This window comes from Notamacropus eugenii, chromosome 6, assembly GCF_028372415.1.
Source record: "Notamacropus eugenii isolate mMacEug1 chromosome 6, mMacEug1.pri_v2, whole genome shotgun sequence".
Classification (NCBI taxonomy): Eukaryota; Metazoa; Chordata; class Mammalia; order Diprotodontia; family Macropodidae; genus Notamacropus; species Notamacropus eugenii.
The window spans coordinates 382,905,482-382,977,570 of NC_092877.1; positions in this window are offsets into that span (position 1 = coordinate 382,905,482).

Sequence of the window (72,089 nt, forward strand, 5' to 3'; positions counted from 1 at the left end):
TCTCCCCTCTGCAACTCCCCTAATGGGAGTTGGCAATGCCCTGTTGAATCATACTAAAACAAACATCTGACCACATTATTCCCCCCAAAAGAAATAGCTTTAATGATTTTGCTCTATTTCTAGCATTAAATATCAATTCATAGCCTGTCATTTAAAATCTCTTCTCGTCAGCCTTCCACTAACCTTCCTAGTGTTTGTTTTTATACGATCATCCTTCTTACATTGACCTTTCCAGACCTTGACCTTCTAGCTGTTTCCTGCTTCAGGCCATCCCATCTCCCAATCTGATCTTTCGAACAGGACTTCTGCTCCTTGTTCTAAAATATCCTCCCATCTCGCGTCAAAGGACCCTCACTCTCCAGCTCCAAGGTTGGACCTTTCCCGACCTTTCAAGTTATTTTCCCTCTCTTCTTCTTGAAATCATTTTGTTTTCTATATTCAATGCTCTGAATATCCACAACTGGGTTAACACTGTACCCTAAACAGCAGGTGTGCTGGAACCAGCCCATTGGCCCCACGGAGAAATTGGCTAAATTTGTTTCCTGTATCTATATCTCAGAAATAAGGAAAGAATACAAATCAGGGTCGGATTTATTCTTTTGTTGATTGTCTGCACTTCAAGAATAGACAGAGAATATGGTAGTAATGCTAGTGAAACTGAAAAGTATGCTTTGCAGCTTTTCCCAGAGGCCCTGATCCCACACCTCCCTGCACCAAGTTTGGAAAGCAGCTTCTCCAGGACAAACAGGTATTCCTTTTGGTTTTGATCGTCCCCACCTCTGGTAGAGCGCCTTCTGTATGTTAGCTATTTAGTAAATAAAATGAATTGAGTTAAATTGAAAAAGACTGGGATACTTGAGAGGAATGGACGGAGATGATAGGGTACCAATGAGTGGGAGAATTGCTCTAGTGGAGAGAGTATCCCCTCAAGGAGGTGAGGAGCTTTGAATGTCCTGAAGAAAGTTTATCAAACGGTGATTTTAGGAGCAAACAAGATTATGTTTCTTTAACAACAAGATAGTTTTAGACAGGAAATGGCCCATTGATTTTTTGATACATGTTGCAGTTTTGTGGCATTTTCTTTTTTCCCCCTTAGTGCTGGGGAGCCAGGTAGGAACAAAAATGCTTGGTGGGTATATATGTCAAATAATATATTATAATGATTTAATATATTACTAATATATAATAAAAGATATAACAATAAGTATATATGCGTATATATATGTATGTGTATATTTGTGCATATGTGTGTATGTGTGTGTGTATATATATATACATATATTGTGTGCATGGGTATATGTACTTTAAAGTGTGGAAGAGAAAATGTGTACTTTCTGACCAAGAAGCAGTTTCTCAAATAACACAATTGTTTTATCCCAAAATTCTTATAACTTTAAGAGTGCTGTGACTTGAGAGATGCTAAAATGTAGCAGGACTGAGACTGTGAGAGGTCCCATGGGGTGGGGGGATGGCAGTAGTGGGCTGTCTTCCTAGCTCATATCAGAGGTTAATGGGACAGTCATATCTCCTCATGTTAAATGTTGAGGCTGGTCCACATGGCAGAGTGATTTCCAGGTAAAGCCTCAGTGAGACAGTCAGGATGGTTATTACTTAGGTGCAGATGCCTATAAGAACCTCTTCTTGGTGATTTCAGATTGCCCTTCAGTGAGGCAGGTCATTGCCATCCGTGCCTGACCAGCTTGTTTGGCTCTTGGTGGTGGTCCCATCTAAGCTCATTTCTCACACCTCATGTGTTGGAGGACTTTCTTACTTTCCTCTGACATCACAGCCGTGTCAGCAGAGCCTTCTGGCTGTCCCATTGTCCTTCCTCCCTTTTGCCATATGGTCAATCTTCTAGAGCTAAAAAAAGCTATTCTCCTAGAGGTAAAGTGATTTGTTCAAGGCCATACAACAAGCACAAACCAGAGGCTTATCATGCTTGAATCTAGCACACATTTCCCTTTCTCAAGTGTATGTCAGAGTCCCTTTTCCCCACCAAGCCTAAGGAATCATTTCTCTGTATAGAACAAAGGAGGGCAAGGGTATAGCCACAGGTGAGGATCAGATAACAAAGCTGGTGGGATGACTTCCAGCAACAGCCTTTCTTTCAGATTCCCATTCAATTCAATCCATTTTGTAAACTTGTATTAAGTACCTACTATGTGGAAGGCATATGCCTGATATCTAAGGTCTTTTAGAACTATGTGACCAGGAACGCAGGCAAAGGAAAGAAACAAGAATCCCAGCCCTGCACAATTTACGTGATCCAAGGATGCTGTGGTGCCCAAGAGCCCAAGGGTGGCTGGCTTCAGTGTGAAAAATTACTTTGACATTTATGTAAGACCTCCTTTTAACCATTGAATCCTGTCTAATGCTGCAAAACCCCCTGAAAATTGCAAAGTTAGAGATAGTGGTATCTTGCTCCAAAGTCTGACATGGGGAAAGCAGACAGAGCAATTTTGGGTTTAACCATCAACCGTCTCTGCCTGTCTGCTTCCCTTAGGAATATTCAGGAGTCTATAAAAGTTCAGATTTGAAGGGTACTTAGAGATCTCAAGACTACTATGTATGATATATTTGATCCCCTTTGTCATCTTGGACATTTTATTTTCTGCATTTAAATACGTGATTCTGTGAGGGGTCTACAGGTTTCAGCAGACTGACTCCCAAAGGGACCCAGTTCATCAAAAAGGGTGAATCATCCCTGACAAGCCCCACCCCTCATTTGACTCTAGTCTGTGAGCTCCCACTTTGATGCTTCTACAATCCTCATTCTGGGCATTTTTGTAAGAATGTTACCATTAGGAAGCAGCTCTCTCTCGGTATAAAACAAATATGCTAGAATAATATATTAGAACAAGAATTACTTTGTTTAGTATCAATTAAAAATATTTTCCATTGAAACTGGAAAACTAAGGTCTAAAAATCTCAGCTGAGTAGTGAGGAGAGAAAAATGGAAGCTCTGGGTTTTGAGATGGCAGAATTTGGAAGGTGAAATCATCTCCTTAGCCATTGGTTCTACCTAAAAGGAAAACAGTCTTGGCCTTGAAACCTTCAATGAGTAGAGGCAGCATGACCTACTTGCCTGCCCTCCCCCCACCCATCCGCTATGGCTTTAAAAGTGTTAAGAACCTCTTTTCCTGAAATCAGGTTCCTTTCAACTTGAATCCATTCGGCTCAGCTTCAGCCTCTAGGGCCACATGGAGCAAGCTGAAAGCCTTTTGAATCTGCTAGTTCTTCAAAACTGTCAACAAGCATTTATGAAGTTCCTACTAGGATCCAGGCCCATACAAGGAACTCACATTCTAATGGAGAACACAACAAGTAAATTGCTGTGTGCATACATAACCATTACAGGGTAAAAGGGAAGAAGTCTTAGAGAGATGGCCTTGGTGGAGAGGGAGGGTGCAGAAGACTCTCTGCAGGAGGTGGTACTTTATCGAAGTCCTGAAAAACCCAGGTGCCTGGTTAGGAGATTGGATACAACACTTGAAGGCAAATAGCATCCCCACCATACAACCTTCTCTGCTTCAGGTCAAACTTGGCCAGCTCCTGCAAGGCTTCTTCCTAACACAGAGACTAACTCCTTCACCAGGTAACTAGGCAATCAAGAATTTATTAAGGGCCTACTATGTGTGAGGCACTGTGCCAACTACTGGGAATGCAAAAAAAAAGACCAAGAACATTGATGTTATTTCCTCCTACCTCTTCATCAACCTCTCTCAAACTTCAGGGTTCTGATTAAAGTGGAGCAGTTCTTGTTCCCCTAGGTCCACCCCCATCATAAACAGACATCTGTAGGTCTCTGTAGTGTTTTCAGAAATCTGGAACAGAAAGGGATCTCAGGGTCTCATCCTGCCCTTTCACTTTACAGATGAAGAAACTGAGAGTCTGCGGAGGGTTGAAAGGGTCTTCGGTCTTCTTGGCTCCCATTTATCCCTCAGACTCCTCTGACTTTGAATCGTGTAATTAGGGCTGGGGATGGAGGAAGAAGTTGTTTTTCCTTTGACTTGTCTAGGTGTGTGTGTGGGGTGTACTTTCTCCTCCTTTGACCTGTGAGGACTTCTTAAGGACAAGATGAATATGATTCTTGAGTTTGGAACTCATTCCCGTTGACAGGCAGCCTGCCATCAGGGAGTGAGGTGCTGGCCTGTCTCTGAATTCTAATCAATGGAATTTAGAGATGGCATCCATTGCTGGTGCCTAGACAGAAATGGATTCTAGATTTATTCCGTGTTTGGTAGTTTAAAACATCATTGCGGAGTTACAGATTTATGTGGGGAGACAACAACCAAAAGGCCTGTAGATTTTATCTCAGCAGAAGTGTAAATTCCATGCGATGTGGACAGAATTTTAAATAGGAAGTTCTGATTTCCTAGTTCTGCATATGTATTATAGACACAGTGTTTACTTGGGCAACTTTCTGGGACTCCTCTCTCTGAGGCTCAGTTTCCTCAACTTTTCAATGGGGGGTGGTTTAAATTAGAGCAGGAATTGTTAACCAGTTGTGTTATGTAATCAGAACGATAGTTTCAAAATGTGTAATGTGTTACATAGCTTTGTAAAGAATACTAACTGAATTTATATGTACATATTTAACCCCTATCTCAAAGCCTGCTGGGATGGGATGCTCTCTTTCATGGTGGAGCTGAATGCCCTGTCCTATGGAAGGAATGGGGTAGAGATTACAAGAGGTGGGAGGGAGAGTTTCAATTTTTAGCCAGGTCTTCTTTGGGGACTCATCAGTGGGGTGGTCCCAGCTTTCAGAGCTGAGATGGATGAGGCCAAGCCCCCTTCAGACTGCTGAAGGACAAGATCCTGGGAAGACATGAGAGGAGTGGGTCATCTTCATCATGACTCCAGCCCACACTTGTTCTCTGGAGATTTCTGGGAGATGCTCCTTGGACCTGATCCCAAGCCCTCTTTCTTGGTCAGGCTGAGCTAGCTTCTTCCCAGTGGGAGAAATCCTTCCCTCTGTATTGTCTGGTGTGTGTTCTCCTATGTGTACTTTTTCTGATTTATTTTCCCATGATTTAGATAAATGGTATTATTTGCCATTGTGGAACTGGTATTAGGTGGAAAGGTTCAAGCCTTCGATTTCTAGAGCTTGGGACTTCCTCTCCTGCCCCCAGAAATGGCAAAGTAATTAAAACTTAGACGGAATGCCATCATATGTCCCAGAGGAATGATACTGAAGGGAGTGGACAGATTGAAGGCCAGTTTCGTTCCCCTCTCTCCAGAGAACAAAGTGGCAGCCTCTGGTCCCAACCTCTTGTTCTGCCCCCATCCCAGCAGAAATAGAAATCTCTCTGGAAAAAGGGTGGAGGGGGTGGGGAGAAGAGGCCAGAGATATCTGTTCTGCCTCCATTCAAGTCACAAAGAACAACCCCCTCTACCTACGTGAGCTTCTCTACATATGTGGTCCCCATTCCTCCACTCTCTCTACTGTTAAACATGGAAGCTCTGACCATAGGAATACAATTCATATTAGCCATCATTTGTACATAGTGCATCCTCACACCAACTCTGAGAGGTATTACACAGATGAGGAAATTGAGGCTTAAAGAAGATATGTGACTTGGCCAGATGCATACAATTAGCAAATGTCTAAGGCCAGATTGGAACTCAGATGTTCTTGCCTGCAGGGCTAGGACCCTGTCCACCGGGATCCCAAGCTTCTCCTACCCTTTAGTCACAATTAGGATCTGTTTTGGATCTGGCTTCCCTAAATTTTGGATAGAAAAGGTTTTCTTTTGCTTCAATCCTTTACCACTCCCCTTTTTTGGTTAGTTTAAAGCAGCACGTCTAAGGAGAATGAAATGTCTGTGTTTAATTTCTGAAATGTAGATGCTTTCCGTGCCCTGGGCCTGTGTCAGGCAAACTTTTGCCTAAGGAAGCAGTGATATTATTCACATCCCTTATTTCTAAACGCAAGATTGTGCTGAACAGAAGCAGCCCAAGAAGCAGAATTGGATCTTACAAGACCACAAGATCCATGGAAATCTAAAAGCATAAAACGAGTCTGTGTGTGGGAAGTGAGAGACCCCAGCCAGGCTGAGAAATTGTGTTACCTGCTGGTCCCACACTGTGAGGGAGCCAGGGCCAGCTGCAAGGCCAGATAGCGATTCATTTGATGGTCACTGATTAGGCACCTCTGCTCCAGACTGCTGGGTGTTCAGTGTTACAAGGTACAAGACATCGCCTGCCTTTTGACAAGGTGGGCATCATCCATGTACCTCAGTAGGTCTTCTATGTTCTGAGAACAGCTGATGGAGACCCACAGTAGGCAGTGTACTAGACCTCCAGTCAGGGTCACCCGGTGCGTGACGCTATCATGCACTCACTGTGTGACCCTGGAGAAGTCTTTTATAGGAATATTCAGGTATAGGCATGTCATTCCTATGTACACACATACAGCTGTAGGTGTGGATATGTATTGTACTACAAGTGCATGGAAACAGTATATATATTCAGCATATATGTATGCTTTTATGTATATAGGTGTGGAATATATACATGCATGCATGCTTCACACACATATGAATATGTGTAAGTGACTTTCCTGGGATCATGCTTTGCCAATGATTATGTACATGCTTAAGTATATATGTTTATTCACATGTGTGCAGTTAGAGGCCTATATATAGACCATATAGGCATGGGCATAGTTGTAGATATACAAATATAGAGCTTTATAGATATACATAAATATGCATGTATACCATAGGTAACATAAATATGTACACAGACACAGATATAGATACAGACATAGACACAGACATAGACAATGAGAAAGGCCTCTCAAAACCTCTTGTAGCGATGTTTCAGAAAGATTTGGATGAGAATCTTCCAAGTTGAGTGGACAAGGAGTGATGGACATCAATCCGCAACCCTGGGGGGAGGGGGTCAGTGAGGTCACAGATCCATCTCAGCATGACAGTTCAGAGAGCCATAGATGTGGACACAGCAGCAGAGACACGTGAGAATCCCATCAATCTTCACAAAGGGCAGAGGACACATAGACCTGGAAAAGCTCTTTTCAGTGTTCAGTAATGGTGCACACTGTTTGCCAATTGGATTGGGTTTAACAAGAGTTGACCCGTAGTTCCATCCATCCCTGAGGCCAGCTGCCTGTTCCCGAAGGACATCTTCCAACCACCTCAAGGACCTTTATCTCTGATTATTGTTTCATTGGCTCCCATTTCATGAATATGTAACTGAAAGTGAGCTCCACACCCCGATACAGGGGATCACTCTTTCAGCTTGGTGCAGTCACGTGTGCCCATGGCTCAAGACTGTCTCTTTGTTAAGGGGTCTCATATGCCTTTTCCCTCATGCCAGTGTGGCCAGTATCCTTTCCCCACCAAGTGCTAGCACCAAAATATGACCAGTCAGATGGAGAAATGAGATTGGGCGCAGGACAGTATTTTGAGGTTCAACGCCCTTGGGAGGTAGCTAACAAATCAGATCTTACCAGGCCTGTACCTGGCACAGGACTGACCTCCACTAAAGCCTGAAGAATGAACTCATTCATCCCCATTGCAGGTAATAGAGGCACAAGCCTTCCATTTCCATTACTTGACTTGTCCAGCATCCACACCTACTGATAAATTCTATCAGGCATTTCGTGTGAATGTTGTGCAGACGTCAAATCCAACTTCAGCCACTCATGGACGTGGGACCTTGGGCAGGTCATGTAACTTCTGTATGCCTCAGTTTGCTCATCTCTCAGTGAGGACAATAGCAACCCCAGGCTCCCAGGAGTCTTGCAAAGAACATGAGAGAACACATGTGAAGTGCTTTGCAAACTTTAAAGAGATATATGAAAACCCCTTGGTGACAACAACGATGATGTCACATGTGCTCATCCCCACAATGGGGCTGTGACTGACTGGAAGGCACTATGCATGTCATTAAAGTTTCCATGGATTTTCAAGGTTTCATTTGCCTGTTTTTGTCCAGCCTGATGATTTACCTCCTCAAGCTCTCTTTACTTTGATCCATCTCCTCCAGGATCTGGCCAGTAGTCTGGACCACCTCAGGCCGTGGAGGTGTTACCTTTGTGTCTCCTAAACTTCTGGCTCAGGGCCCTGCAGTCCTGAGTGGTCACTACCTCTCCCAAGACTGTTCCAGGAAAGTCCTTGATTCATTCCCTCCTCTCCACAGCCTCACAAACCTCGCCTCTCCATCCTTGGGGTACCATCAATCACAGTCAGTTCAGGTTTGTCACTATGCAATAGAGATGGCATGTCACTCTAGTCTCCTTTGGCCTCACTCGCCAAGCCTACGAATCAGGAGGATGCCTCCCTGGTTTCCACACTATTCTGTATTCTATCTGGGGCTGCAGAATGTGAGCTCTGGGAGGGAGGAGACTTCCTTTGCTTGGTATTCATATCCCTGGTGCTTTGCATGGTGCATGGGACATAAGTCATTAATCCGTTCTCTTTTTGGGGGGAGGACAGAGCATTCCCAAAGAGACTGTGAAAGGTTTTGGCTGGAGTTCAAATCCTGGTTGTGTTAAGTGGGTGCCTACCACCATTTCTTCAGCACTCTGAGGGACTTTCATCATCTGTAGATGAGGACTGGCATTGTGATCTCTAAGTTCCATCCTAGTTCTAGGCTTTATGGATCCCAGTTCTGGCCCACCCTCCTTAACAGAAGCCTAGACTTGAGTCTCAGCTCAGATGAGCTCTGTCTGTGTCACTTTGAAAAAAAGCACTTTACCCCTCTGAGACTTAGTTTCCTCTTCAGAAAAAATGAAGCATTAGATCAGGAATCCAGCTCTAGGTCTGTGATTCTCCAACAACAAGGAAGACTTTCCACTTCATTATATCATTCATGAGTAATTTGGCATCATAGTGGGAACTGCCAATATAAATCAATATAATTCATTAAATTAAAATAGAAATTTACATTGTCCTTTGGAGAGGCAGATTTGGTGTGGTCAAATGCTGAAAATAATATTAGAAACAATTATGACAATAATAATAATTAATAATGACATTTATATATTGTTTTAAGTTTCATGAAATTCTTTCCAAATCTTCTCACATTCTTATTCTCACAACATCTCCAGGATGTAGGTCCTATTACTTTCCCCATTTGACAGGTGAGGAAATCGAAGCAGACTCAGATTAAATGACTTGCTTTGGGTCACTCAGCTAGTTAATGGTTGAAATAAGATTTGAATGCAGGTCTTCCTGAAAGCAAGTCCAGTACTTTACCCACCATGTCACCTAGTTATCAGGAAGACCTGGGTTCGAGTCCTCAACCTGTTACATATGGACTGTGTTCACGTGGTCAAGTCGCTTGTTGTCTGTATAGAAATCCCTGGTCCAGATTATCTCTTTCTAGACGTGCAAATTAGATGTTTGAAAGTTTTCAACGAAGTATACGCCAACATGTACAATATGTGTATGTGTGTGTACATATCCACATATTTGCATACTCTCTCTCTCTACATATATACATACATACCCATATACATACGCCTCAAAATGCCCCAGAGTGCACGATAGATGCTAAAGGTTTTTATCATTCACTATTTGCTAATAAGGAATCGAAGAAGAGAATTTCTCAGGGTCACCGACTGACTCGGTGTCAGAAGAGGGAATGAAATCCAAGACTCCAAGTCAAACACTATTTGCCATGTCTTGAAATCCCGGACTAGAGCTCTGTGGAATTTTCCTTTCATTATTTTCAATGGTTATTAAAAGAAATAAATATGAAAGGGAGAGAGGATTAAGAAATTCTACTTGGTTTATGCACCAAAATTCTCATAAGCACAGAAGCAGTTCATGTTCTGGATGTGCATGGCCATAAGTTAAACCAAGGCCAAAAATAACAGCATGTATGGAGGGAGATGTAAGACTAAATACAAGGGCAGCTATGATTAAAGGTGAATGAGAATTAGTGTCTAAAGGAAGATGTAATAAGATAAGTAATGTTAGCTTTCACAATCTTATGTGGAATTAATCCTAAAAGCAGAGATAAAATTTGAAAAATTCTGGAAGTGACCATGAAGTCATGAGCTCTGATCTCTTCCCTTCTGTTAGCCCAGGTATCCAGAACTGGCCATGACCCCTCTGTGGCAAGGTCAATATCCTGAGTAACCTGTTGGAACAGTGAGCTGCCTTTCCCTTTGGGAAGTCAGTTGTAAAAATTATTGAGATCTGTCATTTTGCTACTACAGACATATAATTCTGTCCAAAAGATTAACTGGAAGATTAGACTGTAAGTGTTCTAATCTGGAGCAAAGCTATGCTCATTTGCTCTTGGGAAAATTAGTCACATAGAACTCAAAGGTCTTGCAATCCATATTTTATAGATGAGAAAACTGAGGTCTAAAGATGGAGATGGAGACAGAGAGAGAGAGAGAGAGAGAGAGAGAGAGAGAGAGAGAGAGAGAGAGAGGAGAGGGAGAGGGAGAGAGAGGAGAAGAAGAAGAAGAAGAAGAAGAAGAAGAAGAAGAAGAAGAAGAAGAAGAAGAAGAAAAGGAAGGAGGAGGAAGGAAGGAAGGAAGGAAGGAAGGAAGGAAGGAAGGAAGGAAGGAAGGAAGGAAAGAAGGAAGGAAAGAAGGAAGGAAGAAAGGAAGGAAGGAAGGAAGGAAGGAAGGAAGGAAGGAAGGAAGGAAGGAAGGAAGGAAGGAAGGAAGGAAGGAAGAAGACCCATTTTATGGTATAAAATAAGCAGAATCAAATGAGATTAACTATTAAAATTTAGCAGCCTAAATTTATGTGGTCATACAGAATAATGACCCTTACAGAAATTTTAATATTTATTTTCTCCTATACTTATATCTCTACAATTCTTTACTTAAAATTCCTGGAAGTCTTCAGTTTATGAACAGATTGTATTCCAAAAGTTCATTTTAAAACAATTTTCCTTCATCCTCTGTGAAATGGTGTAATAGGGCACCAGACTCATTTGTCTGTCTTGAGAAGCCGATCTTCTTTCTACATACAATACCACAAGGCAGTGTAGAGATAGGAGTGTTGTGGTTGTGGCTGTTACAGTTGTGATGGGTGTTGGGGAGATTGTCATCATTGCACTTTTGTGGTGGTTGCCGTGGCAGCTGTGGTTTGGTGGCAGCCATGGTTGCTTGTTATGTTTGCTGTTTTACTGGGTATCGTGTTGTTGGTTGTTTCACTGGTTGCTATGGTGATTGTGGTGGTGGTTGTTATCATGGTGTGGGTAGTGGTGATTTTGGTGGTGGTTGTGCTGGTGGTTGCTGCCTCCACTGTTGTAACCTGGAGCCCATTTTGCCAATGGACACAACTTGGTACATGGTAAGGTCCTTCTCTGGGTAGCCCTCATGGCTGATATAACACCCCAACATCACTTCCATGCAAAATAGACTAGGGTTTTTTTCTTCTTCAATTCCAATGTATTGAGCACTAATTCCTTGATTGGATGGCTCAAGGCACTTGAACTTGGGCTCGTAGCATGATGGCCAGTGGGGTAGCAGAGACCCAAGATGTTCTGAGTGCTCTCTGATGCTTGCTTGGTGGAAGATGGTGGGCCTCTAAGAGGAGGTAGCATTATTGACCCCAGAGTTTCTGCATGGCCTTTGATGAGCATCCTTCTCTTTCTATTGCTCAGGAAATCTCTTTTTGCTAGCTGTTTATGTATGAGTATCTCACTGTACTTCAGTATATAACCTAAACCACCAGGAGACTAGCCGGAAAAGAAAGGAAAAAAAGGACCCAAGAGCCTTAGAAGGAGCCCCACATTTATTGGGCATGATATGGCTGAGGACCCATCAAAGGTGACTGAGAAGTGATCAGACAGGCAGGTGGAGAACCAGAAGATAACGTAACCAGTATGATCAAGAACTAGACACATTTACTCCCCAATTGATAAATGGTCAAAGGATATAGACAAACTGTTTTCAGATGAAGAAATTAAAGCTATCTATAATCATAAAAATGTTCTAAATCACTATTGATTAGAGAAATACTAATAAAAACAATTCAGGGGTACTACATCATACCTATTAGATTGACTAACATGACAAAACAGGAAAATGGGAAATGTTGGAGAAGATATGGGAGAGTTGGAACACTAATTCCTTGTTGGTGGAGCTGTGAGCTGATCCAGCCATTCTGGAGAGCACTTTGGAACTATGCCTAAACGGCTATAAAATTGTGCCTGCCCTTTGACCCACCAATACCACTTCTAGTGGTCTGTATCCCAAAGAGATCATAAAAAATGGGGAAAGGACCCAGATGTACAAAAGTATTTATGGCAGTTCTTTTTGTGATAGCCAAAAATTGAAAGTTGAGGGGTTGTCCACCAACTGGGGAAGGACTGAACAAGTTGTGGTGTATGAATGTAATGGAATACTTTTGTATTGTAAGAAATGATTCAGGCTGACTCCAGAAAAACCTGGGAAGACTTACATGAACTGATGCCTAGTGAAATGAACAAAACCAGGAGAACATTGTAAACAGTAAGAGCAACATTGTAATGTAATATCATTTTAGACTACAGGATGAAAGACATTAAAAAAAATCCAGAAAGAAGGAGGAACCATACCACCTCAAACTGCTCTTGTCAGAGCACACTATGGAATCAGAATCACAGAATTTCAAAGTTAAAGAGACCATTGAGGACACATACTCCAAATCCTGCCTGAAAACTCATCCCGTCTACACCATTAGCATCAAGTGGTTACTCAGTCCCTGCCTCGGATCCATGGTGAAGGAATTCACTAGCTCTCAAAGCAGTTCATTCTACTTTTGGGTATATTATTAAAATTAGACTGGCTAGCCCCCAAAGTGTCTTCTAGCTAGGATTCTGGTATTCTCAAATCTCTGATGTTTTTCACTTGGAATGGATCATATCTCGATTTCATATAGTTGTTAGTTTGGGATATAATAACATTAACAATAATAATAAAACTCAGTTCTTCCACTTATTGGTATTAAGTATGGCAACACAGAAAGAGCCTTGGATTTGGAGTCAGAGATAGGTGTTCAAATCTTGCCTCTTTCATGGCTTGTGACATTAAGGAATATACTTTATTTCTTGGTGCATCAATTTCTTCATCTGTAAAATTATGGAAGTAAGCTAGCTGACCCTTTGAAACCTTTTCTAGCTGTAGCTCAATGCCCCATTATCCTCAAAGGGAGGGTTACATCCACACTGATAATGTGGTTCTACCGTTTAGACTTTCTATTTACAAGTGAGATTTTGTAATGCAAATTCTGAATTTTCAAGAAGAGTTAATCTTGGGCAATCTGGTAACTTGGGAGACATCCCTCCCTTGTCTCAGTTGGAGCTCCTGTGTGTGTTGCACTTTCATCTCTCTCATGGTACTTCATTTACGCTGTTGCATATCCTAGTTACTGGTACGTGTCAACTCTCCTACTAGGACTTAAGCTCCTTGAATCCTGGGTCTATATTCCACTCATCTGAATCCACCATAACACCAAGCACAGTCTTTTTACACACACACAGTAGTTTGTCAATTAATCTGTTGGAGAATCAAGTAATCTTAATCAAACCAAGGTAACAAGCATTTATTAAGCACCTACCCCATGCCAGATGTGAAGTTCTAGGGGCAAAAATAAAAGGGAAAAAGTTTCAGCTCCCAAGAAACCAGTCTAATGGTAGAAAAATAATATGCAATGGATCTGTAGACTAGAATAAGAAAAATGTAGCTCAGCAACCTTCATTAGCAGATATTGGGAAAGTTTTCCAAATAGAAGAAGGTATTTTAGCTTACTTGAAGGAAGCCTACTCCACTTGGTTTCCTACTCAGCAGACTAATCCTGTGATGTTCCTGACTGGGGCGCAGTCAAATGAAAAGGACATTTTACTTTTAAATTTGAGACTTCTACTGTGTGTCACCAGCAGATATGTCTGACTTGTCCTTTAATTTTCTCTAGGATGGATGAAGAGGCTTATCTTCTCACATGACAGTATTTGTTTTATGAAGGGGAAATCCATTTGGGGGCTTCTGGGATTCATGCAGATTCCAGTGAAGGTTTCTCTAAGTTTTAGAAATGAGTGCCACAAGGAATCATCTTCATTTTACCTTTACAGATATTTACGAATATTGCCTAGTTGTACCAGTCTCAGGATCAGAGTTCATGTTAAAGAAATATTGCCTGATAAAGCTAGAAATACTTAGCCTAGACACTGGCGAGTATACCTCTCCAGGTATCTGAAGGATTATGCTGTAGAACATGGAATACAGTAGGAGCAATGGTAGAAGTAAAGCTTGGGGTTGGTGTAAGGATGGACTTGCTAAGAATGACAGTGGAATGCACTGCCTCACAAGGAATTTACCAAGTCCCTCCCTGTGGGGCTCAAAACCAAGGTTGGATGATCACTGGTTAGGTGTGTCATACAGGGTTATTTTTTTTTCCAGTGAAAGTTTAGTTAGATGGCAGCTGAGATGTTGTCTGGCCCTGAGATGACTCAGGCATTGTGTGATTTCATATTAATCATATTGGGGTTTTCAAAGTCAAAGCCACGCTAGTTACCATGATGTAAAGAGTTGGGCTTGTGTTGTAGTCGGCATTTCTGTGATGGTCGCGGTTGTCTTGATCTTGGATTGTGTACATTTGTGTGTATGTATGTATCTGTGTGTGTGTGTGTGTGTGTGTGTGATGGCAAGTCACCCTCAGCTCCTTTCACTGGAAATATTGTTCAACAGTTGAGCCTTCCGAATGGACAACTTTGCTGAACGTGGTGACTGGCATTGATACGATAAAATCAGCCACATGCACAAATCTGCCTACATTTTGCCTTTAAAAATTCCACCAGAGCATAGGCTCACAACTAGTCACTGATTTGTGAACTTCACCACAACAAGCCCATTGGTTACTCATTGAGTCATGGTGTTCATAAGAAGATTTCCAAGGCTGCATCAGGTAATCCATCCCTGAACTCTCATGACTGTCCTTGGTCCCTTAAGCATCTTTTTCCCCAATGGCTGTTGCAACCTTCTGACACTAGAGGGCTTCCTGCAACCTTTTTAAGATAAGGTTTCACCTCAACTCAGGATTACCACAGGATCCTTCATGAACATCTACATTCTAAAAAGAATGCCATTTTCAGGGCCTTGAAATAAATATTAAAAAAAAAAATCAAAGGATAAACATTCATATTCATTTACAACTATGGCCTTTCTAACTGAAGAACTAGCCCATTTGCTTTTGAAAGCAGCAGTTACAGACCTTTATGCTAATTCATTTTCTTGAATCACATGAAACCATAGAAATACCCCTGCAAACAAACAGCAGCCCTCTGCTTACCTTCAACCTTGCAGGTCACGGCTATCACACTAGTTTGTGACATGTCATAATGCAAGGGGTCAAGACCTCTGGGGTCACATCCTCTGTCACCAAAACTCAGATTGAGAAGAGGAGAGACACTTCACCTCTTTGTGCTGCCTTCGTTTGCTCAAAATAAGGGGATGCTTCTAATATCTCATACACCTGAAATATCTTAGTGTGCCAGGCCTAGGTTCGGAGGAGGTGGTGTAGTCCAGTGCCTAGAGCAACGGCTCTGGAGTCAGGTTGACCCTGTCCTCCTGAATTTCTGGGGAATCTTGGGGCTGATGATGTAACCTTGCTCTTGGCATGTTGGTTTCTTCAACAGTTAAAAATGAGGCTTTTTTGACTAGATGGTCTTTTAGATCTTTTCTCATTTTAGGTCAAAGTTGCTTAACCTGGGTATCATGAACTTAAGGTAAAATATGTTTAAGACTGTATAGCAACATAATTATTTTCTTTGCAATCCTATGTGTTTTGTTTTATGGAATTAAAAGTACCCATAGGTTTTCCCGGAGTAGCCATCCAAGGGGGATACAGGCGAGATTAGGAAGCTATGCTCTGGATTTATGATTCTTTAATCTATGGTGCTGTCACCTCCAAGCTTGCCTACATTTCTGACTATCTGTGAATTAAGGCAGGGGCTCAAACAAGAATTGACATTACATAGTGAAGTCAATTTCAAAATGTGATCCCTTGTCCTCTTTGGTCATTACTCTTTTTGATCTCATTCATATAAAAATCCCCTGAAGTAACTGAATGCTTAGCCTAGAGAAGAGAAGGTTTAGGGGAGAAAGGATAACTATTCTGAGATCTATAAAGGGAGGTCAAGTAGAAGAGACATGAGATTTTTAATTGTTGTCCCTGGAGGCCAAAGCTAGGAGAAAGAGGATGGGAGAGAGTCCCATAAAGGTCCATTTGATGCAAAACAAATTACCTTCATATAAGAGGCAGCTAGATGGCTCAGTGGATAGAGTGCTGGGCCTGAAATCAGAAGACTCGTCTTCCTGAACTCAGATGTGACCCCTGATACTTATAACTTTCTGACCCTGGGCAAGTCACTTAGTGTGTATTTGCCTTAAGCCACTGTAGAAAGAAATGGTAAACCACTCCATTATCTTTGCCAAGAAAACCCCACGGATGATTTCATCCATGTGATCACAAAGAGTTGGACATGACTGAAAGTACAACAACTTTTATAGAAATGTCCCAAATGGGAAGGGAGTATCTCAAGAGGTAACGAGCTGCCTTCTTACTGGAGGTCATTGAGGAAAGACTGGGGAACCACTTTTTCAGTATGTTGGAGGGAGACCCTTGTTCAAGAGTAGGTCAGACCAGTTGACCATTGAGTTCACAGGCCAGTTGACCATTGAGTTCTGCTCCATCTCTGTGATTCTGAGGGAGGGCAGACATATAATTTGATAGTTTCATTGTGCTAGCAGAAACAGTACTGATGCTGGAATCTGAGAACACAGACACAAATCTTGTCATAGGTAATCACTTCCCATCCTACTTCTTAGGCAAATCAATACATTTTCTGGGTCTCATCTTCCACACCAAGAGAACAAATAGGTTGCACTAGATGACTACTTGAAGGTCTACATGGATGCTCCTGTGAATGAATGCATTTGTGACCTAGGGCAGATCTCTTAACTAGCCTAGGCTTAAGTTTGCTTATCTGTAAAACAAGTGGGCAGGGGTAAATTGCCCCCAAGGCACCTTCAAGTTCTAGTGCAGAAGCAGGAATCACAAGACCAAGGTTATTTTGAATCTGTTTTTGCTCTGTCCTGAAAGACTTTTGGGGGGGTTCATTCAAATGAGATGGGCATTTTACTTTTAAATTTGAGACTTCTACCACATGTCACCAGCAGAGAGCACTCTAAAGAAATTGTCAGTGCTTATATGTCTCTGTAGAATACCAATGACCTAGAAATCAATGGAATTTCCATAAGCACTTTCAAGTATGGAAGACACAGCTAATGTTTTGGAAGGACCTTTTTCAACGGAAGAAAACCAAGGAGACATTGTAGACAACACTGTCACCCCCATCTTCACGAGTCAAAGGATTAAAGCTAACACAACTAGTCCACCCCTCTCTAAGCAGTGTCCTCCTCTCCCCCTTATTGTTAAGATGTTGGACAGAATTTTTTCTTAGCGGTTCCTTGAACCAAACATTTCCAGAATCCACAAAAAGTATTATCTACATGTGTCCTACGAATGGCCTTTTGGTCACACAAGAAACACAGGTGAAGTAGGAACCAGAATCCAGGCATCCACATTAGATTTATGGACCTTAAGAAAGGGATGCCACACTCTGAACTTAGAAAGAAGTTTAGTTGCCTGCAAAGTATCTGGACAACAAATTCAACTGAACAAATTAGGAAGCATGAGCCAAGTGCAGAGGGGCTCAATAACAACCCAGTTCCTGTTCTCCTAGGGTTTTCATTCTACCTTCCCCAATGGCATATGATGGTGGGGTTCTACACATGGCACACCAGGCACAGGCTTGTTCATTTGATCTTAGGAAACTGTGTTTCAAAAACTGTCACTCAAATGTTCCCAGACTGCTTCAAAATGTCCATGGAATTGTTAGCTGAAAAGGACAACAGACTCCTCATCCAGCTCAAAGCTGACATTTATGAAGGAAGGAAGTGCGGGTCCAAGAGAAGACCACAGAACAATGTCCTTGCTAAGGTGAGATGGGAAGCAAGGTCTTCCTGACTTCTTGGAGAGTACTCTTCCTTCCACTTGGTCAGTGTGGGTTTTCATTAGTCCCAAGGTCCTGGAACTTCTCCTAACAATGACAACAATACAGATAACTACCATTTATATAGATCTTTACATGGAACATCTCCCTTGATCCCCACAATTCTGTTTGAAGAAAGTGTCACCATAATTCCCATTTTACTGAGGAAGAAGCTGAAGCAGAGAGGTTTAGTTTATTTTAGGCAAGAGTGCTCCTTGCTCAGGGTTACAGAGCTAGTAACGATTGGAGGCAGATTTTGAAGGGTAGAGATAGAGGGGGGAGTCATTGTTAATACCCATGACCTTCTCTTAAATCACATTTTCCCTCCATTTCTGCTGTGAAGGCAGAAATCCACCCAATTCTGTAGATGGCCATGAGGTGGTAAGGACATTGACCTTACACCTTCATCTGAGGGACAGCCTCTAGGCCTCTTCTTGACCCGCTAGGCCTTCCTTCTGGCTCTCCTCTCGTTCCTCTCCAAATACTAGCACATACAGCAAGCCCCTGAGGTGCCTTGATCAGTTCTAAGATCTCTCTCTACAGGGGCTCCCCAACCCTCACTCATGTGTACATGGAGATTTCAGGCTCATGGAGCGCTCCGCAAGTACAGGTTACAGGTACTCCTCGGCACTCCTCAGTGGCCCCAGCTCCATGTCGTAGAATACAGAGACATTCCATGATGGTTACCTGTATGCCTCAGTGACTCCAAAGTTCGTACTTTATGATGGCCAGAAAGGTATTAATGGACGACTGGTCTTGAGGCTGCATCAAGGAGTAACCTGCCCTTTATCATGTACTCTACTTTCTGGTTTTGAAGGAGGACTATTTGGAGCTTCATCTCAGCTAGTGGAGTAGGGAAAATGGCACGTTTTCCACCTGGTTCCATACAACCCTGAGCACTTGTCCTACCCAGGCAAGTAGGTGCCTGGAATTCAAAAGGGGAGGGATGAAATGAGTATTTATTAAGCACTCATGATGTGCCAGGCACAGTGCTAAGAACTTCTTCAAGATGATCTCCTTTGATCCTCACAAAAACTTGGGAGATATTTCATAAATGATTAAGTTGAGGAAGACAGACCTGCTCAGATTCACACATCTAGTATATATCTGAAACTGGATTTGAACTGAGATCTTACTGACTTCAGGCTAGCAGCTAAGATGTCCCTCTTTTCTTGTGTTTGCTTCCCTAAGTAGATGTCTGAGCTTCTGCATCAAGACTGAGGAGTCCCAGTGACCTTATAAATCTCAGAAATTCCTGAGGTCCCAGGAAGCCAGCAAAGCCATGGTGGTAATAAGTAAGAGGTTCATCAGAACAACTAATTTTAGTTTCAACAACGATGAGAGGGAATTAGAGACAAGGGAAGAGATGGGATCACATCATGCTTGCCATTTGATATGAAATATGAAATAGTCAATTAGCAGAATTGTTTAACTACCTATCAATCTATCTCTCTATTTATCTGTAAAAGTACCACATTACCAATGCATTTTAGTTCCTGCTCACACATCTTCTGTACTGCTCTTGGGGTATCTTTGTGGGAGCATATGTCTCTGGAGTTTGGGAAAATGATATAATTATTGTTTTTCCCCTATACTATTTGCATAAATACTTTGGCTTCAGAACTGAACATATTGGATGATTATTCATTGAAAGCACACCGGTAGGGGCTCATGAGCTAGTGTTTAAGGAACTAACCACCCACAGGGCTATCCCTAGAACATGAGCATAGTAATAGCTATTCTTCTGTGGACTCAACCAGCCAGTCATGGCAATTCCCCAGCAGGGAATTTCCCACAGTTACACTATCAGTAAGGTGCCTGGTACATAGTAAGCATTTATGAAGATGTTGACTTGAGTTAAACAGGTGTATACAAAGTGCAAAAATAGCTTTAGAAAGGCAGTAGCTAGCTCGAGGGCTGAGGAAAGATCCCCTGAGGAAGGTGGCAATTAAAATGAGTCTTGAAGTTACTCAAAATTCCAAGAGACAGAGGTAAGAAGACTGTTCCGGGCTGGCCTTGAATCAAATAACCAAGATTCATGAATTGAAGTTACAAGGAGACTTGCTTCAGCTCAATATTACGGAGAGCTTTCACAAAATAGAGAAGCCCCTAAAAGGAAGTGATTGCCTCAGAGAGGGAAATGCCCGTCCCTGGACAGAGATAATCAGGTGCTAGATGCCCATTGGACAGTGACGATATAAAAGGGTTCCTTGCCCTGAATGTCAGTGAATCGACCTATAAACTGGAGAAAGAGAGATGGTGGCTGTCCATGCTGATGGCGACTTGACAGGCTCTGCTTGACCCTAGAGAAAAAAGCAAGGGTCACCTATGGGTGGAAGCAGCAAAAAAATAAAACCAATTTCATTTCGTGGTCTAAGAAAACTTTCTGACAGTTTGATCTGACCTAAAGTGGAGTGGCCTGCCTTGAAGGTGCTCAGCTCCCTGAAGGCTTTCAGTTAAAGGACAGGTGGCCATTTGGGTATGTTTTAGAAAAAATCCTTAAAAAGACGTATTTCTTGAACTAGACAACCATGGAAGGCCCTTTCACCTCTCATATTCTGTGATTCTGTAGCCTCTAAGATGACCTTCCAATGAGAAGATTTCGGGCATCTCCAAAAAGAGATCTTTCCAAATATCATTTTTCCAAGGAATCAACGTCCATCCCTAAGAGGCAGGCCATTCTTTTTGAGGTTTGTAATAGACTTAAGATGCTAGGCCCATTAATGAATCATTTTATGAAGAACACACCTTTTCCTATGTGGTTCGTGAAGAATTCTAAGCACAGCTGCTCCATCCACACTTCTCCTCTATTCCCTGTACTGTGTGGGAGAGAGTGAGGCCAGTTTTTATGTTGCCACAACTCCATTTTAAGAAAACTACATTCCCTGTTTTATTCTCTGCTTGCTGATGGTTTTATGGGGTTCGTGAACTTTTTCCTCCCTGTGCTAGTGAGGGAAGGATGCCTTATGGTCACACTGACGCCTGTGGGAAAGGGGGCTTGCCCACCCCAGAACAGACATACCTGCTGTGCAAGATGGATGAGTTCATGGTATACATATGAGCATGGTTTTGCTTTTTAGATGACCTCCCACTCCACGCTAAGCAAGCTTTTTCAGGTCATGAGCTGCGTTAGGGTGGCCAAAACCTCCCAACCCTCAAACAGACCAAGGCCAGGGACTCTACCCACATCTTGCAGAGCCAAACCCACGTTCTCCCCGCTTGTCACTACCACAAAACAAATGAGCAAAATGAAGCAACGATGAACCTAAATCAAAACACCCAAACACCACTTCACCTTCGGAAGCAGCTTTTAATTGCCCAACAAGGAAATACACATGCGTAAGCATGTCCACATGTGTATACAATGTACATATAAGTATTGATGTGAGTATATATGTTAAATATATGCATATATGGGCACAGGATTTTATAAAGGTCATGCATTATAAGAACTAAAAGTGATCTTCATGTGTATAAAATTAACTTCCATTTTACAAATGGTAAAATTGATGCTAAGAAAGATCAAACAACTTGACAAGAACACAAAGTAAGCATTTAGAGGAGTCAGGATTCTAACCTTTTTCTCCTGCCCTGAGGGTCAGGATGCATATGTGTGCATTTGTGTGAGGGCATGTATATATGCATGTTTTTTGGGGGAGAGAGACTTTTGTACCATATTGATCAGGACCATTGAGATTTGAGGTAGAAAAAACCATGAGGTCACCAAGTCAACTCTTTTATTTTATCTCTGAGGAAACTGAGGCCCCGAGAGGACATTTGACTTTCTTATGGTTACACAGGGCTAATTGATATTCTTTTTAAGGGTTCACAGGATTGCAACTAAGGGGCTTCCTCTCCCCCACCCTGCAATTTCCTCAGGGTAGAGATTTCTTCAGGGTCTCAGTACAGGTTAACGCCTTTCCCTGAACATGTCATCTGGGAGAGATGTGTGGGGAACTGAGAGGTTAAAGGACTTGTCCAGGGTCCCTGGGCTATATGGGTCAGAGGCAAGGCTTGTATCCTGGCTTCCCTGATTCTGAGGATACACTCTCTGGCTTTCCCATCACTGATACTTCTCAAAGCTTCTGGATTCCCAAGAAATCTCCCTGAAGGAACTGGAGTGATCACTCTCTGATGCCACTAATTCTGAATGATGCAGGGGTTGGGGATGGGGGCAGTATTTGTGGTCACCCTCCAAACACTTAGGACAGTACTGGGGTAGAAGATATGTCTTAGACTAAATTGCAAGGATTGACTCATCCAGGTTAAATCATTTATACCTTGGATGAGTGGGAAAAAGTACTGAATTCATTCTGATGATTGTATATCTCTCAAAGGGAAGGAAAATATACACGTACCTATCTACATGTATAGGTTCATGCACATGTATATGCACATGGACACTGTAATACATGACTATATACACATGTGTAGTATGCACTGGAATATGTATATGTGAGCACATATATACATATATGTACATTCAGACTAGTAAATTAACACTTATTTATAGGACTTGAAAAGAGCTTGCAAAATCTTAAGCCCCAGGTTTTAAGAAAATCCCGTTTAAATAAATAAGGATCACAAAACATGGAAACCAATCTGGATACAAATCTGAACGATGCTTTCACCGTCCACCATGTAGATTTTTAAATAACTGAAAGGGGCCAAGCTGAGACAGAATTAAAAGGCAAAAGCTCGCATGGTTTCTACTATTTTTGATTCCTTCTGTCTCAGGACAAAGAGCCACTCCATTGGAACAGTTTTTCCAAAGCCTAAATAGCAATGTTTTATTATTTCATTGAGCTCCACAGGATCTAGCACCAAGCCAGCTGTGGAATAGGTGCTTAATGAATCCTGGTTCAGTAGGCTATTAGAATGGGAAGGAGCTCTTGAGAAGACTGGCACTCACCCTTTTCATTTTATAGTAGAGCAAGCTGATGAGAGTTAATGAGAGAGCCCAGACTAGAATCCATCCCAGGGTGGGTCATTAGGGAAGCCAATACATCGTTTCATGTTGGAAGCTGCGGATTCACATTCAGTGGCTCCCAGCAGACCAGACAACCATCCTGCCTGACCAAACAAGACACCTTATGCTCTGCTGCCAAGACTTACCTACCAACTATTCCCTTCTCTTGTCTTCATTACTCTGTCTTCCATCTTTCGGAGGCTCATCAGAGGCCTTCTTACTGGTAAATTCCTTGATCTTTTTTTCATTTTCATTCTTCATGACATCTACTTCCTGTGAGACTTTTGTTCTCCCATTCTTGAAATTCCCTCACCTGTCTGGACATTGAATTAGCTCACCCTCCCTACTGTTATGTCTTCATCTTTCCCTCCTTTCCTATTTATTAATTTAGCAAAAAGCAGCACAGTGTGGTATAGGTAATAAAGACTTGGAGTCTAGAAGACCTGAGTCCAACATCTGCTTCTTACATATCCTACCTAGGTGACCTGGAACCAGGCACCTAATCTCCCAAGTCCCAATGACTTTAACTGGAAGAGCAGATATTAATATGCATCCGGAGAGGGAGTTTTCATGAAGTGACTTCCTTATGTGAATAAAATCAAAGGCTTGGGAAAAACAAAACAAACTCAAGCAAAAGATTATATTAATTTAGTTTCACCCCTTTTCCTTCTTCCATTTTATCACTGTGGTTGTCCTTCAATGTTTTGTCTTCAGTTCCCTGCTATTCCTTCTCTACACCTTGACCCTTGCAGATCTCAACCCCCAAATCACCTACACACTAGAGAGCTGATCAGTTGTAGTTTGGCAAGTTGAGTTCGTGAGGTTACAAGTTTTGTGAGTAAAAAGAAGGTAAGGAGCCTAGTTCTCCGTGACTCAAATTTGGCCATTTTTCCACTAAGCCAGTGCTACTCAACCTTTTTAATCTCTGGGCTCATTTATATGCATAAAAAATATTGACGATTCCAAATAGTTTTTGTCTATATGAGTTATATCTTTTATGATTTAGTCTATTAGAAATTATATCATCGTAGGGTTATTATGAAAATAGTTTTGACTTGAGGACTCCCTGAAAGATCTCAGGAACCGCCAATGGTCCAGGGACCATACTTTTAGGACCATTGCACAACGTTATGCTGTCTTTGACTCTACCATGGCCATACTTCAATGTCCTTTCTGACATCACTCCTCACTTCAATCCACTTTACCCGCATATCACTTTTAGAGCCATTTTTACTAAACCTTTTTTCCTTCATGTAATAGCTCAGAAATTGCTGTCTGGCTTTAAGAGTCATTAGAAGCTGATGTGCTTCATGTCAACTAGACTACATCACTTCCCATTTTCCCTCATTCCCTACGCATGATGCTATTTAGTGTGGTCAGTGTCCTCTCTGTCCCAACATTCAATATGTCCATGATGACATTACTAATTTATCATGTCAGCAAAGGATACCCATCGTATTCATCCCTAGAAATTTTGATCCTTAGAAAAGCCATTAGGAACAAAGAGTGCTAGGATATAAACGCAACAACCATATATACTTTGTAAAAAAGATGCACCATATTTTTTTGTCATTGTCCTAGAGAGTGAATTTTCTATTTCCAGTTGAACTATATTTCATTTTTTTTGTAAATTACATTCCAGATTGCATTGGGGGGGGGGAGGGGGAGAGAGAGGTAGGTAGGTGATGTATTGTGTGTGGTTTTCTCCCCTCCTTCAGAGTGAAAACAGATGCTAGCACTGTTATTCAGATTGAGTGATATGGACACAATCCTCTTAATGAAGAGGCAACCTTGCCTAGTTGGTGTTCCAGAAAATGGGGAAGAGGCTTGGAAGGGTCTGGCTGGATTATCAGGGAGGGATCGATTAAAGAAATGGCCTGTAACTTGGACCAGTCTGCGGTCTCTCCATATTTCCTTTATCTTTTGTTTCCCATTTCACTAGCCCCAAACCACAACAGTTGTTCCCTAATTAATTTCTAGTCCCACAACATCAGGTGCCATGCCTGATACTTAAGATCCCATATGAACCTCCACCCACCTCCACACCCACGGATGCTTCACCATTATTTATTGGACTGAAGACCAAGCACTGTGGTGGAGGGGCTAAAGATCTGGCCTGGAGGTCAGCAAAACCTGTGTTCAAGCCTTGCCTGGCTTCATGAATCTGGACAAGTCACTTACTGACAGCCCTTTGGACAGATTTCTAAGATGACAAGGTCCAAGGGAGGTGCTGACCTGAAATAGGAAAGGGAGTTTCCTGATCATCATCACCACAGCAAAGAAATCAGAGACCTGGCTCCTATCCCTAAAAGAGAAGCACAGTGATGTGCTCCAATTCCCCTTGCATGGGCAGGGAATGAACCCTCCCTGTTAGATGTGCTTTGGGCTCCAGGTTGGTTTTTCAATGTTTCCTCCACACCCCACCCCTACCCCTCACCTAATTTCAGATCACCTTCTCTTACACCTGCTCCTACAGGATCACTACAAAGAAAGGTAAAGAACTAGGAAATATCTCTTCAAATTCACAATCACCTCACTATTTTGTTGTCTAATGTTCTGAGTGTTACTACGAAAGACTTGCACATCAAATTGTCAATCGGTAAAGAAGCTGATATTTGCCTAATGACTTCCTCTCTCCCTCCCTCCCTCCCTCCCTCCCTCCCTCCCTCTCTCTCTCTTTCTCTCTCCACCCTCAATGCTTTTCTCTTATTCCATACACACACTCACACACCTATGTATGTATGTGTGTGTGTGTATATATATATATATATATATATATATATATATATATATATATACACATATATATATATACATATATACACACATACATTAATGGACATATTTTTCACAAACTTAAATGAATCAACATTGCCATGTACATAGCTAAAATGTCCTGATTCCATGTTTTTTCTGATAATAAGTAAATCATAACATGTCATTCTTTAAAAGACATCGCTTAGTCATGATGGCCATATTTTTACATAGCTCTCTCCACTGATCATCCATTTTGAAATAGTCATAATGCGCAATGTTCTCTATGAAACAATCACTTTTGCTTGACTGTTTCTGAGAAGGACTGGAGCTTTAATTTAGATTCCCACAAATGGCCCAGTTACAATTCCACAGTTTTCATTTATCTTTAATCCCCCTCATCCTATAGACTTTGAGGAAGTAAAAGTCATTTTCCAATAGTCCTGAGTCTAATTCTGAACCGAGTGATCCAGTGTCATTAACGTCAACTCAGGTTTTACTCAGTAGGAACAAGAGTTCCCGGATGCTCATCCACATGATTTTGTTCTCATTTTCATTCATTCAGGATTCATCATTCAAAACACCACAGGGCTAGTAATATGATAAAAGTTTTGACAAATAATGAAAAATACTTCTTTAAGAGGAAGTGCAGTTGCCACTGCGACTTCATGACTTTCCAAACTTAGTGGTTGATCCCTTGGCAGATTCTGAAGCCCCTAGCTAAGGCAGCAGCAATATCCCCTAGCCCAGCCCCACTCCCACTCCCTCCCCTCCACAGTGATAGCTGCTCCCCTTCCCTAAGTAGATTCCAGGCTTTCGTTTCCCATCCAGCGTTCTTACCTTGATCAGGGCTTTGTGGGACAGCATAGTACAAGGATGCCGCTAACCTTAGCATCACCTCACTCAGGAACCTAGCTGCTACCTAGTTTGGGACCATGCCTCCCACATAAACAATTAGATCATGGTTCCCCTCTGCATGTAACCAGAGCCCCTCACCGCAGAGCAAAGAGAGAAAAGGCCGAATTGCGGGAGGGGGGCAGCCCTGGCAGCCGTTGTCTGGCCTGCCTACGATTGGCTGAGGGGACGAGTATGGGCCCTCTCTTTCAGCAGACTTGTTGAGTTAACCTGGGAGCGTTTGTTTTCCCCTTCATTTTCTCTCTTTTCCTTCCCTCGAGTCTCCTTTGATTTCCTGCTGGCTTTTTAAATTGAGGATAAAGTTAATTCACTCCACAATGCCACAGCTGGAATTAAGCATGGCTCTTCTCCTGGGCGGAGGGGGAGGGGCTGGGCAGAGCCCCTGGGTCCTATTGGATCGCCAACACCCTTGAGGGCTGCTGCTCCAGGCTCAGGGGCCCTCCAGTCACAGGCACCGAGGCCACTAATTATGACCATATGGTTTGGCAGCCCTGCACTCAGCAGACACCTTGTTAGCTCCATGCGGCCTAGGTGCTGGGAAGGAGGAGATGGGGAGACTGGAGGTAGAAGGTGTGGCTACAAGTCCCACCGACTTGCCAGAGGGAGGCTCCATTGATCCTAATCTATTCTTTTTGTTTGGAAGCAGCATGCTGCTGGCAGCAACAGCTTGGTAATAACAGAGATTTGGGGCTTTTAAGTCCTTGTGGTTACGGCCCGCCGGCACGCGACCACTCCGTGGGGCCCAGACAAGCTCCCTCTTTAATTGGCTTCATCGGTGGCACCAGAAATGAGATGGCAGGTCAGGTACACCACATGGCCTACCTGCCCTCGCTGGCTGCGAGTGGGAGCACAGATGTCACCCCTTCCGATTGGGGCAGTGGTCACTGGAGGGGCAGGAGGAAGGCTTTGGGGAAGCTTTGGGAAAGATAGCGAGGGCTGCCATGTTCAGGGTGGATTTAACTGAGGGGAAGTTCCGTGGATGGAACATTAGATCAGATTGCAGTGTGGCCTGTTGGTGAGGAAAGGGAAGCAGTAGAATAGTTTATTGAAAATAAGTCTTGTTATCATTTTGCAAGGAAGTTGGGGAATGATTGAAAACATCATGGATCCGTAGGCACCCACTGGATGTTTTGTCAGGGTGTCTGACTTCCATTTCTGTATTTGCCACTTGCTAGCCAAGCCACCTGAGGCAAGCTTCCCAAGCAACCTTTCCCTATCTGGGCTTCAGTTTTCTGATTTGTTAAAGGACAGACTTGGCCAGATCACCTGAACTGCCCCTTTGTCCCCTAAAGGGCCCATTCTAGGGGAAGGTGCGTGCAGACTGCCTACTCTTTGCTGTTGTTGTAGCCCCCGATGTAGCCTAGTGTTTGGCACATAGCGCAGTCAGGGGACGGGATGCTGATCTTGGCATCATCAAACCTGATTTAGAATCTGGACTCTGACAATGCCTACAGGTGTGGTGAGCTTGGGCAAGCTCTTCTCTCTGGTGAGACTAGAAAGAAAATGTATCACCTTGTAGCAAATTTGGTGATGAAACGAACTAGGCAGGATCTCACACCCTGCCCTGGCATGTGAAGCCTTTGCAACCTGCCAGGACCTGGCAGAGTTTCTACATTGTTGTGACCTTCAGGATCTCATGGACCATAAACCAAAGCCCCAAAGCCTGCAGAGACGAGGAAAGAAGTCAAGTGTCTGGGCAAAAATTAGACTGCGTATATCTTTCATCCAAGACTTAGCAAAGTCCTGCCACCTACAGAAAGCATTTCCTAATCTCTCCAAGTATTAATAACATCTCCTCAGATTATCTTTTGCATAATGCATGATTTATTGTCTAGTAGAAAGCAAAACTCTTGAGGTCATGAGCTTTTTTTCATTTTCACAAAAGAATTTGAGTCAGAAGGCATTTAGTGCAACCCGGATACTAAAGGAATCTACTCTGTAATGTAATCAACTAATAGTCCCTCAAATTCATCTCGAAGATCTCCAGAGAAGACAACCATCATTCCCCATGGTGCTGCCAATTCTATTCATTAGGAAGTTACTGTTTATTTTTCCTGATACCCACCCCAAATTAACATCCATTCACTTCTGGCTGCCTGGGCTTCCAGCCCAGATATCCCAGCCATCATCCAGGAAAGTAACTTTTGTGCAGAAGGAACTGGTCATTCCCATCAACTGGTAGCCAAGTGTCACATGCTGGGCAGGCCAACCAGCCTAACTAAGTAGCAAGGATCCCTAAGCAAGAGAATAGAGGCAACTCAGCCAATTAAACCAATTCAGACCCCCACCACCACCATCTTGAACACCATCTCCCCATTGTACTGCAGTTGTAAACAGCCCAAAAGCTTGAACCCAAGCCTTGGAAATAACAATGCTTCCCACCAAATGTCCTCAGCTAGAATTCTGGGAAATCATCTCTGTGGAGTGCATCTACATACCCAGCAACCATTCCTTCAGGTACTATGGTTGTGTCCAGTGTAGGCCCAGAAAACAAAGATGTGCCACCAAAGTTCTCGGTCCTGTCAAATGGTTCAGCATCAGAAATGGATATAGTTTTATCAGTAAAATGACATTAAAGCAGAGGCATGACCATTTACTTTGTTGTTATACTCTAAGGACCAAGGGGAACATTCCATATGACTTTCAGTTGAAAAGTTCTATATGTGTTGATTCCCTCTGAGGAAAATTAAATTCAATGCTGTATCATTTGAGTATGTATATTAACTTGTAACTTTCCCTTCTCTGATCAAAAGGTCAGTCCATATAGGTAGATAAGAGTGAAAAAACTCTCCAGGCCCATTTAGCTCAGCAATGTCATCACATTTCTATTTCTTCCAAAGTCTGAGTTGGGCCTTAGTCTCTGAAGGAAAGTATGGGAAAGAGAAGGTATTAGACTGACTACCAAACTGAAGGTCTACAGAGCTGTTGCACTGACCTCGTTGTTGCATGTCTGTGAAAGCTGAACAGTATACCAGCTCCATGACAGGAAACTGAATGGCTTCCATTTGAATTGTCTTAGGAAATTTCTGAAGTGGCTGGTAGGATAAGGTACCTTAGTACCTTATCCTAGACACCGAGGTCCTTTCTTGAGCAGCAGTGCCAATCAGTCAAATTCTACTGCAGAGAGAGTGCTCCAATTGCCTGGCCATGTTGTTCAATTGCCAAACATTTACTTGCCTAAAAGACTATTTTACAGAGAATTCACACAAGGCAAGTGTTCACATGGTTGTTAGAAGGCGCCATAAAGGACACTCTCAAGGTCTCTCTAAAGAATTCTGGAATTGATTGTGTGACATGGCGTATACTAGCACAAGATCACCCAGCATGGCATGCCCTCATCAAACAAGGTTTTGTGCTCTATGAGTGAAGCAGAATTGAACTATCTGAAAGGGAACATGAGATGCACCAATTTAGACTCCACCCCAAAGGTTCACATGGCCTATTTGTGTGAGACCTGTGGTAGAGCATTCAGAGCTCTTGTTGGTCTGATCAGCCACCATCAGACACACTATAACATGACTCTAACATGGTGATGTCATATTGATCTTCTTTGAGAATGAAACACAACAACCAACCAAGCAACCAACATCCTTTTGCCACAAAAATATAATGAGATATTTTATCAAATGCTTTTCTGAAGTCTGGGTAAACTGTATGTTCATTGTAGTGACTGGAATGCCAAGCCTAAAGTCAAGAAGATCTGAGGTCAAATTCAGGCTCTGGCACTTAATATCTGAATGACCCAAGTCATTTTATCTCTGTTTGCCTCAGTTTCTTACCTATAGATTGGGAATGACTATAACACCTACCTCCCAAGGTGGTTGTGAAGATCAATTTAGATGGTAATTCTAAAGCACTTAGTATAGTTCCTAGCATATAGTAAGCACTATAGAAAGGTTTGCTATTGTTTTTGTCATTTAGTAATAGAAGTAGTATAGTAGAGTAGTGGTAGTCGTAGTAACATCAGCAGCAATAGTAGTAGTAGTGTAGTAGTAGTAGTAGAAATACTATTAGTAGGAGGGGAAGGAGGAGGAACAGGAGAAGGAAGAGAAGTTGGTTGTTGTTCTTCATCCTCAAAGAGTAGCAAAAATGAGGTTACTTTGTCAGAGTCAAATGACAGTGTCTGACTATGGCTGATCAGACCAAGCCAATATGAGATGAGAATGTTCCCCCACAGGTCCAGCACAAATAGACCATGTGAACGTTTGGGATAGCTTTTCTAAATTTATGCATCTCACATTACTTTTGAACTACTTCAATTCTGTTTTACTCTTAGAACACAGCACCTTCTCTAATGAGGGCATGCCCTATAGGATGGTCTTGTGCCAGTGTCTCCCATGTCACACAATCAATTCCAGAGTTCTGGAGATACCTTGAGAGTCTCCTTGTATCCTTCTTCTGACCACCATGTGAGTGCATGCCCTACATGAATTTTCCATAAAATAGTCTTTTTATCAAGCATACATTTGTTGTTCAAACAACGTAGGCAGCCCATCATAGTTGCCCTCTCTGCAATAGAGTTTGAATGCTTGGCAGTTTGTTTGAGAAAGGACCTCAGTGTCTGCTATCATGTCCTGCAGGTGATCTTCAGAATCTTCCTAAGACAATTCAAATCGAAGTGATTTAGTATCCGGGCATGGCATTGGTAAACTGTCTAGGTTTCACAGACATACAACAATGAAGGAAGCACAACAGTTTTGTAGGCAGTCTAGTATCTCCTCTCTCCCACACTTTCCTTCAGAGCCTCCCAAACACTGAACTAGCTTTGGCAACGCATGTGACAACCTCATTATCAATGTGTACAACCCCAGAGAGTATACTACCAAGATAAGTGTACTTGTCCACAGCATTCAAAACTTCTTCATTTGCTGCAACAAATGGTTCCACATATGAATGGCACGGTGCTGGCTGATAGAGCACCTATGTTTTCTTGGTGATAATTGTTAGGCCAAAATTAGCACAAGCAGCAGAGAATTGATCCATTCTTCATTCCATCTCATCGTCCATTGAGTGCACAACCATCTATAAACAAAATCGTGCACCAGCATTCCCTCCACTTTGGTCTTGGCTTGTAGCCTTTTCAAACTGAAGAATTTACCATCAGTATGATAGCTGATCTTGATACTATGTTCATCCTCATTGAAAGCATTTGACAACATGGTTGCAAACATCGTGCTAAAAAGCATGGGAGCAAGCACACAGCCCTGTTTCACTCCATTGGTGACTGGGCAAGCATAAGGACATCATTCATTATCCAGAACGTTGGCAAGCATGCCATCATGAAACTGAGGTACAATTCTTATGAACTTCTACAAGCAATCAAATTCTGAAATAGTTTCCCATAAGCTCTTGTGACTGACAGTACCAAAAGCCTTGGTCAGATTCGCAAACATCATATGCAGACCTCTGCTCTGCTCTTAGTATTTCTCTTGGAGTTGTCAAGCAGCAAATACTATATCACCATATAGATTGTTCCTTGGCCATTTCTGAAGTCATTCTAGCTCTCAGGTTGACAACCATCTTCCAGGTGAATGATTAACCTATTAAGGAGGCCTCTGGCAAGAATTTTGCCAGCAATGATTGAGACCCTGCTGTGATAGTCACAAGACAATCTATTTTCTTTACCTTTATTGAGATGGACAACAGAAGCATACTTGATCAGCACCAGGACACAGGAAAGGAGCCTAGTGGCATTCCAAGCCTCTTCTTTAGTTCAAACTTCAGCTAGGGAGGGATTGACTTCAACCTGAGGTATATGGTTAATGACCTCAGCAATGCTTGATGATGGTCTGTTGAGAACACTATGCCAGTATTCAGCCCATCTCTCTAGGATCATTACCTTATCATTAACCAATGTGGCTCCAGTAACAATCTCATAAAAGTCAATATTTATTATGAGGCTACATCCTTGACATTTTATTGCATGTAGGTAAAAGGAAGACAGCATTGGTGATGAGGTCATGAGATATGCAAGTCTTCAGTAGTGAGTGACCATTCCTGTTGCTGTTTTCAACTCCATTGTTTCCTAGAACTCCCTGCCAAGTCTGCGAGTCTGAGCCTACTCTAGCATTGAAGTCACCCAGAATTACAAGTGTGTCCTCTTTTGGAACATTAATGATAAGGGACTCCAGGTCTTCATAAATTTTTTCTTTGACTCTATCAGGGTTCATCATATTGGTAGCATAGGTACTGATGATGGTGGCATGACAGTTTGCTATAAGTGGTAGTTGCATTGTTGTGAGTCTACCATTCAGCCCTTTTGGTAGTCATACAAGCTTGTTGACTAGATTAGTTTTGACTGTACAACCTACACTACCTTCACAGTGCTCCCCTTCACTGTAGCCACCTCAGAAAAAAACATGCATCCAGCTCCAACTTCAGTAAGCTGGCCTTTATTTGCCAGCCTTATTTCACTCAGGGCTGCTATTTGGATGTGAAACCTGCTGAGTTCTCTCAAAATAAGAACTGTTCATCTCTGCAATCTAGTAGATTTTGTGTTGTACATAAAATTGCAAATATTTTATGTACTGGTGGTGAGTGCAATCATCTTGGCAGAAGTGTTAGTATATTTTTTGTGTATTTTGACCACAGGGTAGGATCCACATGTCATGGTATTTAGGCCAGAGTTGGGTTAGCAGACAATTTTTAGGTCACCTTTTTTAGCCCCTTCCTCACACCAGGAGATGAGTAGTGTGATCCTTAAAAGGGACTGGCAAGTCTCACTGCTGCTTTCAGTGAGAAATGACCCTATGGCCTGGGCCACCTGTGTGCAGGGTTGTGATGACACTTCCCAGTCTATCTACAGTTACTGCTTCATCCCTTGTTTTTTGCCACAGGACTTTGAGATGGGTAAAAATGGTAAAATGGTATGGGTGATGACTTTTGATTTATATGTCAATAGGACTTAAGGGAAGCAGAATTGCACAAAATATTCAGCCTCACTTTCTTCCAGAGTGATCAGAGTCGAGAAAACTGGTCCATGGTCAAGATGCAATGAATGACCTTGGTGTCTTTGATGTCTAGCCAAGCTGTAAGTGCTCCACAGCCTCTGATTTAGTCAGTTTCATGGAACAAGTTGTTCTCATATGTCCATTCCACCAGGGAAAGTCTTCACATGCTTGGGGTACACTAACTCACCAATGGGTTTGAGACCCCTCAGTTATCATCAAGCTGGTTTATCCTGTCTCTCAAATGGTTTGCTGGGGTTTGGCCACTGTGCATACTACAACTTCTTGTAGTCACAGGTGACAGTTGATGGATCAGGTTGACACCAATAGTGGAAATCAGCCCTGAAAAGAGTTCAGCAACCTTCATGCCAGAGGCATTAGTCTTCCCAGAGCACACCCTACACCATAGGAATAGTGGTATTATTATTACTAATAGTAGTACTAGTAGTAATAGTAGCAGCAGAAGCAGCAGCAGCATCAGTAGTAGTAGTAGTAGTCATCATAGTAGCGGCAGCAGTTCTCCTTCAGTGTAAATTTTCACTCCAAGCCTAGAGGACCACTTGAAGGATATATTATAGAGGGACTAATTTTAAATTATTGTTGAAATCAAGAACTTATTTCAAGTATACACAGACATTGTGGCCCCTTCTAACTCTGAGATTGTCTGATTCAACGAGTAGGACCACAGGAATGGTTTCTAGGGTTGATACTTCCAATGTCAAAGAAACAAACTCTTGAACTGCAGGAGTCTGATCCTGTTATAACAGAAAGCTTCCTCCTCAATGCAAACCCAGGACTCTCGGGACCCATGTTTATGTTTCTCTGCTTAGTGGATGAAGAGTGAGTCATGATTCCTCTTCCCCATTCCAAACAAAAAGATCAATGAATATCAGTTGTGATATTTTCATTGACTAGAAGAGATGAGCAGGCAGGATCCTAACAACATCCCTTGCCTAACCTGGCACATATCAGACAGGGAATGGATTGTTCTCCACCATTGCAAATGCTCCACCCAAGTTATGATCATTGCCCTAGCTTTAACTTTGTCCCCAATGAAATACAAACTATGTGGCAGTAGAGCTGGCCTTTTGTATTTGTTTTCTATCCATCCTCAGTGGCCAATATTCACAAACACTAGTAGGTACTTTATAGAAGGAATAGAATTTGCAAATACCTCAAAGAAGAAAGCTGTATCAACTGATTCAATGCATTTTTTTTCAATTCATAAGGCAGGGGAAGTAGACAAGACAGTAGGATGAAAACTTTTATTTCAATATAAAATTATAATATCAATTTGTAATTATTTCCACTTAAGTATATTTGCCCTGATAGAAGAAATAATCAATATAGTTTTAAAATGTTTTCATTGATATTCCTTGTACTTCTAGTGTTGTAGCTGAATTCACCACTTCTGGAGGGATATCAGCAATGACTAAGCTTTGCCAGAACAGAATAGGACCAGCAGGACTTGTCAGAAATGACCTGTTACTCTTAGACTGACTAATTGGACATTTGTATACCATCTAAACACCATTAATACACACAAGTGAAATAGGAAAAAATAGATTGTAAGCCATAATTCTAGATGGTTTTTATTTGAAGTCTTAGGCCTGATAAATAATGAGAATACATTCATTTAAAAGTTCTGTTATGATTTCCTGGCTAAGAAATTGTGACAGAAGTCTGTTGTCTCAGGTTTGGTGCAAACTGTGGGACTTCCCAAGTGGGATCCCAAAGGAACACAGACGAGGTTATACCTAATCATGTTTGATGCTCAGAACAAGTGTCATGAAATTCACTTGAAAATTAACCAGAAACACAAGACCCCCATGATGGGAGAGGGGGTGGTATTGACAAAGATTTGTGGAGTCTGCTTGGAAGGGAGGGAGGAAGAGGACATGAATGGGCGGAAAAAAAGTCTACCTAGGTGTATACATAAGGTGAGGAAGCATCTAGTAGATTACTTTTAATATAATTATTCCTAACAATTCTAGTAGTTACTAAATTTAATTGTATTTATGCTATAGAAAGAATGAAAGGTATTATAGGCACAATGTCAACTGAGAAAATGTCCAAGTTGCCTCACCCTTGTTATAGATCTCACCAAATATAAGTGCAACAAAGGGAGACTGAGACACATCTTCTCTGAGCAAGATAACAGTTTTTTTAAAAGTGAAGTCTATAGCTGTTCTTAATGTGGGTCAGACCAGCCCTCTCAGTGACTAAAAAGGGACCAAAAAACCTTCTTTATTGAGATGTAAGAAAAGAATATTGAATGGTTTGAGAACATCACAATTGGCTATGCAGGCAGCTAGGTGGCACAAATGGTTGTGGATAGAGTGATACTTCTGAATTCAGGAATACTCTTCCTAAATTTAAATCTGTCCTAAGAAAGCTACCAGCGAATGAGCCTGGGCAAGTCATTTAACTCTGTTTACCTCCATTTTCTCATCTGCAAAATGATCTGGAGGAGGAAATGGCAAACCACTCCGTATCTTTACCAAGTGACCCAAATGGGGTCACTAAGAATTGGAAATGACTGGAAAATGAAGGAATGAGAGCTATTGGCTCCAGCTGGGAAAGGTGGGCTGGTCTTCAGGTGTGAGTGATCACACCTCTCTCACAATTAAGGAATGATAACTGTTTTAAGGGCTCAATTGCCTCTAGTCATGTTGGCTAGAAAATCAGAACCTCCCCAACCTGGACCCCTTATTCTTTCTCTTGGGGGAAAATCAAATTTCACAAGGACAAACGTGTGCAGAGGAACTGTCCCTTAGGAAAAGGCTGAGCCCAAACTGGTTTCTGTTTACAAGTAGACAAAACAAATTCCCCAGTAGGCTAGCTGAAAGGGAATGACAGCATCATTCAATCAAGCCTTTAATGCAGGCCTTATTTTTCAGTTTACTGAGAAATGGGGCTCCACAAAGTGGAGAATAGGATAAATTACAGAGAAGGATCAGTTTCTAAATGATACAACATAATTTTAATTTCCTCATAAGAAAGTAGAAGGAAAATGGCTTATGACTTCCCCTTGAAAATGATCTTCTTAATGTGCAAAAAAGTATGATTTTTTGGGTCTTTATATGGATTATGAATGCTCAAATTATGGAAGAAACTATTCCAAATAGCAACACTGATGAGAGGTTAAGATATTTAAAAATCAGTATCATAATGTAAGTGTTGGTCGGAAGCTATCTGATTTGGTTCTGATGCCTTGACTAGGTGAAAAGTTTTGATTCAAACAATCAGAATGAGATATATCACAGGGATTATACAACTGCTCAATCAAAGTCAGTTTGTTAGAGATAGGATCCCCATCTAACTAATTTGTATACAAGGGAGAAGTTGTCTCAGACACATTTGATTTTGCTCATGACATCTAATAAGTAGTATGTGGATAGTGTGTGCCTACTTCTAACTGTACTTTGTGCAGCAGACCTTAGAGACGTTCCCTCCCACATGGCCTTTTGAGTTTAATCTTCCATTCTTTCATCACTGAAATGGAATAAACCAACATAAAGGTAAACAATGTGTTACTGTTTTAGACTTGATTTATGGATTTCCAGGTGGACTATTTTCATATATGTCTTTGGATTTTAGAGACATTGGATTTATGAGAAATAGAGAATTACTTCCCTAACTGAGCTTGGAGTTTAGACATTCCAGCTTTGCAGAGGATTTATACTTATGGTGTTTTTGTCATAGTGACCCAAGAAGACATCAAGAACCGGAGAATATTGTCCAAGTACAATTTCAATTGCTGAAGAATAATTTGAGAGTCTAATTATGCATCTATAGAACAGTTTTAGAGTTGAGACTACAATGATGTACTTTTAGGACCTTGCTTTGGGAATAAGAGGTTGTCATGTATTCCCTGCTGTCACTTTACCTCTCACCTCTGGTTGATTCCAGTCCTCATTGTTTATATTCTCCCTCTACCTCTTTGATGCAGAAGTCATATAACCTTGTGCTATCCTGATTATGACTCCATGGTATTAGAACTGTTGTTTTCTAGCTGCTTGTACCTTTTTTTTTTCCTCCTTGACTTGGGAGCTCTGGAATTTGGCCATAATCTTCCTGAAAGTTTTCATTCTGAAATTTCTTTCAGGGGGTGATTGGTGGATTCTTTTATTTCTATTTTATTATCTGCTTCTAGGATATTAGGATAGTTTTCCTTAATAATTCCTGACAATATGATGTCTAAGATCTTTCTTTATTCACAGCTTCCAGGTAATTCAATAATTCTTAAATTATCTCTCCTTGATTTCTTTTCCAGGTCAGTTGTTTTATTTTGTTTTCCAATGAGATATTTCACATTTCTTCCATTTCCTTTTTCATTATCTTGATTTCATTTGATTTGATTGTTTCTTGATGTTTTCTGGAGTCATTAGCTTTCACTTGCCCAGTATAATCATTAAAGAATTATTTTCTTCTGTGATCTTTTGTATCTCCTTTTCCACTTGTCCAATTCTATTTTTAGGAAGCTCTCTTCAGTGAATTTTTGTGCCTCTTTTGCTATTTAGACTATTTTATTTTTTAGGTGTTATTTTCTTCAGTATTTTTCTGTATTTCCTTTACCAAGCTGTTGACTCTATTTTTCATGATTTTTTGCATTATTCTCATTTCTTCTCCCAATTTTTCCTCTTCCTCTTTTGACTTAAAAAAAAATCTTTTTTTTTTTTTTTAGTTATTCCAGAGTCTGAGACTAATTCAATTTTTTTTTAAGGCTTTCATGTAGCTTCTTTGATTTTGTTGTCTTCTGATTTTGTATTTTGATCTTCCCTGTCACCATAACAATGTTCTAGGTTAGATTCATTTTCTGCTATTTTCTAACTTATTTCCTGACTTTTAACTTTATGTTAAATTTGAGCTGTGCTCCTCGTGTGGAGGGGCACAGTCCTAAGCTTCAGCTTTTTGGTGTTGTTGTTTTCAAAGCTAGTTTCCTGAGTCTGTAAGTTGTTTTTTGTTTTAGTTCTTCCAAAGCGGTATGATCTGAAGAGAGGTATGGCCACTCCTGGCCTGTGCTCTGATTGGTGAGTGACCATAAGCACTCTTTTCTACCCTGGAACTGTGACTAGGTTCCCTACTCCTCCTAGTGTTCCTCCTTCCCCTGGGACTGAGGATGGGCAATACAACAGAGTACTGCTCTCAGTGCCAGTGATATCCTTTAGACAGTGCTCAATGCCTATCTATGGACTGAGAGCTTCAAAAACCACTGCAGGTGCTGATTCAATATCCCTTAAGGACTGCTGCTAGGTGACCAAACACAGCCTATACTGGACTGTACTCTAAATTCATCCCAATGAGACATGTCTTCCCTGTTGACCTACCAAGTTGTCTTGTGCTAGGAAATAGTTTCTCCCTATCCTTTTGTTGCTTCCACAAGCAAAGAATTCATTTTGAGGTGTAATTTTAATGTGGTTTGGATTGGTTTAGGGAAAAATTCAAGCAAGTCCTTGCCTTTACTCTGCCATCTTGACTCTGCCTCTTGATATGATTTTTTTTAACAATCAACTTCTCTAAAGGCCTTATTTTTCAAATGTATATGGAGTATAGAACTGAGACCAATTCATAAAAGTAGGAGCCATTTTCCAATTGATAAATGACCAAAGAATACAAACAGGTAGTTTTCAGAAGAAGAAATCTAAGCTAAGAAAAACAAAAGAATCCTAAATTACTATTGATTAGAGAAATGCAAATTAAAACTGTAGTACCATCTTACATCTATCAGAAATGATAAATGCTGGAGGGGAGGAGGGAAAATAGGTGTGTATGTATAGGTCTGTTTCCTTTTTCTTTAATCTCTTTGGAATACAGACTTAGTTGTGGTATTGCTGGCATGAGGGTATGCAAAATTTTATAGCCCTTTGGTATTGGTGCAAATCATTTTCCAGAGTGGTTGAATCAGTTCACAACTCTACCAAGAGTTTATTAATGTACCTCACTCACTTCCTCTCAGTTCTGCTCCGCCCGTCCTGTTCCACCTTTTCGGCAAACTCCTCTTACCACTTGTGACCCAGGCTTTGGGGAGATTTAAGCAGATCATATGGGCCTATTAATTAATGAGAAAGATCTTTCCATTTAAATTACTATTACATCAACTGAGAAAGATTGGGCTGCTCTGATCAGTGCAATGATTCAATTCTAAAAGACTCATGGTGAAAAAAAATAAATGTTATTTACCTTCAGAGTGAAAACTGATGTACTTTGAGAGAAAACTGAAGCATTTTTTCCATTTTACTTATTAGTTTTACTTTTTTTTGCAACATAGCTGATAGGGAAATACATTTTGCATATTTTCATACCTATAATTAATACATTGCTTGTCTTCTCAGAGAATATAGGAAGACATTGGAAAGGGGGAGACAATTTGGAACTCAAAATTTAAAAATGAAAGAATGTTAAAAAATAAATAGTAAATCAAAATGTTAAAAAAAAAAGTATGTGGAGAGTGACAGGTAATTTTTTTCTTAATTTAATTAATTTATTTTTAGTTTTCACCATTCACTTCCATAACATTTTGAGTTCCAAATTTTCTGCCCTCCCTCCCCTCCCTCCCACCCAAGACAGCAGGTAATATGATGTTGGCTCACATATACATTTATAGTAAACATATTTTCACATTAGTCAGGTTGTAAAGAAGAATTAGAACTAATAGGAGGAACCACAAGAAAGAAGAAATGATAGGAGAAAGACAGAGAGAGAGAGAGAGAGAGAGAGAGAGAGAGAGAGAGAGAGAGAGAGAGAGAGAGAGAGAGAGAGAAGAGAGAGGAGGGAGAGAGGGAGGGAGAGGAAGAGGGAGAGAGAAAGAGAGAGAGGAAGAGAGAACAAATAGTATTGTTTTGATCTGCATTCAGAACCCATAGTTCTTTTTCTGGATGTCGATATCATTTTCCATAATGAGTCTTTCGGAATTGCCTTAGATTCTTGCATTGCCAAGAAGAGCAGTGTATTAGTTAGTCATCACACAGTGTTGTTGTTACGGTGTACATTGATCTCTTGGTTCTGTTCCCTTCACTCAGCATCAGTTCATGTAAGTCTTTATAGGTTTTTCTAAAGTCTGCTTGCTCATCATTTCTTATGGAACAATAGTATCTCCTTGCATTCATATACCATAAATTGTTCTGCCATTCCCCAATTGCTGGGCATTCCCTCAATTTCTAGTTCTTGGCCACCACAAAAAGAGCTACTATAAATATTTTTCGTACTGGGGCCTTTTCCCATTTTTATGTTCTCTTTGGGATATAGATCTAGAAATGATATTGCTGTGTCAAAAGGTATACACATTGTTATTGCCCTTTGGGCATAGTTCTGAATTTTTCTCCAGAATAGTTGGATCAGTTCACAGTTCTACCACCAATGCATTAGTATTCCAATTTTCCTTTCTTGTCATGTTAGCCAATCTGATAGGTGTGATGTGGCATCTCAGAGTTGTTTTAATTTGTATTTCTCTAATCAATTGTGATTTAGAACATTTTTATATGACTATAGATAGCTTTAATTTCTTCATCTGAAAGCTGCCTGTTCATATGCTTTGGCCATTTGTCAAGTGGGGAATGTAAATTTGACTCAGATTTCTATATATTTGAGAAATGAGACCTTTATCAGAGATACTGATTATAAAAAGTGTTTTCCAGTTTTCTGCTTCCCTTATGCTCTTGGTTGCATTGGCCTTATTTGTGCAAAACTTTTCAATTTAGTGTAATGAAAATGATCCATTTTGCATTTCATAATGTTCTTTCTCTTGTTTGGTGGTAAATTCCTCCATTCTCCATAACTCTGGCAGGTAAAACTATTCCTTGCTCTCCTAATTTGTTTATAGTAATCAGCCTTTATATCTAAATTGCGTATCCATTTTGCCTTTATCTTGGTCTACAGTGTAAGATATTGGCCTATGCCTAGTTTTTGCATACTATTTTTCAGTTTTCCCAGCAGTTTTTGTTAAATAGTGAGTCCTTACCCTAGGAGCCCGAGTCTTTGGGTTTATCCAACAGTAGATTCTAGGAGTTGTAGTATGATAGGTAAAGTTTAAAAAAAATTACAATTCACCTCCAACATGCTAATCACTGAGGATAGAAAGACGAAAATGAAACAGGTTCTACCGTTCAATTTAACATAATCACAGATAAATCTAGACAAACGTTTTATTTTTAAAATTTTTATTATTTTTTTGTAAATACGAAATCTTTTTTATTGATATGCAAGGGGAGTAACAACTTGGAGAATTAGCAAAGTATTCAAGTAAGAGATAGTGATAGGGATTCTAAGGAGCAGAGATGAGGAAAGAGAACCTTGTAGGACAGTGAACTGTCTGAAAAGTAGAGAAATGGGAAGTGGAACAGAGTTGATGAGTAACAGAAAGTCATTCAGTTTAGCTGAGCTGTAGATTGCTTAAGTAAAAAAATAATTTCCATTAAATCTGGAAGGATAGCATAGATCCAGATTGTAAAGTTATTGAAATGCCAAACAGAGAAGTTTGCATTATATCCTAGAGGTAAAAGGGAACCATTGAAACTTCTTGATGAGATGAATGAAAAGCCCGAGAGACAGAGTTTCTGGGTAATCAATAATCAGTTTATTAATTAAGCTAGCAAACAATCAAGAAATAGATGGTCAGTAGTCTCTTTTGGTAATGAAAGAAAAAGCCTTGGAGATCTCTGAATGCTTAAATACCTTTGGAAAAAGAGCTGCCTCTGACTGGTGAAAAGAAACCCTGATTGGTGAACAATTAATGACGGGGTGAACATCTTAATGAGGAGGTGGGCTAAATGTTTTCAACTCTTCATGCTGAAAATGTCACTTGATCATGTGATTTAGAAACCCCCAGCAATGTGGACAAAGGAATTCAACTCTACCCAGACCAGTCTGGTTGGTTTTCTCCTTTGTAAGCTGGGCCAACCTAAACTCTGATGGAGAATTCCAAGGACAAAGGCTTATTTCTTGCAGCAAAAACCTGCCTAACTTGGATTCTGTTTGCACTTTAAACAGAAGTAAGGTCTTCTAGTTGGGTGGAGTCGTGCCCAAAATGGAGGAGCATGTTCCCTGAGGATCTGGGCAATCTTATCTCTCAACTTTGTCCCTCAGAGACTGAATGAATGATCTGTAAGGGCTGGTGCCTAAATGAGTTAACAGAAAGGAAAAAAAAAGTTCATCCTGAATTAAATAATTGGTTACTAATATAATGAAAAAATCATTCCTCTCATTGGGAATAGAAGTGATAAGGCTGAAACTGTTCTTCAGGGATATCAACCAGACAGCTGTGTGGAAAATGGATTAGAAAAGGCTGAGACTGGATGGAGAAAAGGAACCCAAAAGAAAGATGTTGTTATGGTAGAGGTCAGAGATTCTAAGAACTCGAAACAGTCATATGATTGGACAGTGGGTATATTTACATGAAAAATGTTATAGGAATAGGATAGACAAGATTTGGTGACTAATTAAACATTGGGGGAGGCAAGGTAGCATGGCTAGTACAGGTGGCCTCTGGATTTACCAACCTGGGTGACTGATATAAACAGGAAAGTGAATGTAGAGGGGTAGAAACCAAGGAGATGCTCATGATTTATGAGTGACTCAACAAGGCACCGTCACTAATGTTGTAGAATGTCATGGCCCTGAAGAAAAGAATGAGTATGAAGAATTCAGAAAAATATAAGAAGACTTATAAGATGAGAACTGATTCACAGTGAAGTAAGCAGAACCGGGGAAGTAGTAGCTACAATGAATGCTGTGGTGAGAATAGAAAAATAATAGACAAAAAAAACTAAATAGGGTAAAATTTCACTGATAGCTTCTCCTCCCAAAAGGGATGTGAAAAGGCACCTCCCCCAACTCTTTGCAGAGGGGGGAGGGCATAAGCATTCATGAAGCATTTATTGAGTGCCAAGTGCCATGCTAGGTGATTTACAGGTGTTACCTCATTTGATGCAGTTACCCTGTGATGGAGGTGCTAGTATGATTCCCATTTTACAGCTGAGGAAACTGAGGCACACAAAAAATAAATGACTTGACCAGAGACACACAGATAACAAATATCTGATGCTAGATTTGAACTGGGCTCTTCTTTGCTTCAGACCCCACATTCTACCTCGCTCCAAAAGTAGGGGAATTTTATATAACACTGCACATTCTATCAGAGTTTGGATATACTGCATAGTTTTGCTAAGATATTTTTTCCAGCCTTGTTTGTTTATTATACAGTGTAAGTGTTCTTAGTCTTCTTATTTTTTGGCATGGGACCCTTTGGCAGCCTGGCAAAACTTATGGCCCCCTTTTCAGAATAATCTTGTTAAATGAATAAAATATATAAGATATTTAAAATTATAAATAAAAGTAATTATGTCACCATCAGTTGTGCATCTTTTTAAAAATCCAATTAACCTCCCCTTAAAAACCTCAGTTAAAATAGATTACTCTTTGTGAGGGGGAAGAGGGATGCTGTTAGGAAATGTAGGTGATGGAAAAAAAAAAAAGACATAAAAGTTCTTTTAAAAAGAGCATTCTTACCCTTGCTAGAGTTTGGAAAAGTACTTGACCTACTTCTCTCCTTTTTATGGTATGGCTTTGACTATTTAGGTCAACTTCCTTAAATTTTGAAGAAATCAGAGTTGAGCTCATTGACAAAATTGGTTGAAGAGTATTTTCTTCCCTTAAAAAAAAATCAGGTCACTTCCCTTGCTCCAATACTATGGCAAGACTCCCATTCTCCTTAATCTTTCAGGTATTACAGAACAATCTCTTAGCAATTCTTTCAGTATGCAAAGATGTCAGCTTGAATTAATCAAGGAAGTCAGCTGTAGCTTATCTCTCAGTATATCCTGATTTATAAGGAAGGCCATTACTTTAATAGAGATGCATTCTGAAGGTGGAGTCAGGAAGATCAGAGGTCAAATTCAGTTTCAAACGCTTACTAGCTGTGTGACCTTGGTCCTGCCATTTGACCCCTAGCTGCCTCCATTTCTCCATCTTTAAAGTGGGAACAATGATAATAATATTTAATTCCGATAATTACTGTGATATCTGAGGGACAGTGCCGGGACTGAAGTCAGGAAGATTAGCTTTTGTGATTTCAAACTTAGCTTCAGATTCTTAGCATCTGTGTGACCCTGAGCGGGTCACTTCACCCTATTGGTCTCTGTTTCCTCATCTATAAAATGAGCTGGAGAAGGAAACTGCAAACTACCCCAGTATCTCTGGCAAGAAAACCCCAAAAGGGGTCAAGAACAACAACAAAAACACAGAGGTGTGAAAAAATTGAGAGAATATTTGTAAAACCCTTTTCAACCTTTAAAGTACTAGGTACATTACCATTAAACATTATTATTGATCAATCATTTTATTGATTTGTACATTCTTCTCTGGTTATTGAGTTCTCTATGCATTCACCTTGGCATTTCTAGACGATTGACAATTTTGCAAATCAGAATTTTTTTTAACTTCACCATCATGGCCTCTATGCCAGGCTTGGAGACTGTTTCCTGAACTAGACGTCAATCTCTTCTTTCCATCCAGGTGGTCAATAGTGTACACTGGCCAAAAATTCACTTCTTTTTTAACCCTCTGGTGACATTTCCCCCTATGCTCACCACCCTTCTTCCCCCTTCTTATTCCTGGATTTGCTCACTGAGTATGCTTTCTTGTCATAAAATGATCTCTTCTCCTTTGCCAGTGTTAACTAGGTGTTTATTATTCATTTTAAATAAGATATTCCTTTCTGGAGCCATATTCCAGGTAGGAGTTTCATCCTACCATTTTATCCATGATTAAGGCCTATTTCTCATTCTTTTTACTTCAACTTGAGGCATTTGTGTTAAGACGTTTGAGGTGATGGTTTTCACTACTGGTTCCTGATGGGTGGATTTGGGGATTTTGTCTTCTGTGAAATGTGAACATTTCATTGTTTCAACTGTTATTTTACCTTCTACATTGTGGCTAGTCTTTATGATTACTGGCTTGGGGTGTCTGTGTGCATATGTATGTGTGTGTGTGTGTGTGTGTGTGTGTGTGTGTGTGTGTGTGTGTGTGTGTGTGTGTGTGTGAGTGAGAGAGAGAGAGAGAGAGAGAGAGAGAGAGAGAGAGAGAGAGAGAGAGAAAGAGCTTGATTTTACCAGTGATGGATAGATGGATAGATAGATAGATAGATAGATAGATAGATAGATAGATAGATAGATAGATAGATAGATAGATAGATAGATAGATTTACAGGTCTGCTTTGATTTTCCCAAAACACTTTAATGTATGAAGAACTGAATGCATGCCCAGATTCAATGTTAAATTCCATCTATATAGTGAGATGAATGAAAACCCCAAGAAGCAGTTTCTGGGTAATTACCAGTCAAGTTATTAATTAGGCTATGTAGCAATCAGCAAATCAATAGTCAATGCTTTCTCTGTGTAATCAAAGACACCAAGGAAACTCCATTGAAAGTGAAAATCATCTGTGATGGGTAGACGTTTCCAGAGCAGCTGAGCCCCTCTTGCTGAGAACAGGCCTTGATCTCGAGACTCAGCACCCTCAGGGCCTCTGGGCAGGGTAGCCATCTCTGCCCAGGTCTCTCTGACTAATTTTCTCCTTCATGAGCAGGTTGCCCTGAACTCTAATGCAGATTCTCAAGGGCTCTCTCAGACTGGATTTTGTTTTATAATCTAAACAGAAATCAGGTCTCCTAGTTGAGTGCAGTCTTGCCCAACAAAGATACATGTGCCTTGAAGGCTTGGAGAATCTGCGTAACTGACCTTTTCAGAATTTGGGCCTTAATAGAAAACACAATCAAGGATGGATCAAAAATTAATAATTATTCATTAATATAATACTATAATCTTTATTTCTTTCAGAAGCATGCTTTAATGCCCTCAGAGCAGTTGCAGGAGCTGGCTGGGCCCCTGGGCCTCCTCAGGACAGCCCATGACCCTCTCATGTGTCTGTATCTTTTCCTCAGGCCTGGGAAGCATGAATTCTTCGCTGGCCTTCAGACTTTTCCCTTCTCTATGCCTCTGTTCAAAAGTTGTCCAATCCATCTTGGGTCCTACAGCCCAGCAGGCCCGGCAGAAGGTGCAGAGGTGGCCTTGATGATCTCTCTGCCGTGTCTTTTCCAGGGGCACAAACTGCAACCCTACGTCTGCAAGAAGCCTTTCAGGTCAATGGCACCAAGTTCTCAGAAGTTCCCAGAGGGGAGCCCAGACAAAGACGTCCCTTCTTTCTCTCTTTTCCCTGTGTGAAGTCAGTCCTCTGCTATTTCTAACTCCTACATTTCCATCAGCTCACATCCTGACAACTCAGCTGTTAAGCTTACTCTGTTTTCCCCAGCTGAGTTTTCCTCCCAATTACACTCAAGGCTCCATGATAGGATGTTCAAGTATCCCCAGCCCCTAAAACTTACCAAGCTGAAGACTGCTGAGAATCAGAGGAACCCAGAGAGATCAGGCTGTCAACATCATCATCCCAGAAGACTCCTTCCCAAATTTACTCCCAAAGGACCAGGAGGATAATTGAGCTGGAAGAACTTTTCTTATTTGCTTTGCTTGACATCCCTATACTTTCTGGTTAAAAAAAAAAAAAAAAAAAAAAAAAAGCATGGTTCAGACATTCTGATGTATTTTGTACAACATTTGCAGTAGGGTCTAGGCTCTATAAAAGACATCTCTGTCCTCTCCTCCAGTTTTCCTGTGATAGTGGGAGAAGGCCAAAGACCTCATGGTTACTGCTGGGTCTAGAAGAAGCTTTCTTAGCTTAATCCAGCTGAAAATTCCTACTGTTCCTTGAGAAAGATCAAAGAAACATTTTCACCATAACCCAGCATTGTATGAAAGTTGCTGCGTCCTTTCACCCTACCCCACGAACAGGCATTAGGGTGAAAGCCAGGCCCTCATGATGCAACTAGACTTGAAAGACATTTTAGAGGGAAATCCTCCTTTTCCCAGATACACCCATTTCAACCCAATAATAATAGGGACTACAGCAATTTTGAAAGAATTGTAGAGACCTTCTGGAACTTTGCACTAGCACAGTCACTTCTCTCATTCCAGATTTGTACATTCTGTGGATACTATGGCAATTTAGTTATATTGCCTACTAATGAAATGGTGTGAAAAAGATTTTACTCAAACTTGCTATTTTTACCAATATCTGAAGATTTTTATTTCAAATTTTGAGTTCCAAATTCTATCCCTCTCTCCCTCCTTCCCCACCACCCTCCCTGAGACAGTAAGCAATCAGATATAGATTATAATGTGTAAATACGTAAAACATTTCTGTATTAGTCATTTTTTACAAGAAGATGAGTAAAAGAAAAAAGTGAAAGTGAAAAGGAGCCTGCTTCAGTCTGTGTTCAAACACCATCACTTTTTTCTCCATAGCTCCAGAGTATTCTTCATCATTAGTCTTTTGGGCTTTTCTTGGATCTGATAATAGCTAAGTCATTAAAGTTAATCGAATAATATTGCTATTACCATATACAACATTCTCCCAATTCTGTGCATTTCAATATGCATCCGTTTACGTAAGGCTTCACAGTTTTTTCTGAAATCAGCTTGCTTGTTATTTGTTACAGCATAATAATATCCCATTATAATCATATACCACAGTTTGTCTAACCATTCCGTTTGATTTCCAATTCTTAGCCACCACAAAAAGAGCTGATATATATATGTATATGCACACACATATACATGTATAAATATATATTTATATATACACATGTATGTATACACACATATAGGTATATATGCACTTATATACACATACATATATACTTATGTGTGTATACATACACATATGCAAACATGCATGCATGCATGCATGCATATGTGTGTTTGTGTGTGTGTACAAATAGGTCCTTTTCCTTTTTTTGGACGTCTTTGGGATTTAGATCTAGCAGTAGTACTGACAAATCAAACGGCGTACACAATTTTATAGCCCTTTGGACATAAACTCTTACTATTAAGCAATGTAATAAAAAGTAGATGTGGACATTATTATGGTGGGAGAGAAATATACTGCTCTAGCTGACCTTGGTAATACCAATCCCACCTTCCCCCAAAAGCCTAATGCAATGAGAGTGGATTATGGAGCTTGTTTAAATATCGGTACTTATTTGAAAAAGTGAAAAGACAAATCCTTTATTATGGAAAGACTTAATGGTACCCCTCCCCCTCCAATTTACTTATTCCTTACATTCTTGTAATGGAAAATGTTTTCTTGCACAGGTTTCATATTCTAAAAGAGTTATAGATATATTGATGAGTGACTCACTGTAAAACCAGCTTTAGGAAGAGTCATGGTCTACTCTTCTGATTTTCTGTTCATTATTCCTTTAATCACTTGTAAATTTAAGTACTGGAAGGTATAGATTTGGACAAGGAGACAGCAAATGTTTCCTGAATTCCCTGCCATTAAAACCTAGAAAGTTTAAGGTGAAATTGAGAAGTAGAGAAATTTTAAAAAAATGAAAAGCAGACCAGCCTCATGTGTTGAAAAGTCCGGGTTCTATCTCGGCCATCACATGTGACTTGCATCTAGAGATACGTGAGCTCATTATCAGTAAAAACAACAACAATAACAAACACACAAAAAAAACTTGAAAAATCATCAAAGATCTGAATAAGACACATGAGGTAGGAGAATTATCTTACCCTTCCCCCTCAACAAAGAGCTTGGCCAGGAAGGAAAAGACCAGTGCATCTTCCACATGAAAATTCCTGAAATCCTTGAAAACAATTATTCAGACCAAGAATGGTGATATGTACCTGGACTCCAAGCTACCAGGGCATCTAAGATTGACAGATCTCTTGTGCTCAGGTGTTCTGAGCTATAGGTGGGGAAACTGATAAGGGGTCAGCCTTAAGTCCAGTATCAATATGGTGTTAGCCCTAGGAGTGGGGCTTACTTAAGAAGCGAGGAGCAAACTAGCCCAGATAAGAAAAGGAGCAGGTCCAAGCTTCCATGCTTACCAGTAATGGGATTGGGCCCATGAGTGGTCCCTGCACTTCCAGTCTAAGAGAAAGACAAGAAAACCCAGTCTTTAAAAGGAAGAAAAATTCAATTAAAATTCTATTCAATTGCTCCGTGGGTATTCTGTACAACAGTTTAAAGATCTCTACTTCCTTTAGCAGATAAATTCATGGCATGAATTGGAAGCCTTTACCAGCCTGTTTTCCATCCTCAAGATGCTCTTTAGTTTACTACATTTCCTCTTGAATTTTACAATTAGAACTGGTAACAACGTTCTGTATGTGGTCCAACCAAGGTGTCATCCATAAGATGATCAGATCATTATACCAAGCAGCTTGGACTCTCTTCATAGGGCCCAAGCCAATTTTGGCTCTTCCTTCCTTCCTTCCTTCCTTCCTTCCTTCCTTCCTTCCTTCCTTCCTTCCTTCCTTCCTTCCTTCCTTCTTTCCTTCCTTCCTTTGTTTCATTTTTTAGCTTCTATGTCACACCATCGACAAAAAATTGACACAAATTAAGCTTGTAGTTCAATAAGATCTCAGTGTGTATGTGTGTGTATTCAGACAAATCACTGGCTAGCCATTTCTTGCTGAGCTTATAATCACAAAATCTTTTCATAAAATGATGGGATAAGGCCAGTAGCCCACTTGTGGAAACATGAAGAATACATCATATAGAAGTTCAGGAGATCAAATTAACCCAACTATGCTCAGCAAGAGATAAATCTGCCCTAAAAGAAAATATAGCACTTCCCCCATGGGAAACATATGAGGAATAAATGACATATTGTATGTAGAACACTTTGCAGACGTTGCAATCATCAGTTATTATTGTTTCTGTCATCATCATCATCATCTAAAACCCTTAAAACAATATCTGGGTCACAATCATCTTGTCTCTCGCTGTCTGCCATTAAATGTCTGTGTGACGGCCATCATTGTCTGAGATGAGCAGACACTGAGGAATTCCTTCCACCTGAGGATTTCCTTCAGTTTCACCATATCAGGATGCATGTGACATTATTACCCCAAGAATAATATTCCAGTATCCTAAATTTAAGAACACTAGGGCCAAAAAGGGATGAGGTTATCTCATTCCAAGGAAGTCCCAAGAATGCAATGATGTATAAAATTACTTTCACTTAATACTTTTGAACTTACACCAGTGTCAGGGGCAGGAACTGAACTTCTTTTCTCTTTTTAACTCCTTCCTTCTCTTTTTCTCTCCTGACTGAATCCACTGCTCTTTCCACTGTCCCTCTCAAAACCATTTGGGGAACATGGATTTTTGTTGCATTTTATTAGGTAGTGTACTTTAAGGCTCCCTCTCCACTCTTCTTCTGCTTCCTGGATATCAGAATGATTTCCATTCTAACAACTTATCTAATGGTCATGATGATCACATGAAGACAACCTGCTGATTTGCTCATGTTAGCAGCCTGAGCCTTTAGTGCCTCAGCCTCTTTCCCGCCAAATATGACACTTGCCGTAGGGTGACTCCTATCTTCATGAAAGCAGCATGTCTGTTCCTTACCACATAGAGACATGTTTAGAATGGGCTTATGGTTTCCAACAAACGGGCTTAGCAGGGGGGTGTTAACCTCCCCTCCCCATCAGGCACAACAGCCTGTGTTTGTAAACAGAGCATTGTTGAACTAGAGGGAACCTCCAGAACAGTGTCAGCTAGCTAATTGGATGTCAGCTCCCTGCTGAGAGGAAAAACTAATGAGTCATCTCTTTCCAAAGGGTTAGGAGATGGGGGAGGGTGAAGACTGGGGCATCAGTAGCCACATGCACAGGAAAATTTGGAACTTGCTTGTTGGGATAAAGGGAGAGCAACATTTGGGAGGTGGTGAGTTGTCTGGATCACCAAATTCTGTGAGAGAAAATGGCTTCATGAATTCCCAAATGCCACAGAGCCAGAAAAGAAAGCAGACTGTTCAGTAAGTCTTTGTTTTCAGTGGCAAGTTTTCTCTTATGTTGCCATCTGAAATATGCTGCTCCATGTTCATATACTTTTTCAGTATTAGTACCTTTGTCCATTTCATTATCTATATCAAACTATTTTCCTGAGCTCTCCTAATGGAAAATAAAAACTATATTTCCTGTCTTTTTGACACAAGAGCTAGCACACCATAGGGGTCTCAAAGACATAGAAGAAAACATTTGTGTTTCTGGGTGGCAAACCACTTTTTTTCTTGATGTCATGTTTCTGCTGCCATCAAAAATAAAGATAAAATAAAAAAGGAAAGAGGTCCTGGATTCTGTGAAATCACATTCAATTTGCCAGCTGAGCCCAAGATTTTATCGTGTTTGACTCATCTCTCTCTCTCTCTCTCTCTCTCTCTCTCTCTCTCTCTCTCTCTCTCTCTCTCTCTCTCTCTCTCTCTCTCTCTCCTGCTGCCACATCCTTAAGTAAAGTTAACTAATCCAATTGTGACCTTTCATTGACTCCCTCACTCCTCTTCCTTTTCCATCATATTCTTTCTCCTCATTCCACTCAGCCACAGTCCATCTTCCTCTGAGCAGGTTATTTGACCTCCTGTTTCTCTGAGAGTTCATTTGTACCTTTATCTACATTCTTCATCTACCTTCTTTTATACTGTAACATATCAGTCTCTAAAGACACTGTCCCATTCCTTGTTTATCAAAGGAAGAGCTATTGCTCCCTTGTAGGGGTGACTAGCTACTCTCACTGCTCATTCCTTTCACCTTGGAAATCACAGACCCAGGATCTGGAAGGGATCCACCAAGTTCATCTTGTGCCTAAATAACAATAAACATTTCTTATGCACCTCCTCTGAACCAGGAATGATGTAAAACACTGAGAATCCAGAGGCAAAAACAACCACCACAAAAAATCCCAACAACAAGACAACAGTAGCATCAACATGGTCACTGACACCAAGGAGCTTGTTCTATCAGGGGAGATAGCGTCTGCACATTGTATGGGAATAACATCTAAACCAAGAAAATAAAAGTGAAGGTTTTTATGTAAGGGAGGGAAGTACTAACATATAGAATGTATAAGATATAGCATTTGGGCTGGGCTTTCAGGGACCCTCAGGATTGTCAGAGGCAAAGGTGAGGTGGACACAGGCTGTGCTGAGACACATGGGAAGAAAATGTGATGTTGTGTGTGAGAAGCAAGAAAATCAGGTTGGCTGGAGCACGGAATGTATGAGCCATGTACTCCAGGACTGCATTGGCAGACCAGTTTCTGTGGAGTTTAAACCCTTAAACAATAGAGCTTCCATTTAATCCTAGAGGCAGTAGGGAGCCACTAACACTTGTGGAGTCTTTTAGAACACCTTCTCCAATAGCCATATCTCTTTCCTTACCATAACTCAGTAAACTTTGAGGGCTGGAATCTATGATGACGTATCACACTACAAATATTTCATTTAGAGAAGCTGTGGGTTCCCCAACTTGAAGATCTACTTCTTCCTCCTTGTCTAGGAACTCTAGCTTACATCACCAGCTTTGCCTTTTTATCATATGTATGTAAGGCATTTTAATAAATGACATTTTGCACATTTTCAGTTTTATCTTCAGCCCAGTCAATATTTCTGAAGTGCCTAAGGTGTGCCGTCACAGCGTTGGACTCTTACAAGGAGCTGAGTAAAGGTTAGAGGAGCTGACCTGAAATCTCCCTTTCTAAGCTGACATGTTGCCTTTCACTTAACTCTCCAATTTATGAAACCATAGACCAGAGATCTTGAGATAGAGGAGACTGCAACATCATGTAGTCAAGCCTTTTCATTTTACAGATGAACAAATGGAGGTCCCCATCTCCTCCAGGAATCAATTCCTGATTAAATGAAAATAGAATCTATATTCTCACCAGAATCTGATTCCCCTTGCCCTCACAAATGTAAGAATAAAGATATTGAGAAATATCAGCTCTCACCATACTATTCTAAAAGAGGGTTCTAGGTTTGTGATTATTTTTGGAACTTATCAGTGATTTTTCTTGGGGAGAAATGCATCTTTTTATTGCTTTTTTTTTTTTTTTTGATAGTTGAGAGTGAATCTAGCCCTGGGTGCAGGGGCCACCATTCATGTATCTAATCCTACTGTCAGTTAGTACAAAAGTTTGGACTTGCTCCATCTCTGATCTGGGCTATCCTTAGTCAATCTAGTGGCCCCTGCTTAAGAGTGTGTGACACATCAATGGGGACAGACTCTGCTGACACTTTATTGGCTTAGCAAACTGCAGTTCAAAACTTCTGAGTTCATGAGATCTACCAGTCTCAACTTCCCCTAATAATAGAGATTTCAGGCATATGTCAACTATCTCATCTCAGCAGCTGTCTGTTTTTATGCTTTCTATGATATTGACCCCATCATCATCACTTAAAATTATTGGCAATACATGGCTGACCCACAAGTAGTGGTATGCCATACTTCTGTTTACTTGGTCTTTTTCTACTTTTAAGGATAGTTCTCTGCAGATCCATTCATCCTGTCTTATCCAATACCTTTATGTCATTGGGTACCCATACAGCTGGGCATACGGTCTACTGTAGCCATGGACAGGAGGAAATTTATATGACTACCACATAACTAAAAATCAAAAAGATTTATGATTCTGAGGAGTAATAAAACTAGGTCCTTTCCTTCAATAGAATGCAAATTTCTTAAAGGCAGAGACTCATTTTTTCCATTCTTGGTGACAAGCAGAGGGTCTTATATTCGTTCATCAAAAAAAAATGATTAGGAGATATATATTGTGTGCTAGGTCCTAGGGATACAAAGTCAAATTTATAAACAGATTCTAGTCTTAAGGAGTTTCCTTAAAGCGGGGTAGGTATATGACATTTTCATAACTAAGTGAAAGATAATTGGAAGAGGGCTAGAGCAGAAACAGCAATAATGACCAGGAAAGCCAGTTGGAAGGAGATCATTCCTAGGTTGAGCCTTAATGGAAGCTAAGAATGCTAAGAGCAAGAAAGGATGTGGGGAGAGAAGGGACTTTGTTCAGTCATAGAAGAAGGAGGTGGAACGTTGAGTTCAGAGCAAAGCATGGGAGCCAGTTGGGCTGGAGCATAGAGTGAGGTACATGAGGGGGAACAATAAGAAATCTGGGTGGCAAAGCAGCCTGAAGGCTGGGGAGCTAGGAAAGAGTTTGGAGGATTGGGGTGACACAGTCCTATCTATGTTCTGGGAAAATGATTTTTCCAGGCTCTGGGAAATATGGATCGAAAAATGAAATACTTTTCTTAGAGAGAAAATGACAAAGTTCTTAAAAGAGTTCAGGTGGGGTGTAATAGTAGTTTCAACTAGGATGGTGGCCACATGGAGAGAATGGAATTGATATGTGGTATTATCTAGGTAGACATAGCAATTCATTTCCCATGACGTTGAAGGATTGAGGATAACTCTTTCAGACTGACTGGAAGGATGATGTTACCCTCAAAAGAAACTGGGAAGTTTGAAAAGGATCAGTTTAGAAGAAAAGATTTTTATCTGAAAGATCTAGCTGAACCTTTCACTTTATGAGGAAGGTATCTGAGCCTCGGCAAGTTGTTAATTTGTCCAGGGTCACACAGATAAGAATATCAAAAGACAGATTTGAATCCAGGTCTTTGTGTCTCCAAATCCAGCACAATTTCCATGAACCCAAGCTAATTTCTCCTGAATTGATATGTTGAGTTGGAGCTGCCTGTAAAGAGTGGGTAATTTCAATTAAATAATGAATGTATTATGTCCTCACTATAGAAATTTGCTTGACTCTGAGAATACAAAAACTAAAATGAAATAGTAATTCTCTACTCTGAAGGAGTTTCCATCCTAATATTCATTGCACATTTGTTAAATTGGAGGTGGTTTGACTTTATGGGCAAGTCCTTCTTGATGACTCACTCCAATATGTCCCACTTGACTGGATGTGGCTGGGTGTCACAGTCAGTAGAATGCTAGGCCTAGAGTCAAGAAGACCTGAGTTCAAATCTGACTTCAAACATTTACTATTGTGTGACCCTGACCAAGGCACTTAACCTCTGTTTGTCTCAGTTTGCTCAACCGTAAAATGGATGTAATACCAGTATCTACTTCTCATGGTTGTTGTGAGGATCAAATAAGATGATATTTGTAAAGTGATTAGCACAGGGCTTGATACACAGGTGCATACTATAAAGACCTTTTCCCTTCGCCTTCCCTTCTTTCAATTCATCAGCCAAAATTGTTTTGTTTTTAAAAAGTCGGGAACGTCTCACTTTTAGTGATGCTGTGCTAGGATGTGGTTGGGCCACCTTTAAGTAAGCATATGTGCTCACTTATTTGTTGAGGAGCCCACTTACATATTTTCAAAGTCACTCCTTATTCTGCTTGTCCTTGGAATCTAGATTGGCAAACACCCTGCCCCTGCCACCCTCTTCACTGTATTCTTTCTGTCTAAGCTTTTTCACGTAGGGTTCAACTTTAGAAGTCACAAGAGGTAATAGGTTTTGGAAATGCAAGTTAAGCATATAATAATTCCAGTCCCAGATCTGATTAAGAATTGTCAGCATTGCAAAGCTCTGGAATGAGGCTTAGCAGCACAATTAATATGAGCTTATATTAAAAGCTTTAGTACAGTTAATAAGCTTTGTAACAAAAGATCATTACCCACATGTGTACCACTACAATATCGGCTGGTGCACTATAATTGCTAAGAAGGCTTCCTTGAATTTGCAGGCTAGGGGGTAGTGCTCCATGAGAGGGTCTCCTGCATTCAGGGAGAGCAGAGAGGCTTGGATGTTTCCTTCTAGAATTGAAGTACTATCTCACTGTTCAAAGATCGCAGATCAGAGCTCATCCCTGCCTAGAATATATTAGGTGCTATGGAAAAGTTTTTTCCCTTCCCTCCCCTTCTCTTCTTTTGGCTTCCCCCATGTATTATGACTCTTGTGGAGCCAATCGAGCTTTAGCCTCAGAAAGATTTGTTTAAATGTATAGACTAGAAGGGGATTAAATAGTTCAGGGGTGGGGAACCTGTGGCATTCTAGGTCCTTGGGTGAGTTCAAGTTTCACAGAACAAATCTTTTTATGAAGGGGATTTGTTCTGTGAAGTTTTGTTTCAGTCAAAGGACCACACTGGAGAACCTAGAAGGACATATGAAGCTGCATGTTCCCCATCGGATACCTATGCTGTGGGGTGTGGAAGGGAGCAAGGTGTATGTGGGGAGGGGGTGGGGAGAATGAGCATTTATGTAGTACCTAATGTGATGCCAACTTCTGTACTAAGTGCTTTACAAATATTATTTTATTTGATCTTCACAACAACCCTGCGACACAGACTCTCTTATAATATCCATTGTGCAGTTTAGGAAATTGAGATAAACAGAGGTTAAGTGATTTTCCTGGAGTCACAGAGTTAGTAAGTTTCTAAGGAACTCAAGTCTTCCTGACTCTAGACCCAGAGCTCTGTCCACTGTGCCATCCAGCTGCCAAGGGACTCTGCCTACTCTAGGCAAGAGAGAAGATCGGTCACTCTTTTTGTGTTAGGGGGATCCAATAGTTCAGATGTTGTTAGTTTTCTGAGCAAACAGTGTTACAGAATTGTGGCAATTTCTCAGGGACCCCTAGTCCCACATAGTTAAAAGAGATCATTCCTCCTCTGCTTGAAGGGCTCCTTTGAGAGACAGACCAGCACCTCCTCAGGAAGGATGGCTCACAATGTTCAAACAGTTTTTTCCCTTGACTTTAAACCTCAGTTTGGTCATTTGTCTCTTTCCTTTAACTTCGTTATTGCTGTATCTCCATTCTGAGGTTAAACAGAAGGCACTTGTTGTATGTCTGCTCTCTATGAAGACAACTGACTGAAAAGAATAGCTACCACTCTATTGATTTAGCCCCAGAAGCATGTTAGTTAGACCAAGGCAATCTCAGAAAAGTCCAAGAACTCTCCACTGAAGTAGCAGCAGATGACATCACCAGCAGGTGGCAGCATTTGCTCAACATAGAAAGAGTCGATGTCTCCAGAGTCAGAGGAGAAGGTGTAGAGGGAAAAGATGATGGCAGGGGCCAGGGGAAGTTGAAGGGGCAGCCAGGGCCATTAGGAGTCATGAAGCTCCTGAAAGACAGTCCTGAGAGGCATGCCAATCACCATACTCCTGCAGTTTGGAGGGTGGGTGGCCCCTGTCATGTTCCCTTCCCCACCACCAGGGTGGGGACTGTGCTATATTGGAACCATTTTGTAGGTGGAGTGGGGGAAACGATTCTGGTATTCAGTCATTTTCTGTCCCATCTGATGCTCTGTGACTGCATTTGGGGGCTTTCTTGGCAAAGGTACTGGAGTGGTTTGCCATTTCCTTCTCCACCTCATTTAACAGATGAGGAAATTGGTGTAAACAGGGTAAAGTGACTTGCCCAAGGTCACATAGCTAGTAAGTGTCTGAAACTGGATTTGACTCAAGAAGATGAGTCTTCCTGACGTCAGACCCAGTACTCTATCCACTGTGCCATCTAGCTGCCTTACATTATTGTAGAAATTACAGAAAATGATTCTAACCCTGCTGAATGAATTTGTTGTTCCATGTCAATTAAATGATTTTCTATTTGTTGAATGATTCTTCTTGGTGAGGCAGTAGAAAGCAGAATGTAGAATGACTCAAGCGTCTTTTCATAATGATGATGAATAAAAATACTTCACTTTGAATCCAGGACACCAAATGGTCCCAGAGTTGAGGAGGAGTTATGGTTCAGCGTCATCCAAAAGACTAGATCAACTTAGGACAATAATCAATTATTTCAGTCAAGAAAAGCAATGAAACAGCAATGATTAAGTAAAGGAACCATGGCGGTATACCCACCAAATAACAAGTCACCATGTGACAGCATCCGCCCAACTACCTGGACCTGTCTGATGACTAACACCTGTTCCACTTCTGATGTCAATCAAATGCATCCATGCACGAGGCCTTCTTCATGAGGGAATCCATGGGCATTCATCAGTTACACATCTCTCTGGGACCCCACTGTATATTTCTATAGTCTTAAATATACAGATCAGATGCAAAGAAGTCACATGTGCATGCATAATCAAGATAATCCAAAGGTGACTCCTTGACCTGCTGGACATGGACATTGCCCATTGAACTGATCTGTATATACAAAGAAATCAACAGAGGCAAAAAGAGACAAAAAGACAGAGAAACAGAGAGAATGAATCAAGCAGAGAGGGAGAGACAGACAGAGAAGAAGAAGAGGGACAAGAACAAGCGGTGATCCCTGGAAGGAGCCACCAACTCCAGGACCCAAAGAACACCAAGCTCATGAATGTAACTGGGCCACTTGAGCACTGGAAGGGTTAATAATGGCTGTGTCCTGTGAGTAGCTGGTGCCTTACTTTGAATTGATACGCCAAGAGCAAACTGCCATTGTTTTCATCATTCTCTGTCCCTGGAGATAGATGGCCTCCTCCATTATACTCCTCCAAGAACATCCTTGTACCCACTGGTGACCTTATTGTATATCATGATGATATAGGTTCCTTCCATTTACTGATTGGACTCGATGCCCATGAATTTCCCTTCCAAATCTCCAACTGTGCATTCTGAGGAGCTGGGGTTAGTCAGTTAATAGGGCCTCAGAGCTGCATTATCATTAGAAGATCCACCAATCCGTATAGTCCTAAATAACGTGTGGTGCTGCCTGACAGAAGGTGGTGGTGGTGACTCTTATGGCCGGTGTCCATCCTTCATTTTCAAGGAGGATCAATGACATCACGGGCAATGTCTTAACTTGCATGTGAATTAGATTGAAGGGAGGCAGAGCTGCACAAAGTCCTAGAGTCCTTGAAGTTCAGCGGCAGGACACAAGTCAAGCTGACTGCCTAAGGCCAGAGATGTAGTCGATGACTTCGGCATGTTTGATTTCTGACCAAGCCCCTCAGTCCTCCATGATAGGTGCTTCAATTGCTTTCATGGTTATTAGAACAAATTGTTCTCATCCTCCCATTTTGCTGGGGGAAGTCTTCAAATACTTGGGGTAGATTTTCCCCAATTCACCCATGGATTTAGTCCTATCCATTACCCTCAACCTGGTTTAGCTTGTCTGTCAAGATGGTTTCTCCAGAGTGTGGCATTCTTAGAGCCACAGGGATGAGTCAGGTAAAGGTAGATCCTGAAGGTGTCTGAGTAGCCCTGAAAAGGGCTCATCAGCCCTCACAAGGAAGGTGCTGGTTCTTCACAAACACCCACATACCAAATGGGGCATACAGGGTGTTCAGAGACAGGAGGAGCTGCCACAGAGAAGGTCTTTGCTGCTAGTGGAACCCCGAGTGTTTCTAAAGCATCCATTATTCCTACTTCTTCCTTCAAGGACTCGACAAAACAAGGCTCCTCCTTCCTCCAATACACGATCACAGTTCAAACAGCCCTTCTCTCCACAGACAGACCTCATCTTGCTGAGCTCTGCGCATATTGTATTTTTTTTTTAATCGAAGGTTTGTGGCAACCCTGTCTCCAACACATCTAGCAGTGCCATTTTTTCTATAGTTTTCAATTGTGCTCACATTTTCTCTCTGTGTCACATTTTGGAAATTCTCACAATATTTTAAACTTGTTCCTTATTATTCTATCTATTATGGCGATCTGTGATCAGTGATCTCTGCTATTACCATTGCCATTGCTTTGGTGCACCACGAGCTGCACCCATATGAGATTGCGACCTTAATCCATGAATGTGTTGTGTGTTCTGACACTCCTCCCCCTGCCTGCAGTTCCTCCCTCTCTCCCCCTCTCCTGGGATCTCTGTATTCCTCTGAGACACATCAGTATTGAGCCTAGGCCAATTAATAATCCCACAATGACAAAGGAAGAATCAGTCAATGCATCACACTTCATTGTTGTTTTATTTTCAGAAATTGTCAGGGCAGCCCAGCCCTCAGCAGCTGCCCCTCAGAGTAGTCATCAGCCGTCAATACTGAGACAAGACCCTCACCAGCAAAAAGATCCACACTCCTAGGAAGCTCCAGTGAAGCTTAGCGTTTGATTTTTGTCAATAAAGCATTTTTTAAATTAAGGTACATTTGTTTTTTGTTTTTTTAAAAATAATACTATTACACACCTAATAGACTATAGTATAGTGTAAACATGACTTTTATATGTATCGGGAAACCAAACATAAAATTGTGTGACTCACTTTATTGCAATATTTACTTTATGGCGGTAGTCTGGAAGTGAACCCACAATATATCTGAGATGTGCCTGGACTGTCTAAGCATCCTAAGTTCTTCTAACTGATCTGTATATGGCATGCTGCTTCCCATTCTTACCATCTTAAAAATCTGACATGAAAAACTGAGTAAACAACTCCATATATGGTCAAGCCACAAAAGGACAATCGTCTTGCTTGTTCTGAACAATTTACTTCTCTTAAGGCACCCAAAGATTCTCTTTCCTTCTTTGTCTGCCACATCATACTATGCTTGAATCATACTGACCTCTTAGTTCACTAAAATACATAAATCCTATTCATAGACACTGGCAGCTCACTACCCTTCCTGCCTCTGTCTTTTCCTTTATTTGTGCCAGAGATGTTACTCAGTTCAACGATAGGGCCACTACATGTGATCCTTTTCAGTGTTCGCCTTTCAGAAGAAGCAGCCCATCATTCTGGTCAATTGAAATGTTTCAAAAATCTTACCAGTTATGTGGAAGACCATGTGGTAGAGTGGGTAGAGTTCTACCTTTGGCATTAAGAAGACCTGGGATGTAGTTTTATCTCTGCTATACATAAGATTGTGATCATGAGCAAACTGCTCACCCCCTCAGGGCTCCAAGCCATTCCAGAACTCTTTAAGCAACATGTGGGTTGGGTTTTCAGTTCAAGTTTCAACGCAACTAGCGGGTCATAGTAATGCAGTTATAGGGAGGCAAAGAGAGAGAGAGAGTGAGAGAGAGAGAGAGAGAGACAGACAGACAGACAGACAGACAGACAGACAGACACGGAGAAAGAGACAGAGAGAGAGAGAGAGAAAGAAAGACATGCAGACAGACAGACAGGCAGAGACACAGAGACAGAGACACAGAGATGGAGACACAGAGAGAGAAAGAGACAGACAGAATGAATTACTTCTTCCTAGCCTCTTATCATCTGCAAACATGATTAGCATGCCTTCTGTAAACTTACTGATAGACACTTTAAAGAAACTGGGGCCAAGGACAGAGTCCTTGGGCACACCATTCCAGACTACCTACTAGCACTTTAATTCACAAGCCTGATACTATCTTTTACAACATAAGCTAGAGACCATCTGTCAGAACTGCAATGCTATGAATCCATTGGCTTTGACTCCTTTTTTTTTCTATTTTCCATGCCATATGTGAGGGTGAAGTATGGCATGCTGGGTAATTTGTAGAGAAGATCCATTTCAGCTCAATGAAAATGCCAGTCCTTTGGGTTACATAAGATTGCTTGACTCTGAGCAGTACCCCAGTGTCCACTGTGATGGGGTACATCCCAGAATCCTTCTGTCTGCCCATTCTTCAGTAGCTTCCTTGAGTTCTAAGTATTTAAAGCATTTGCCAGAATGTTCCCAAGCCTTTCACATGAGTTTATGAATTCCTTTCATAATCTCATGTCTTCAAATGAGATCATGTTTGTAAGGACCTTGCCCCAGTGCCTGGAACGTAACAGGGGCTTAATAACTGCATGCTCTCCCCTCCACTTTTTCCATCTCTTCTCTATATATTTTCTCCTACCTCCATTGTGTCCAGACTGAGGGGGCATTGCCATGCACATGAGTTTTCTGATGGCTCTGATATCCAGCCTGTACCAATTCTACCTCTGCCTACTTTCAAGGTTTTCTTTACTCCCCCAAGTCTCTTCTTCTCTTCCAATGTACTAACTGTGTATCTTGGGTTGGAGGGGCATCTACCCTGCTCCTTAGGCATGAAAGATTCTGTACCAATGAAAAATATCTGCTGGAGAGATGTTTACATGCTCTGGGTGTGTAGAACACAATTTGAGCTGGATGCGGAGGCTGGGGGCTGCCACTCAGCAACAGAAGAGATTTTCAAAAATAATTTCCTGCCACATTCCTGACTGTATTTGCAGCCTAAGTTTATCCCCTTCCCTGCTGCTTTCTGATCTGCCCCTGGGTTACTAACAGTCCCAACAGACAGACTGGCTCATGCTACCTGCTGCTCTGGCACAGATTAACTCCCTATCAGCCATATGGACCCGACGGACTCCACAAATTCCTCTCCATTTGCTTTTGGCTTTCCAGAAAGTTAATGGACAGTTTTCTGGTGGGGGATAAACAACCTGGTGGTGTCCAGTCTGGGCCATAATCACCTGCACCCCACACAACTGGGACCTCCATCTGCCTTTCTACAGCTATTTGTCTGAATGGATGGATTATGGCATTCTGTCCAACCTGGCTCTGCTGGCGGCAATGGCAGACCTCAATTAGAAAGCCAAATTATTAAAAAAGCAAATCACATTTGTATTATTTACTTTAATTATCAGATGCATTCATTCCTAGGTTGCCTTTGTGTGAGGTTCCAGCATTAGAGGTAATAGAAACAAAGATTCTTTAACTTTGCATATGAACCTCAATATACACATTTCATTCAAATATACGTAATAATGTACATACTTTTCCATATATTTTTTGCATCTGAAAAAATAAATATCTAAAGAGATTTTGATAAGGATATTTATGAATAGATTGTCATCCCCAAAGTTTAGGACAGTTCTAGTCCCATAATTTTTAATAATTTTTTTCATTCATTACTTCATTTGTTCACTCATTCTGAAATTGTCTGAGATGCTAATTTCTTTTGAAGCACAACTCCAAGCCCCCTGAATCTCATTTATCCCTTATCTGGCTACTGGAAGCATCTGACAAGTACATTTCTCTAGCTACCTATGCTAGAATAGTTTATACTGTTTTGATTCTACTTATAAATTATACATATTGATCAAAATCCTATCAGTGACCACCAGTTATTTTAACCTCTTTCACTGAAAAATTACCTTCTGGCCATTTTACAGATGACAATGGTAATGGCTAAGGTAAGAAAGTTAAAGACAGAAGGGAAAGCCTTGGGAGAACAATGATGAGAGAGCAATCTTCTCCCAAACAACACAGTGTTATTGAGCTAGCTAGAATGTGAATGAGATCTTCAATGGCATTCCTTTGTAAGATAGATGAGGAGGGTAAGGGTGGGCATCCTCACCAGAAAGCAACACTGATCCTCACCTTCTTATGGAGAGAACAATAATCCTCACTTCCTGCCTAGTTGTCTAATTAGAATAAACATAAAATGTCTAATCTCCTCTCCCATTGCTACCTCCAACAACTTTCCACAAGGATGGGGTCAGTGACTTGTTCATCTTTTAATTCTTCTTATCCTAATCCACCACCAAAGTGCCTAGCACTGAGCCTGTCCTATGGGACATTCAGTAATTACTGTTAAATTGATAAATATATTTCATCACAGTAAAATGCAGACTATAGAAATGGAATGGGATATATCTTGATATGATAAAGGTCTAAAAACCATAGATACAAACAAAAAGATTAAATATGTATATGTGTCTGTATATACAATATGTTGTATATACATGCATGTGTATTATGTATATGTATCTCTGTGACTGATTATGTATATGCACATATGCATGTATATAGTTATATGTGTGATATGCATGCATGCATGTGTGTATATATTGCATGTGTGTGTGTGTATGTGTATGCAGTTAGGTGGTACAGTAGACACTGTCCCAGGCTGGAATCAGGAGGACCTCAGTTCAAATCCAGCCTCAGTTGCTTAGTAGATGTGTGACCTTGGACAAGCCATTTAACCTCTATTTGTCTCAATTTCCTCAACTGTCATAACAGCACCTGTCTTGCAAGACTATTGTGAGGAGCAAATGAAATCATATTTATAAAATGCTTAGTGCCTGGCACGTGGTCAGTGCTATAGCTTAGGGCAGCTAGGTGGCACAGTGGATAGACTTGCAGGGGTATTGAATCCAAACTTCTCAAAACAAATCCCCTTAATAAAAGGACTGATTCTGTAAAACTTGTACTGAGTGAAAAGGCCGCACCCAAGGACCTACAAGGCCACATGTAGCCTCAAGCCTGCAGGCTCCCTGCCTCTGGATGGAGTATTGACGTAGACTCAGAAAACTAATCTTCTTGGGTTCAAATCTGGCCACAGGCACTGGCTTTGTGACCCTGGGAAAGTCACTTAACCCTTTTTGCCTCAGTTTCCTCCTCTATAAAATGAGTTAGAGAAGCAAGGTAAACCATGCCAGCATCTTTACCAAGAATTAAACCTCAAACGGTGTCACAAACAGTTGATAGGACTGAAAATGACTGAACAAGAAAACATAAATGCATATTCCCTCCCTCTCAACATCTGGTTTCACCTTCCTCTGGACAGTATCCAACTTATTAGTGTTCTGGGTTAATCGCTTCTGGAACACAGAGGGAGATGTGGGCAGTGGACAGAAGGTGGGGTTGGACGTTTCTATATTGGTGGAACATGACACTGGGAGTTAGCAAGATGTGTAGGACCAGCCATCATAAAACTTTTAGTCACAGTTAAGTGATTTCTCAAGGTTACAAACAACATAGTTTAAATATTTAAATAAATTTGGATACTTAAATACTTTGAATATATTGGTTCTTACTGCTGGGAGCAGGGACAGGGGGATCATACATGCCCATGTGTGAAAAACTGAAGACTGCTACCCAGACTAGAATGTTTGAGCCATGCTCCTAGACTGTGTCCAAGGCTGTGAGACATCTGCTACCTTTCATTCTGTCATGAAAAACAAAGAGAAACCGCTGCTCTAGGCACACTCCTAAGAAGAATTAAAAAGCAAAAGCGATTCTCCTGTTCAGTGGCTGTGATTCTCGATGCTTGAACGACAGCTTAGACTTTCCTGTCTAACCTTCTCCTCTTGCCACCTTCCCTCTTCTAGTCCAGAGCACCTCACCCAGGCTCTCAGACTTGAAATCTAGGTGCCATCTTTGACTCCACACTTACTCTGCCTCCCCATGCCCCAGCCCTGATTCAACTGGCTGCCAATTTCTGTACTTTGTAATCTCTGTCATAGACGTTCCTTGGACTCCTCTGCTGCTGCCACCTCCCAAGTGGAGGCTCTCACCACCTTCAAGGTTGGTCTGTTGTAATAACCTGCTCCATGTTCCTTCTGCCTCAAATCTCTCCCCACTTCAATTCACCCTCCACTAAATGTCAACTTGATTTTTCCAAAGGACAGTGATATGTTATTCCCTACCACCATCCCTGTCAACAGCAAGGCTCACCCTCCTCTAGATATGATCCAGCTTATCTAGGTAAGTCGGTCCTGTAACATGGAGGGAAACGTGGACTTGTGGAGAGAGGGCAGGACTGGGCATTCATATACCAATGGAACATGCCCCTGGGAGTGGATCATTCACTTATTCTTGTCACCTACTGTATCAAACCTCAAAGCCTGTGTTTGGCAAGTCGTGACCATCATACCTCGTCCTTCTACTGCCCTCCCCAGAATTGATTTCACGGCTTTCCTAATATCCAGCCTCAGCAGTGCCCCCTTTTGAAGGTGAGCTCCTTGGACACGGGGACTCCTTTTCACTAATTTCTTTATCACTTACCATAAAGAGTATTTAATCAATGTTCCCTAATTAATTGACTTCATAATTAATTTGTAACTTTATGGAATAGAGAAAATTAAGGGGATAAGAACTTCCCTCAGAAGTAATGCAGGGAAGCAGAAAGTGTAATGTTCTGGTGATGAGGTTTAGGGGTTCTGGGGACCCCAAAATACCAACAGTCTGGGTCCTGCTCAAATAAATTCGACTCAAGCCTTCTTAAAGTCAAAGAAAACAAAGTTGATTAAAGATTCGCCAAGTTGAGTTGGCTCTTAAGGAGCCTGAGCCTTTGTGACACTTGCATTCACAAGCCGGCCAGGTGGAATCTCGGCTAGACAGTCTGAGCTGGATGGCATCTGAGTGCCTTCATGGAGGTGAGATGGAACTAAATACAGAAAAGACTGTAGGAAGGATTTTTGGGGGGGGGGGGTGTTCTGGCAGTCCAGGTGATGGGAGGAGGGGTCTAGGGAGGTTCCTGAGAGAAGTCCAAGGTGGGAATCCAAGGAGGGTCAAAGGCTGGAAACAGCTGGAGGCAATCAGGAGACATCAGACAATGGAGCACCTAGGTGGGAAGCAGGTGGGGAAATTAAGAGGTAACAGACAATAGCCACAGATTGGAGTATGAAAAGCCAGGTTATGTGGGGAGATTCAAGGGGAGCTCAAGGAGGCTCCCAGAGTCTGAACCGCATCACTGGGAGCCAGAGAAGTTGCAAACTTCAATCTGTGGCCCTTACTACCTGCATGTTCTGAGGCAGGCCACTTAAGTTCTCTTACTTTCCTCATGTTTAGATAAAATACTGGGTCCTTCCAGATGAGCATTTTATCACAGAAAGAGTTTCAAAAATTATGGCTTAAAACACTCAGAGAAAAGGAGCTTGAGAAGAAACCAGAGACAATTCATGATGTCAAAACAAAAGGCATCCACCTCTGTCTTTCAAGAAAGAGACCTGGAAAGATCTGGAGTTCTCAGATTTTAAGGGATATTTTTGTTATTCTAACTGTATCCATTTCATTTGTGCAAATGCTTTTAACTCATGCTTAACTGATTTTTTTTAATTTTATAATACACTCTTTTCCACAGGCGGATACAAATTCTCCCCCTACCTAGAGTTGTGAAACATCTAAACTTTCTGTTATTCTACAGTCATTTGTTGTCAAACTGCCTCCTAATTTCCTTTTTTGTCAATTAAATTATTTTTAGATTTCAACATTCACTTTTATAAGATTTTGAGTTCTAAATACCCCCCCTCCCCAAGACAGCATGCAATATTGATATAGGTTATACATGTAAAATCATATTAAGTATATTTCCACATTAGTGAGGTTGTGAAAGAAGAATCAGAGCAAAAGGGAAAATCATGAGAAAGAGAAAACAAAAGCAATTGAAAAAAAGAGCAATTGGTCTGCTTCAATCTGTATTTGGGCTCCATCATCTTTTCTCTGGATGTTGGTAACTTTTTCTATCATGAGGCTTCTGGAATTGTCTTAGATTATTGTGATTACTGAGAAAAACTAAGTCTATCGAAGTTCAACGTGGCTGTTACTGTGTACAATGTTCTCCTGGTTCTGCTCACTTCATTTCGCATCAATTCATATAAGTCTTTCCAGGTTTTTCTGAAATCCACCTACTCATCATTTCTTATAGCATAATAGTATCACATTACATTCATATACCACAGCTTGTTCAGTCATTCCCTGATTGATGGGCATCCCCTCAGTTTCCAGTTCTTGTCCATCACAAAAAGAGTTGCTATAAGCATTTTTGTACATGTGGGTTCCATTTCTTTATGGGATTTTTTTCACTGAAAGAATGTATACTGCCTCCCTACTCTGATAAGGAAGCAGATCTGAGATGCCTTGCCTTTGTAGATCTCAGGCTAGAGACTACTATGTCCTAACAGAGCTTCATCCTACATTGGGGTCTTAGAGGAGCAGGGAAGTATCTTCACCCATCCGGGGAATCGAAGGCCTATAAAAGTAGGAGTACTATGCAGATCATTCACTGAGGAGATAAAGGTTGTCCAGTCCTGCAGGCCATGGTTCTGAGATACCTGGAGCCCATGGCTTCCTCCCCTCATATGCCTCATGGCTGCATTATTGTCATTGTGTGCCTCCTCACCCCAGACACACAAACACTGAAACAGTGTGATCCAGACTTAGGGGAGAAGTCTCATATTATGTTGGACTTAATAGTGTTTTTTGTTGTTCTTCTCTGTTACTAGATGTCCCAAGATGAAGAGTTCATGGTGCCATGGCAGATGACTCATTGAAATGTGAAGACCAGGGAGAATGGCTTGGAAGCTGTGACTGTGAGCAGCAAACCTGCTCCCCCAAACCAGAGTCTGAGAGCAAGTTATGAGCATGTCTTTGGGGAACTGCTCTGACAAAGCAGCCCTAGAGCAGAGTTAAGGAGCAACCCATAGACGTGACACTTTGAAAACAAGTGGGTTAGATTGCACAAAAGAAAAAAACTCAAAACAAAAGCGTTTACAATTCTTACTGTCAAAACGGTTACATTCTTAATGTGTTGAGATATCAGCTTCTTCTGATGTGTGGAACAAGGCCACCTCAACTCAAGAACTGCTTGAAAATCCATTTCCAACATCATCTCAGGAATGTGTCAGATACAACAAATTTGTTTAGGATTCTTTTTGACTTCTACAGGGCATTTTATTATCTATTTATTCACTCTTGAGAAAGAAATTTCACCAAGAGACTTGGCTTTGTGAGAATTTATTAAACAACTACTTTGCTTGAGGTTCCCTTTTTTTTATTCAGCTTATTAAGAATAAGCTCTTAAGCACTTACAATGGACCAAGCTCTCCACTAAGAACCAGGAAAACAACACCCTAGGAAAAGGAAGATTCTCCCTGCTTAAGGAGGTTTATTCCTAACAGAGGCTACATAAGAGAGTGGTGGCTACTGAGGGCAGACTTTTGAGCTGAAAGTTACGTGGGTGCCAAATTATAGGAGTTGATGCCTACTTTCTAGTAGTAAGGGTGGGACTGAGACAATGATGACTCCAAAATCTGGGGTAGGGTGAGGAGTGGGTGGTTAGAGGGTACATGTGGAATGCCAATGCACATGGTGAGATGCTGGAAATAAAGTGAACTGGGGACTGAGCTAGCCTGGATAGTGTGGGCCAGCTGAGGCAATTATCAGTCAGGAAGCAGTAATTAAGCACTTCTTATTTGTCAGGAACTTTGCTAAGTACTGGGAATTAAAAGAGGCCAAAAAAACCCCCTAACTTTAAGGAGCTTAGATTCTAACCAGGTGTAACAAGCAAGAAAATCTGTAGGTGCTAAAAGATATGTACCGAGTAGATGAGAAGTAACCTCTGAAAGAATGTCACTACCAGATAAGGAACTTCAGATGTCTTTTGCAGAAAATGGGATTTGACCTGAGATTTTAAGGAAGCCAAAGAAACCTAAGTGATAGAGTTGTGAGGGTAGTGCATTCCGGGCAGGGGACATTGTCATTTCAAAGGCCAAAGATGGGAAATGGAATATTATTGGAAGGCCAGAAAGTAGGAGAGTTGAGCTGAAAGAAAATGGAGTTCCAGGTTTAAAAGAGTTAAACCCTCCAAGGTACTCTGTTCGGTGGCAAGGGAGCAGTGGAGAAGATGGCCAGAGAGCTCAAATAAAGCAGAACTGGAATCAACCTATCCAGATAGCCTGCCAAGCATCCCATTTAAAAGTGCCAAAAAAAGATCCATAGGTGGACAGAACATTGGAGCATAATAGATTTATGGTGATACAGTCCCACTTGTATCTCAGCAGATGACTTCATTCCCTACTTTACTAAGAAAGTCTAGGCCATTAATCATGAATATTTTCCTCATCATACTCTTAACCTGAAAGTTCCTCTAAATGTTAACCCATCCTCTTCCTCATTGTTCCAGTCACTCAGGAGGAGGTAGCTCTTTTTTCTTTTTTAATCCTCATATTCTGCTCAAAAGCCCACCCTCTCCCATCTTTGCCTATCAATCATCCTCTTTCTCTATTTCATATTCACTTTCCATCAACTATTTCTGAAAACATACATGAGCACTCCACACTCCCACTCTATCTTTAAAACAGACAAACAAACTCTGTCATCGGAAAGGATGAAGCTAAAATCCTTTATCACTTCTCACTTTGACTGCCAAATTCCAAACTCCCAGTCTCCATTTCTGTGTAACTCACTCAGATCTCAATCCAATGGAGCCTAATTTGGACCTGACACTCTCCTTTGCCTGATGTCTTTGAAGTTCTCATTTGAACATTTATCAGTCGTCATGTGCCTTTATCTTACTGTGACTGCTGCTGCTGTCAACCACTTCACTTTCTAGATTCAGTTTTTTTTCCTTGGTTTTACATGACCTTCTCTTGATATTTTTCTGTCTGTTCTGTCTGTCCTTCTGCATTATCTATCTTTCAACCATTGAGTTTAAGTTTAGATTTTGTCCTAAGGCTTCCTCAGTTGAATATCAACTTATATTTCAGCATAATTTCTATGGAAAGTCATTATGAATTCATATTCCAGGCAAACTGTGCTAGAAAATTGTATCTTAGAAAGTTTGAAATTCTCGCCATAACAGAAAACGGAAGTCAAAGTGACAGTTGTGGCTCAGTAGAAGGACACATCCCAGGTTCTGCTCAGAGAGCAATATACAGAAGCTAATGGATGTCATCTGGCCAGAAACACTTGAGTCACTTGACCATCTTGAATTCAGCTCTTATCGTAAATATACAAAAAGACCACTATGAAAGTACTCTCCATTTTAGCTTCAATATCTATTGCAGAAGAAAAAAGAAGAAGAGAAAGTCTCCAAAGAACTTCGCAAACAACATAACTTCATTGCAAAAAGGATATTAAGTAACATATAATTGAAAACATCATTTACGATTAAGAAACAAGAAAAGTTCCAAGCTTGCGCATCATACCGAAGTCTCAGTACTGCATATAATGAAGGCTTTCTTTGAGAAGGATCCAGAAGGTTATAGGACTAATGACCTGGAATACCATCTCCCCAAAGTGCAAGTGACTTCATTTCTATCAAACTGGAAAGCACTAAATTGGCAATGCGTTTGCTGCCAGATCACGCATGGGGTAGTTGGACTATTAAACTCCATGCCAAATTCAAAGAACAAAGATGATGTGGAACCCAGTTGAACAGTAACTAGCAGATACAGTAATATAAAGAATTGACATCCAATATAATAGGAAATGAAAGTAAAACAGACCATCTTGGTATCCTAAATACGTTTAAGAGATAAAAATGAATCATTATAACTAAGTGCCTGAAGAACCTCAACATGTGAGATATTTCCATGTTCAGAGATATGACAGCAAGAAACAATTCTTTACATTATATATCAACTTGCAAAATTTTATTGAAGAGGATGGTGGAAGGTTCTCAGCAGTATCACCACATAAAAGAGTGAGAAATGGAGGAGAGGAAAATAAGTTTACAAAAAACACTACCAATAATAATTTTTGTGACGACAAAATAAGTCAAAAGTATACAGAGAATGTTTGAGGTGATTAAAAAATGGAATACCATCTCTTCTGCTTGGCATTTAAAGTCATTCGTAATCTGGCTCCAGTCACTCTTTCCAGGCTGATTTCCCTTTCACTCACTCCAACTGGCCAATGTACTATTCCTCGAATTCAACACATTATGCCCCAATTCAGTGCATTTCTAGAGAAAGACAGCTCCCTGCCAAGGTTTCAAATGATCTCCCAATTCACTTCAATCTCCTACAATTTTTGGCATCATTTGAGGCTCAGATTATATTCCTGGTAGTACACAAAACTATCCCTGGCCACATAGTTTCTACTATTCCTTTTAACCTAAAAATGTCTGTGGATATAACTATTTGTTCACATGTCAGAATCTTCTCCCTCCCATAAAATGTAAGCTCTCTAAAGATGGAGGTTTAATTTA